The sequence below is a fragment of the Anabrus simplex genome, chromosome 1 (genome assembly GCF_040414725.1).
Source record: "Anabrus simplex isolate iqAnaSimp1 chromosome 1, ASM4041472v1, whole genome shotgun sequence".
Lineage (NCBI taxonomy): Eukaryota > Metazoa > Arthropoda > Insecta > Orthoptera > Tettigoniidae > Anabrus > Anabrus simplex.
In genome coordinates this window covers 839,594,670-839,666,758 of record NC_090265.1, presented here as the reverse complement: position 1 = coordinate 839,666,758, position 72,089 = coordinate 839,594,670, and the positions used below count along the sequence as shown (strand labels likewise).

The 72,089-nt window shown below is 38.5% G+C and overlaps 1 protein-coding gene across 1 annotated transcript; it reads left to right on the top strand.

Annotated features, from left to right (window-relative positions):
- The first annotated feature begins 20,252 nt into the window (after positions 1–20,252).
- E23 (Early gene at 23) lies at positions 20,253–56,348 on the top strand. The gene is made up of 14 exons (XM_068224999.1): positions 20,253–20,329; positions 26,284–26,456; positions 31,761–31,930; positions 33,747–33,852; positions 36,246–36,346; positions 36,618–36,779; positions 36,875–36,968; positions 38,031–38,204; positions 44,300–44,464; positions 44,821–44,945; positions 45,656–45,863; positions 47,276–47,490; positions 51,339–51,547; positions 54,497–56,348. Exons 1-14 carry the CDS (start codon positions 20,253–20,255, stop codon positions 54,681–54,683), a joined length of 2,166 nt encoding a protein of 721 aa, XP_068081100.1. The 3' UTR covers positions 54,684–56,348.
- Positions 56,349–72,089: the final 15,741 nt, after the last annotated feature.

Sequence of the window (72,089 nt, the reverse complement as noted above, 5' to 3'; positions counted from 1 at the left end):
AATTTTAAAGAAAATCATTGAAGATGGTTTCTTACAATACTTATTGACGACTTCAAAGCAGAAAGTGCAATGTCATTAATTAAAGATGTTGGCAGGTGGAATGTCTTGCAGAACTCAACGAATTTTCGAAGTATTGTGCCCCTACTCCAGATTAGCAAGTCTAAAACTTAGATCTTTTTCAGGTTGTATGCTACCTTTTAGAACGGAACTGTGGGCTCACATATTCCCTTCTTCTCACGATCAACATCGTCAGGTTGACTCGTGGAGGATTCGAAGCGTGCGGTTGGATCGATTATCTGTCCTACATGGTTGTCTTTGTAGGCAATTACATCGACCATTCGAGTGCTTCCGTCCTCTGCCAGACCATGGATCTCTTCATGGACGGTGAATCCGGTTCTTCTGAGGGCTTGGACGATGGTGGTTCTTATTTGACGATGTCTAGCGATGCGCAGGGTAGTAGCAGTAGTAGTCACTGGCTTCTCACCAAAGTGGCTGTGCCTCGAACCTCGGTCAATGCATATGAGATTTTGGAAATGCAATATCAAGTCCCCGTGGTTCGTGTTCTGCGTGAAGCTGGAACCATGGCCTCCTTGCTGAGAAACCATTAGGTTATTACGCTTTTCTTCTTCATATTATTATTATTATTATTATTATTATTATTATTATTATTATTATTATTATCATACCGAGCGAGTTGGCCGTGCGGTTAGAGGCGCGCAGCTGTTACATTGCATTCGGGAGATGGTGGATTCGAACCCCACTGTCGGTAGCCCTGAAGATGGTTTTCCGTGGTTTCGCATTTTCACACCAGGAAAATGCTGGAGGCTGTACCTTAATTAAGGCCACGGCCGCTTTCTTCCCAACCCTAGCCCTTTCCTGCCCTGTCGTCTCCATAAGACCTATCTGTGTCGGTGCGACGTAAAGCCAATTGTAAAAAAGTATTATTATTATTATATTATTATTATTATTATTATTATTATTATTATTATTATTATTATTATTATTATTATTATATTTGTTTACGGCTATCTGAAACCACGTTAAGCAACACTCACACATTACTGGAAGCCTTCTTTGTAGCACACAATCTTTCTTTCTCTGGCAGCCTGTCTTCTTTCCTCCGTCCATCCCCTATTCGTTTTCTTTTCATCATGGGAGACTTTGAAGCTGTCGATCACTGATCTATATCTTGTTCGGCTTAGGATGTCTTCCCGATTTAATCCAGACTGCTCAAGATCCTTTCTTACCTCCCTGAACCATTTGTCGGAAACTCTAGGTCAGCTGTCAAGTCGTTTAAAAAAAACTGTTTTGTCAGCCTCTTCTCGTCCATTCTAAACAGATGTCCATAAAATTTGAGTCTTCTTTTCTTCCTGATTCAATCAATGTTTCACTTTTTCGGTATAATTCTCCCCTTCCTCGTAACCTATACTGGCCATCCACGAATTTTTAGACCCATAATTTTGCGGATAATCTTTCTCTCAAATTTCTAGGCTCCTCTTAGTCCCAAAATTCCTGTAATTTGGAGGCATTCCATCTGTTCGTTTGGATTACTGTATTGCGATTACTGTATTGCAGTATCTTAGTTTAGCTCGCCTGATGTAGTTGGCTTCTCTCTCTCTCTCTCTCTCTCTCTCTCTCTCAAGTTCTCAGCTGTACGATTTCTCCGAGGTACTTGAAGCTGTCAAGATTTTCTTTCTTATTACGCTCTATTATTATTATTATTATTATTATTATTATTATTATTATTATTATTATTATTTCTTTTTCCTTTCTTTATCTGTTTACTCTCCAGGGTCGGTTTTTTCCTCGGACTCAGCGAGGGATCCCACAGTGTCTTGGAGCGTGAGACTTTGGGTCGGGGATACAACTGGGGAGGAAGACTAGTACGTCGGCCAGGTGGTCTCACCTGCTGTGCTGAACAGGGGCCTTGTGGAGGGATAAGGGACTGGAAAGGAAGCGGCCGTGGCCTTAAGTTAGGTACCATCCCGGCATTTGCCTGGAGGAGAAGTGGGAAACCACGGAAATCCACTTCGAGGATAGCTGAGATGGAAATCGAACCCACCTCTACTCAGTTGACCTCCCGAGGCTGAGTGGTCCCCGTTCCAGCCCTCGCACCACTTTGCAAATTTCGTGGCAGAGCCGGAATCGAACGCGGGCCTCTGGGGGTGGCAACTAATCACGCTAACCACTACACCACCGAGGCGGACATTATTATTATTATTATTATTATTATTATTATTATTATTATTATTATTATTATTATTATTATTATTATTATTATTATTATTATTATTATTAAATTATGTTTATTTCTCTCTCTCTCTCTCTCTTTCTGTCTCTCTTTGTTTCTCTACCATTCAAATGGAAAGTACAAGGTTGTTGCTGTGTTCGCTATGATATTGTATTCACTTTTAAAGCTTCTGATTAAAGAAATAATGGACCTAGTGTAGGTCGTTCTTTCTTTCTTTTTATTCACTTCGTCTTCTAACTGAGATTTCCTTTAACAACGGAGCCGATGCTCTGAACACAATCTTCCAAGGTCGGTGTGGGATAAATGAGTCAACGACTCGGTGCCTTTTAACGCGTGTACATAATCGTTCGCCTAAATTATCGTATCTTGCTCTTCAGACTTCGCTCTCAAGGTTAATGCTGCAATAATCCAGGACACACACACAATTTAGTGGCATTGCACTTTTGAATAAAGGCTTCATGTAAATGTCCTCAGATAAACTTCTCTTTTATTACTTTTATCGAGGTCTGAAGTTATGTAAGACATCTTTTTAGTGTCTAGTACGTTATAAATGTCGCTAGTGCCTGCCTTGATATAAGCCTAATACCTTATTGCTCTCATAAAGATGAGAAATTTGCGATTGATAGTTGAAACTAAGAAAACCAAACTCCATAGCACAAAAGCTCTGATGGGCCTTGGCTTACAGAGCGGTCATTGCTCAACCCGGAGGCTTGCATATTTCGAGGTGCCATGTGGTCAGTGCGACGAATCCTCTCTGTCGTTATTCTTCGCTTTCCAGACCGGGGCCACTATCTCACCATCAGATAGCGCCTCAGTTATAATCACTAGAGCCCGAATTTTTATATAACTTAATATCATTGCGAAATATGTACGTAAAATAGTAAATGTCACTGAAATATGTAATATTCACAAAATACGGTATGTAATATTATTAGTGATTTAAGCCCACTAGGGAGCGCTTATGACTAGTTCTTTTTGGATGCTCGCTTTCGTTCCCAACACCTCTTGAGTCCTGCAATTTATTTCTAACTGAGTGGATCTCGAACCAACCCTCAGATCCGGGTTAAATCCGTGACCTGACCAGAAATCGAACCCGGGGCTTCTGGGTAAGAGACAAGTACGCTAACCTTAGATCACGGGGTCAGCAACTTCAAACAAGGTACAATCTGAAGGGTACATCAAACTTGACTGAAAGGACTTCTGCAGTCCTGTAATGAATCAGCAGCAATCAAAATGACGTATATTTGACAATTAATAAAACTAGAAAGTCCGCTCAAAGTAGTCGTGAATACTGAAAATATATTTCAACTAGCAACATTCCTTCTTTCTAGATCAAGTCACTTAACGCAAGTGAGCAGTTTATCTTCTTCATTAAAATGTAAGACAGTTGCTGATACAAACAGTGCAATTAAAAGCTTAGACCAAGTTGTTCTTCTTCAATATACATTACAAGATTTATTTCCTCAAATCTCTTAACTTCATCCCCGTTCTTATTTTTCTTGATACAGATAATGCATCGCGCTGAAACTTTCTTTTTCTTGATCTTATCGCTGTCAACTTTAATTTATATGACCTAGTCGCGCAGTTTCACAACTTTTAAATTAATTACACTATGACTTAATAAATGGTAATTCTGAAGAGGTTTTAATAACTTTTACCTCTTACAAACTTGGCAAAAATCTCCTATTTGTACAACACACAGAGTCCATGAAAGAGAAATACTTAAAAAGTACAAGTTCTAAAATATAGGTATAAATTAGTGTATTTTCTGTGCAGAAAAAAATAAATAATTACTCGCAAGAAAAAATCAGTAAGAAGTTGCTATGTACTTGAAAGATATAATTCTATTTTTATCATTCTGAAAGCTCATATTTGCCTTTACTTTTTCGTTCTCTTTGGACTAACTATCCGAAAAGCCTTGAAAGATAGAGAGAACATGGTGGTCCTATTTTCCATCTAAGGGCAGTATAGTAATCCATTTAACCTGATTCCAACAAAGTGCCGGGCAGGATAAGAAGCCTAGGTAGTGCCGAGCATTAATAACATATCGGCTAATAAAGGCTGTCGCATACTTCCGGAGACAACGACAGATGGATAATACTTCAATGAAACCTATGGGGAGAATCAATCATTCCAGAAAAAAAAAAATATATCTTCTCCATTCTCTTGCGAACTCTAAACTTTAGTCACTGAGAAATAATCATTTAAGGATACGATCTCTGAACTTTGAGTTTAATAAGTAGTCTTTTGATTTGTGATCACACTTTTAAATGGAACAAACTCTTCAATTGGTGTATGTTGCAGTACCGTTGTTTTCAGCCACGTCTTCTTCTTGGGCTTAAATCGGTCAACTGGTGAGGCATTTGAATGAATGTACATAAGGCTGGAGACGTAAGTAACGAACAGTGGTGACCTTAAATAAATGAGTGAACTCGTGTCTTCATCCCGAGGTGGTGCATCTCTTTTCAGACAAACCCTCAATGGAGGTGAGCTGTACTGTATGTCCACCTACCAGCCCTCCTGCCATTCTTAAATTTCCGGCATACATAGAATAGAACTTGCGCCTCCGAGGACGGCAGGTAATAACTGATAATGTTATTCATCAAGTGGAACCTTCGATGTTCATGATTACGAGCGTAGCTGGAGAGCTAATACAGTAATCACTGGCATAATGGCGAAATTAAAAAAGAAAAAGAACGTGGTACGAGGACTGGAACGGGGTCAGCTGAGTATAGTGGGGTTCGATTCTCACCTTGGTCCGCCTTGAAGTAGTTTTCCGTGGTTTCCGCTTTCTCCAGGCAAATGCCGGGATGTTACCCGACTTAAGGCCACGGCCGCTTCCTGCTCTCTTCCTTGTCTATCCCTTCCAATTTTTCTATCCCCCCACAAGGTTCCTATTCAGAATAGCAGGTGAGGCCGCCTGAGCGAAGTACTGGTCTTCTCTCCCAGTTGTATCCCTCCGACCCAAAGTCGCACGCTCCGTGACACTGCCCTTTGAGGCAGTAGAGGTGGGATCCCTCGCTGAGCCCGAGGGAAAAAAAAAATCAACTTTGGAGGGTAAACGGATTAAGAGGAAACAAAGAAAAGAAACCAAAGTAGAAGTTGTACGCAAGAAATCAGCAGGCATACTGTAATCAGTACAGTCGAGTAGAGGGCGTACGGTATATACCCGTCTGTGCCCTCGACTACAGCCCTGATTACTAAGTAACAGATGGTGGTGTTATTTGAGGATGTAACCAGCCTTTAAAAAACAAGTGTAAGCAAATTCTTTAACAAGTAACTCATTGTTGTGGTACGAAGATAGTGGCTCAAGAGTCTCTGTCAGGAAGTATTAAGTTGCACACAAGCCTATCGTAGATAAAGGAACCCTGCTATGTTTACTAAGCACTGCATCATTACCGAGATAGCGAACGTGCCATCATCTTTTGTGGGGAGAAAGGTCAACGAACTCTCGGTGACTGAGTGGCAGTTTTGCGACGGAACAATATTGTCGTATGTCAAAATTTGTCATAAACAAACACACCTTTATTATATCCTGTAAAGTAGGTTGAGATTAGATTACACTTGGAGTGCGGGTTTTTATTTTTTATTTTTACTAACAACTCTAAACAGAGATGAAGTCGGTAGTGTAACTCTCGGTCCTTGTCGCATATTGGGGAATCCCCAGCGCTGATTTGAAGAAAATGGCTTAGGTAGCACGTAAGGCAGCATGTTCTGAATTATCCGCATCGGAGCTTGATGAACAGCATAATGCCAGTTGATCTTCTGAATATGTCAATATAATTTGGCTATGTAGCTGTCATCTTGATCTGCCAAGGGTTGAAGAATCACAAACTGAATAGTGAAAGATCACGGGTTCAAACCCAGCCGAGAGAGTCAGATTTTCGAAGGGTGAAAGACTGTTCATGTCGGCATGTAAAATATATCTCGTGACACATTTGGTGCTAAAAAAAACCCATTGTGTAATAGCCCGCGAAGGGCCTTGGTCTACCAAGCGACCGCTGCTCAGTCCGAAGGCGTGCAGATTACGAGGCGACGTATGTTCAACACGACGAATCCTCTCGTCCGTTATTCATGGCTTTCTAGATCGCTATCTCACCGTCAGATAGTTCCTCAATTCTAATCACATAGGCTGAGTAAAAATCCCTGGCCTGGAATTGAACCAGGGGTCTCCGAGCAAGAGGCAGACACGCTACCCCTACACCATGGGGCCCGCACATTTGGTGCTTACTTGACAAAATTATTTAAAACAATCATAGATTGATTAACTGAAATCCATATCTCTGCCGTCTGGTACGTTAAAACGGTACGTCGAAATTGGCACGCAGATAGCCTAGATAGTGTGAAATCAAAATGTCTGCTTACGGTAGCTGAGGTTATACATTCTTCTTCTTCTTCTTCTTCTTCTTCTTCTTCTTCTTCTTCTTCTTCTTGACTAGCTACATGTTCCACTCTCACGGAATAGTAAACCTTACAGGCTCATGTACTGCGGGTCAGTATTTCTACCTGAGCGCAAACTGTTGAGTGTGGGTAAACAGGACTATTCTTGTAATAAGACATATTTTTAATTTCACCTTAATTATGAGTTACAAATATTTTACGCCGTCCAGTCACCAAACTTTCATTTTCTACATCTGGACATATACTGGACACATTTCAAAGAAAGCAAAGTCATCTCCGTACTGGCCACGAAGGCCGTTGGAGGGGTGGAAGGATGAAGGCTTCTACTATCCGTAACCTCGGCACTTGATGGAGTAGAGTGGTTAGCTCTAAGTCCGGTTAACTTTCCCCCCAGAAATTAACGTGGTACCCATTTTTGGTGTAGGCTGAGTGAACCTCAAGACTATGAGCACCTTCGCAAGTGAAAATCTCGTTTGGCGAACCGAGCAAGACTTTACCGCCTCGGTCAGACAAAAATTTCAAAATTAGGTTGCTAATTGGAGAAATTCGAGGGCAAAAATTGGTAGTAGGCTTATATTTCTTAAATAATTATGTATTGATGATTTCTACTAAAGCACTGTAACCAGAAGAGAATACAATGCAACGGTATACAGTGGCCTGTGTTAAACTCATGTATACATGAGATAAAGGCTAAATGTTATTTTTTTTCTATTTGCTTTACGTCGCACTGACACAGATAGGTCTTATGGCGACGATGGGATAGAAAAGGCCTAGGAGTTGTAAGGAAGCGGCCGTGGCCTTAATTATGGTACAGCCCCGGCATTTGCCTGGTGTGAAAATGGGAAACCACGGAAAATCATCTTCAAGGCTGCCGACAGTGGGACTCGAACCCACTATCTCCCGATTACTGGATACTGGCCGCACTTAAGCGACTGCAGCTATCGAGCTCGGTGCTAAATGTTATGTACATTTAGGCTAATACAATAAAATGAAGAACAATTACTTTAATTGTACACCGAGCGAATTGGCCTTGCGGTTAGGGACGCGCAGCTGTGAGCTTGTATTCGGGAGATAGTGGGTTTGAACCCCACTGTCGGCAGCCCCGAAGTTGGTTTTCCGTGGCTTCCCATTTTTACACTAGGAAAATGCTTGGGCTGTACCTGAATTAAGGCCACGGTCGCATCCTTCCCACTTCTAGCCCTTTCCTATCCCATCGTCAACATAAGACCTATCTGTGTCGGTGCGACTTAAAGCCAATTGTAAAATAATAAATAATGATAATAATATACGAATAAAAAGTGTGTTTTACTATTGAAATGTCTATGTTACTTACATTCTGTGCTTGCCCAGTCACAATCCTATCATACGTCGTCAGCCACACGAAGCAATCAGCGGTATTCATCACGTAATCCTGGATTTCAGTGTTAAATATGCTGAACATTTTCAAAGAAAATCAGATGTCATTTACGGTTTGTCCGCTTAACAGCTAATTGCTTCCTTGTTTTGAAGTGTATTCTCCACAATCATATACAAAAACATTTATAACGTACTTCCTAATTTTTAGGTCATTTATTGATGTCTTAAAACCATACATTTTAGGTCAAATATCAAGGCCCTAATTAGACAATTAGACATGGCTATGTTCATTAGTTGTTTCTTGTGTTGCAGCATGTAATGTATTCAGGAAAGTGATAATGTTCGGTTATTTTGTCAACTAAACTGTCTTCACGCTGGGTAGTGTCTGATGGAAGAGGAATTTTGCGAGTTAAAGTGACGTCATGAATACGTCACGCAGCCTGACCTGCATTAGGAGACGACACTCAGCTCAACTTGTCTGAGATGCATGAGGACCGTCATTATTAGTTATTCAGCTGTCTGCTGTAAGAAGCGGCCTAGATGTTCTCAAGATTACGTATGAAGACCGCTCAGTGGGAAATTTACAAGTTGCTAGTCTTGTTGCTACGCCTTCCTGCAGCAGAATATCAGTCACAAAATAATCTGTTTGAATCTTCGATTATACTTTTCGGACTCTAGATATTTCCTCCCATTCTTCTTCGTCTTATTCTTTTGCAAGGCTGACTATCTCACTGGGAAGAGTGCTGGTCTACTGAGATGAAATTGGGGGTTCGATTCCGGGTTAGTCCGATGATATCTTAAGATGTTTAAATACACCAGCCTCGTGTCGGTAGATTCACTGGCACGTAAAGGAACTCCAGCAGGACAACATTCTGGCATCTTGGTATTTCCGAAAATCTTCAAAGCAGTTGGTAGGATGTAAAATTATTATTATTATTATTATTATTATTATTATTATTATTATTATTATTATTATTATTGCTGCTGGTTGGCTACCTTCGTGGAGTGCTTAATTATTCCTATTTTTCGATTCATGTACCGGGATTGTCGTATCGTGGATGTCGAGTCATTGTCTGAAGCTCCGCGCCCTGGGTAGTCTTAGTCCACGTCAATGTTTATTTTCTATCTTACCTTCTGTGAACAGTTGTATCAGGCTGTAATTGTCCTTTCCGAATACATCACCGAAATAGGCTGATTTCCTGTGTCTTGCTAGACTTAGGACTTAGCATTATTTTCGGAACGTGTAACAGAATTAATAGGCTGCTTTCCTGTGTTTTGCTAGAGTTAGGACTTAGCATTATTTTTCCGGCTGGACGGAGTACTTCCTCGCTGACGACGTGGTCAGCTTCTGGGATCTTAAAAATTCCGCTATCCACCCTAATTTTGAAAGCCAGATGTTGGTTTCTCACTTTTTGGATTCCTCGACAGTATTTTCATTATCGTGCTCCACTTCGAGCTTTAAGCTTTCTTCCCTTCTAAACGTGAAGACGAAGACCTCATTGTTAAGGCTCTTAATACGACAGTCATCATCATCATTATTATCATCATCATCAACAATAACAACAACAACAACAGCAGCAGCAGCAGCAGCAATGGCACATTTTTATATTTTATTGGTTTAAGTACTATCGTTCAAATTTCTTATGTTACTGGACGACAGCAGGACGTTCAAAATTTGTACCACAGAAGTTCTTTAACTTGATGGAAGACAGCGACTAGATAATGGACAATTTAATCACCCTTAAATACCACCGATCTTGGCCAGGATCATACCCAATGTCTTGAAAATCAAAAGTCAACGACGGTATTAGTCATTAATTTCACCCTCTTCGTGGTCCTTCAATTTCTTTTGTCAGTATCTTCATTTCTCAAGGTATTGGACCTTTTCATTTTTCTCCTCTGATTATATCTGTAAGGGTTTTTTACTATCTCGAAATTTACCCCTTAAAACAATAATCATCAGCAACACCATCTCTACAGCAAACATGAATCGTAATATCCAAATAAAAAATAAGGGATGTTACAATATATCGGTATATCGGTAATTAAAATCTACATTACTTAGTTGGGACACTAGATACAGTAGTAGTTTTATATATTTGTAATTAGTTCATTGGAGACATTAATGATGTGGCAATTTATCATGTAGTAACCCTCACATCTGAGAGATTTTGAATAATAATTGCTTCCCTGTAAATTTTCCCTGTTGCCTGTAGTCTAAGCGTTAGAACAAGCCACTCAGGTGCATAACGGTTTTCGTAATTTGGCATCTTTAAGACCGGACGCAATTTGTGACGCCACCTTGTTTTGTACAACCCAATGTAAGCAACTCTACACTCTCATGGTAATAATTACAGCTTTCAATTAATGTAAAAACGCGAGTCTGTGACTAGATCGTTAATATCCTTTTTAAATAGTGATGTAAGGTCTGCAAAGGTATCTAAAGCAAGACTAACGGAAGATGGAGTAAATTAAGTAGGGAAGTAAAGGTATAGTAGGGTAAATGATATAGAACAAGTATTAAATCTGGGGGCGTGTTCCTTCTGAGAGATGGCTTTGATTAGAGATTGTCTAAGCCATCTATTAGAGTTGCTTCTAATACCAGCTTCATCTTACAGGCAAGAACTGACCATCAAACTTTCCAGGGTATTACAGTGATTGAAATTTATAACCGTATACACTGCTTGGAATATAAAGCACTTGTTCACTTTCTCCCACTTTTTTTTTCACACGCCGATTTCTATCCCCATATTTTTAAAGAGAAATTTTTGCCTCACATAATTTGCTTAAAGGCGATGACTCCAGCAAAGTTTGGCCAGCCCTGCCTCTCGCAGACTTGCAATAACGTTATAATTACCGTTGCTAGAAAATGCTGACGGACCGGTTTCTAAAATTCGCCCACTGACCAGATCATCCGCTCCTTAGTTGCGCCATCTCACCCGAGCTAGGATGTCTTGCAGACATTAACTGGTATCAGAAATGCAATATAAGCCAAGTTTTAGAACTACCAGAACACTCACTGAAAAGTTATCAGAACTGTATCAACGTAAAGTAAATTACATAAAAAATAAAATTTTCCGGTAACTTAAAAGTTTCTCAGTCTGTCGAACACCAGGTTTCCAACAACTCTATAACATTCCTGTCAAATACACACTATTAAACAAAGTATAACATGCTTCGTTCTTAAATTAACATCATCAGATTCCATTAAGTCATACTCATTATTTGGAAATATGTAAGATTATTTCTGTACAAACCACTCCAGCATACAATGCCTATTTGTAGCCCAACCTGAAATAACTTATGGAAGAGAAACATCATTTAAACTAAGGCAAAAGAATAATATAGACAACATTTTAAAAATAGAGAGAAGAATAGTAAGAACATGCATTAATAAGAAGTACCAAAAAAGGAGAATGGCGTATCATCCAAAATGCAGCAGTATATCAGGAAATAGAACCTATAACGGATTTCATAAGAAAGAAGAGAATATCACTATTTGGTCACCTGCTGATAACACCTCAAGACAGGTTAATACGCAGAATTTTGGAAAAGCTTTGGAAGCAAAAACAATAACCTGTCTGGATAAAATAAATAAAAGAAGGCATGAAAGAATTAGACATATAACTGGAGAATTTAAAGAATAAATTAAACAAAGTAAATAAATTAAAGAATAGTAAAATTAGATTCCTACCGAAAATTGATAGAAGAGGAACAACTAAAAGGGTATTTTCAGAAGAAGAATGAAAACTAAGATCAGATAGAATGAAGAAATACTGGAAGAACAGAAAGGGATAAAAACATAATAGGAGACCGGACAGAAATTGACTACAGTGGTCCATTGTGACATCGAAAGCGCAATAATAATAATAATAATAATAATAATAATAATAATAATAATAATAATAAAAGTATGGCAGTCTAAGAGAATTAAAAGCAGACTGTTCTGAGGCCTGTACAGTTATGCGTTATAAAGTTAGCAGTGATTGGTATTTTGTCTATTTTAATGGGTGAAATAATGGCATTATTCACCCTCTTAATATTGTCAAAAAATAGAAAGTGTTTAGTCTCATCGAATATTTTTGATACTGGTTTAACGTCGCTCTAACACGTTGTTGTTGTTGTTGTTGTTTTTGTTTGGTTTATCGGTTCATAGACTGGTTTGATGCCGCCCTATCCTGTGCTAACATCTTCATTCCTACGAAATTAATACAACCTACATCTACTCATACCTGGGCCTACTCCTGCAGTACTTACCACCTGCACTTCCCTCCCCAAAACTAACTGAACAAGACCTGGGTGTGTTAAGATGTATCCTCTCATTCTGTCTCTTCTTCTGGTCAAATTTTGCCAAATCGATCTCCTGTCACCAATTTGATTTAGTATCTCTTCATGCGTGATCCGATCTACCCATCTCACCTTCAGCATTCTTCTGTGAGACCACATTTCAAAAGCTTCTATTCTCTTTCTTTCTGAGTTAGTTATCGTCCATGTTCCACTTCCGCACATTTCCACGCTCCAGACGAAAGTCTTCAAAGACGTCTAATTCCTGTATCAATATTCGAAGTGAGCAATTTTTTTAAGAAAGGTCTTTCTTGATTGTGCTAGGCTGCATTTTATATCCTCCTTATTTCTGCCATCATAAGTTATTCTACTACCCAAGTAACAATAATCATCCTATTTCTATTTTTTTTTTTTTTTACAAGTTGCTTTACGTCGGACCGACACACATAGGTCTTACGGCGACGATGGGTTAGGAAAGGGCTTAGAGTTGGAAGGAAGTTGTCGTGGTTTTAATTAATGTACAGCCCCAGCATTTGCCTGGTGTGAAACTGGCAAACCACGGAAAAGCATCTTCAGGGCTGTCGATAGTGGGGTTCGAGCTCGCAGCTCACAGCTGCGCGCCCCTAACCGCTCGTTCTATTCGCTCGGTTCAATCTAATATTTCCTGCATCACCTGACTTCATTCGACTGCAATCCATTATTTTTGTTTTGGGTTGATCTATTTTAATCTTGTACTCATTTTCAAAGACTATGTCCTTACTGTTTAGCATTTTCTTCCGATCTTCTACAGACTCAAGAAGATTAACAATATCATCGGCAAATCTCTGAGTTTTGATTTCCTGTCGTTGGATTGTGATTCCTGTTCCAAATTCCTCTTTGATTTCCGTTATTGCCTGTTCTGTGTAAACATTGAAAAGGAGAGGGGACAAACTGCAGCCTTGCCTCACTCTAACACATCGATGGTTTTCAGTGATGGAATGATGGGAAAGGACTAGAATTTTGAAGGTAGTGGCCGTGGCATTAAATGCAAGCTTACAGCTCTCGTAGAATATTCAAGTAAAGGATGTATTGACCCTTTAAAACCACTAAAGAGGTGAACTTATTGGGCTCCCTATGGCTCTCACTTCTAATACAATGGTGGTTGGAAGAGAATCGGAGGTGACAGAGGAAGTTGGACAGGGAAGTTGAACCGTGAAACAATGCTAGCCTCAGATGACGGCTCGGTCGTTACAAAATCGACTTTACCAAATGGTGCGCTACTGGTGCTTGGTATTGGTTTTTTTTTTTTAAATTATTACTCTTTCTTCCAATTTTATTGGATCTTCTTTGTAGCAGAAAGTATTCAGATAAAAGGTGGTTGAACTTTCTTGTAGAGTTATTGCCCACTGATACGTACGTTCTTTGGTAAATGTAGAATTCTTTTTAACACTGTCTGACGTAACTACAGTTGAACATCGTCGAAAACAACGGAACGTGAAAGGGAAGTAATAGCTTCCGGGTTGGTCGATCGTTCTGATAACTTCCGCAACCCGTAGGCTATTGTTCCGACCTATCTACTGTACCTTCGTCATGTCATGAAATCGATACGGACAATGAAGATGAGTCAGGTTCCATTTCACCTGCAGCCTCAGATGTAGTGTAGGCACAAATATAATGATACCAATTTGCAGGTAGACTTGAGGTTGAAGGCTGACCCTACAGAATATTTTTTGTTAATTTTACCTGGATCACACCAAGTTTAGTCAGACAGTTAATATAGTGTATATATATATATATATTTTAAAATCAAAATTTGGTTTAAATTGAACAATTGGTTTCGGAATCATGGTTCTATATTTCGAAAAAGTGGTCTTTTTAATGCTCAAGGAGCGTCATATTTTTGTTTCCTGATTTGAAACTTGTTTTTTAGGCCTAGAAAGATCATGGGCGTCATTTTTAGGAATATGTTTCTTATTAATTAAAAGCTTACATTTTAACAGCATTTTTGTTAGTAGATGGCAATACATCTAAACAGATTTTTTTTGTACGTCTTGACTCAAAACATTTTAAAACTGGACACTAAAAACGATTTACGACATTTTGAAGCTAAACAAGATAAAACTGTTGTTTTTTCTGGAACAGTCTAAATTTTAAACTAATTTTATGATTTTTGGGGACGCCAAGTTGGCAGATTTTTGTCCCATAGAAGTTACTATACGTGCCAGTAAATACAGCGATACGAGGCTGGCATATTTTAGCACCTTAAAATATCACCGGGCTGAGCCGGGATTGAACCTGCCAACTTGGGTTCAGGAATCAAACCTGGAACCTCTAGGTAATAGGTACAGTTACTTCCCCTGCACCATGGATTTGATTTTTCAGAGGAACAGGGTAATAAAACCGATGTTACCATCCATGTTTGCGACAAAGTTGTTTAGTAGTAATGACACGTTACTAATTTACTGTGTTGTCAACGAATAAAATCTTTTTATATCATTGATAGAATATTATAAAAGCATTACAAATTGTGTCACTAAAGATGGTTAATAATTTTTGAAGTAGGGGCGCCTCTTTACTAAAAACACTTGCAGTAACGTAGACTGGGAGGTCAGAGTCCTGTGTTCGATCCCGTGTGGATTAGGTTCAATTTTCTCCGGAGCTCTCTATCTGTAATGGTATCTGTGATGATATCATAAATCTTTCATAATAATACAGGAAGTGCTGGGTTATGAGGTCGGTGACCTGTGGAGAATCTAGACCTTCAATTTTCCCTCAGTCTACACCGGAAATATTATGTTATCACGCACATGCACTAGAGAAATATGATTACAGATTTATTTTCTAAGTACAGTACATTATTCTGGTGTCAGTCTATATCCATGCTAAGTTCTGTTACAGAGAGACAATTACTTTATGCATTATTCCAATAGTCTATTTCACAAATATGCCATTTGTGTTCTTCCCACGAATAACTGTGTAATAATCAGCTAGTAAAATATTTTATCGCCTTTGATTATCTCTCTCACAGTTCTGGTACTCCCCCCCCCTACCTCTCCTTCCAAATGAGTCCCCTTTTAAAATCTTTCCCTATTGAAAAGGCCTGGAACTGATGAGTGAAGTCAAAACATTCTAATTTCATGAAGTGTGAACTTCGTTTTGATTTTTTAACTTTCCTCGCCACATTATTCCTATTTTTTTTTGCCAACGGCGCCAGATCCTTCTGTTTTAAAGAAAGTGGATTAGAACATGGATGAGGTCGATGTCATTTAATGGTGCTTAAATTCTAACAAATTTCTGTCATATGGCTTTACAGCCCGTTCACGAAATGAAGAGTCAAAATTCTAACTCTTCGTTGTTTCTTAAAATATATAACAAACAAGCAAGCTTGTAGTTTTTCGTGGCTGTTGATGTCGTGATCTTAGCTACAGGACCTTCAGTTTTGCGAGGAATCCAAGACATTTCAAAAATTCCAACAAGCATTGGTCAGATTTAGAATTGCGGGCACTGGCGGATGTGAATACCGCCGGCAGTCCTGGACATGGTTCACACTAGGCAAATGTCGGTTTTTACCGCACTTTCAGATACCACCGGACTGAGCCAGGTTTGAACCACACGGTTTGTTCTGGGTGATTTCCGTTAAAAGAGTAGTGTTATGAAAATATTGCAAATTTGGGGTTGGGAAGGCTTGGGAGAAAGGAGATGAGCTACTCGACTAAGCGGTATGTTTCGAACTGTTAGTGGAGAGATGGCGTGAAATGATATCAGTAGAAGAATACGTTTGAGTCGAGTTTTTAACCCTCTCCAGGCCTATGATACCAATTGGAATCATTAACTTTCATGTTTTCTGTTAATTTCCTAAGTAACTCTTCCACATACCACTTGGAATCACCGTTCTATTTCCTTTATTTGGTTTTTGCACATAAACTTTATTCATAATTATTTGAATGGCCTATGAAACTACCACAAATGAAATAATCAGTTATGTAGAGTATGACGAGATGAGGCATCTTTGTTAACGTCTCTCAGTCATGGTCATCCATCAATACTTCACATCACAGCCTGTGCGGTTGCTAGGCAACATCGCGTCACACATTTTGTGTCGCTAATTTCGTGACCCGAATTGCCATATGACTCCCAGTCATAAGGCAGTCTGCTACCTGGGCGACAGCACTGGATGCAGGTTAGCGGTAAATGAACGAATGAATGAGTAAAATGAACGAATAAGCTTATTTTTCGCGTTCTGAAGTCATACGTAACAATGTTTTATGCTACTTACGACCACAGCGGATTACTACATATCTGTTGATAAAGCTGTCCGTGTGTCGCTTCTGACCGAGTACGTCCTCCAAAGAAAGTATTATACTTTATAAAAAGCTCAGATTGTTTCCTCTATGAAGAGAAGCAAACAGGGGAGGCTGACCAGTCCTCATAATAAATCAACGACACTGTTTTATGGAAATGATCTAGTATGCTCACTCGGCCATTCAGGGCTCTCGAGCATTGAACTCGTTGATATTGTCGTCCTAATGGTCAACTCAATTAAGACTTACTGCCACGGTTAACTTGTAGGCCAATCGTATGCATTATATAGCACAACTTATGGCGCCACAAGCCGAAATATGTGGCTCCTCAATGTGATGTAAGAATTGTTACGAGAACCATCAGAGAGTCTGTAAAATAGCATGTGAAATGATGATGATGATTTTTAGGCTCTAATAGGTTAGAATGCGAACTTATTGAAGTACGTAGTAAGTTTCATGCTTACCGATGCACGGTGGTGTAGGAAGAGCTGCATAAAATATAGGGGTTCTTACCCCGTACCCCTTAGCTTTATGCCAAGCTTACAGCACATCTATTGTCCGACTCGTTGACTGAACGGTCAGCGTACTGGCCTTCGGTTCAGAGGGTCCCGGGTTCGATTCCCGGCTGGGTCGGGGATTTTAACCTTAATTGGTTAATTCCAATGGCACGGGGGCTGGGTGTATGTGTTGTCTTCATCATCATTTCATCCTCATCACGACGCGCAGGTCACCTACGTATGTCAAATAGAAAGACCTGCACCTGGCTAGCCGAACCCGTCCTGGGATATACCGAGCTCGATAGCTGCAGTCGCTTAATTGCGGCCAGTATCCAGTAATCGGGAGATAGTGGGTTCGAACCCCACTGTCGGCAGCCCTGAAAATGGTTTTCCGTGGTTTCCCATTTTCACACCAGGCAAATGCCGGGGCTGTACCTTAATTAAGGCCACGGCCGCTTCCTCCCACTTCCTAGGCCTTTCCTATCCCATCGTCGCCAAAAGACCTATCTGTGTCGGTGCGATGTAAAACAAATAGCGTCCTGGGATATCCCGGCACTAAAAGCCATACGACATTTCATCTATTGAGGGGGATAGGCGATATTTCCTACTCATATGACATTGCAGTCTAACCTATTACAGTTTGAAAATCTTGTCTCTAATGATGATACTTGTTGTTTAAAGGGACCTAAAATCAAGGTCCTCGGCCACATAGCATATAAGAACTAACCTTTGACTTTCCGTCCTTCGAATATCCATTCCCACTTCGAGTTGTGGAAGTCAATGTTGTCAACATTTGCCAGCATCTGCCCAGTGTGAAAATGATCTTCATGGCTGCCGATAGTGGGGTTCGAACCCACTATCTCCCGAATGCAAGCTCCCAGCTGCGCTACCATAACCGCATGGTCAACTCGATCAGTAGGTAGAAAACAAAATTTCACAACATAACTAAAACTTGCACTATTAGTTCAGAGAATCACTGCAGTGATCGCACAAGCTCCTTTTATAACTTTCCTCACACCCTTCTGCTGGGGTCGCCAAGGCTGGCCCTTAGAAGCAGGACACCAATGGTACGCAAACATAAGAATTTTTTTTTTTGTTAGTGAGGTGTTCTAGAACAAAACACATGATTGTTTAAAGGGGCCTAATATCTAGGTCATCGACCCTTGAAACTTAGAGTAATACACATTTTAAATAAGACTTTCCGAAAGAAATAATGCACATACATACATCGTAAGAACTTGATGGACCGGTTTGTTAATTTTATTATTCTAACACCTTCCATCATATAACTCATTTAACGTTGTACTTTTTTCCTAAAACTCATCGCGATGTTAACATGTGAAACACATCGCTACTGGTAGTTATGTCTAACTGTGCCATTCTTGTAGTCACTGCTGCCTGCGTAAAGAATTTCCGACTTTCAGATACGGTAGTTCATTAAATAATCCGCAATAGAATGATCCTCATCAGAAGAGAGTTCAGAAGAAAAGCCGACAGACTGTATTTCTTCCACAGAACATCAAACACACAAAAAAGTCCTGTCACAAAAGTGAATTTTCCATTCAGATAATGAGTTACTCCAACTAGACAAAATAAAAGTAGGTAAATGCATTAATATATTTCTACAGATTATATGAACAAAGAAAAAGGGCACATAATATAATTAACTACTCTATCTTAAAAATCTTCTAACTATTCTGAGCTAGAATAGTCATGAGAATATGTGATTATACTTTTTAGTAGAGATGATCTTGATTTTCCAAAGTGATTTTCTTGAGTATATTTTGTTTAAAAAACACATACATTTCTGACAAAGGGTGAATCTAAATTTTTGGTTTGGCTATAAGACATAACATTGGGTTCAAAATGTACATGATCTGAAATTTTGATTCAATGAGAAGAAGAGAAACCGCTAAAACGGAGACCCAGGCGGATCATTTCGGAAAAGGAGAGAAAGATGAGAAGCGAAATAAGGAAGAGATTCTGGGAAGAGAAGAGAAGAAAGACCAGGAAGCCTAAGACCTGTGCGGTCTCTAGTTGGCGAAATTCGGAAGGAAAAAAAATCCGCACTTATTCCCCATGATAATAAGAATGTATTTCAGAATTTTGATGTGGTTTTATTATGTAAAAGCACTTTTAGGCATATAATTTCACCAAAATATTATCATTCTCCGCCATGATAGTGTGTCTACCTTCGTGATTAGATAAGCGATGCGTGTAATATCTTTGGCAAGTTTGGTTGTGCATGGCCCAGTAATGGCGGTCTGGAAACATCGCTGCTCCCGTACCCCTCCCCCCTCCCCTTTGGTTAGAAGGCCGATGACCCCAGGCGACCTTTGCTCGCACCCGCGCGCGCTCGTATCGACCCAACCAATCGATAGTCGCACTTTCTAGCTTTCTCTGTGAAACGCCTGAACGCCTGCTTGCGTACAGGATGGTAATGTGTCATGTACGTCTTTAGTTTTCTCCATAATCGCTATTGCATCCCCTCCCTTGCTACCCTTCAGGTTCTGCTTCACTAGCAGCATCGGGTTTAATATTTCCTTTCACTACCACTCTTGTCGAGTGCATTCCCCTCTTTACAAATGCTTCACATTCTGAGCTCATTTTATAAATTTCCAAGTAATGTTTATTTTCATTAATTTTCTCGTATTTATTTGCTTCTTTTCATTATTCCTGCTCACGATGGATAATATTACTATGCGTGAGGAATTAAACAGTTTTTGATATAAATATCTCTGAGGTTCATATGAAAAGTTGTGACACAAATTGTTGTTATTTGGATCATTAGTCCATATACTGGTTTCATGTAGCTCCCTATGCCACAAAGTTACGGCTGCAGTTTCCCGTTGCTTCCAGCCGTATAGCAGTATCAGTATAGCTAAGCCATGATAAATGTTATTACAAGGCCATATCAGTCAATCATCCAGACTGCCGCCCTTGGAACTTCCGAAATGCTGCTACCACACCTCCCATCCCCCTTTCGACGAACTATTCGTTAGCCTGGTCTCTGAACAGATACCGATCCGCAACCGACGGCTCTGCTATCTGGTTCACTGGGACGCACAAGCTACCCCACCCCGGCAAGGTCATGTGGTTCGCAGGGGAGGCAACGAAATTAGCTATACAAATGTGTGACGCATTGTTACCTAGCAACCGTGCAGGCTGTGATGTGAAGTATTGATGGATGCCCATGATTCAGAGATTTATCAAAGAGACTTCATCTCATCATACCCCAGAGAAGTGGCTATCAAACTGTGGTACGGGTACTCCTAGGGGTACGCCTGAGACATTTAGTGGGGTACGCGAGCAGCCTTCAGATAAAAAGATGAAAAAAACACTATGGAAATAAATAAAAGAAAGTTAAATACGTGTACATGAAACCACGCTTCGCTCGAAAGTTTCACTTGGACTACAACACATCAGAAAGCTGTACCACGCCATGCAGGCACACACATCCCATTGAAATTTTGATGGTTCGCAATGTCTGCATTCTAGAATTAAGATCGAAATTTATTCTTCCTTATTAATTTAACACTGAGGCTAAAATCTAGCTTATTCTTAAACTTTCAAACAAACAGAACATCTTCTGTTACTTCATTGTATTATACTTGAGACAGACACAAACTCTTACATTTCTTGTGATGTATTAGAAAAATGTATTTCAGAATCTCTTCCTATTTACGATGTGCATTTAAAGGAATGGTTTATAATCAATTACACATTCCTTAATAATTAGCCAGGTACTCATATTTTTAAATCTATCATATATGGATTTTTTGTGGGGGTACATCGAACTTTTAGCCGGCCCCGTGGTGTAGGGGTAGCGTACCTGCCTCTCCCCCGGAGGCTCCGGGTTCGATTCCCGGCCAGGTCAGGGATCTTTTTCTCGACCTGAGGGCTGGTTCGAGGTCCACTCAGCCTACGTGATTAGAATTGAGGAGCTATCTGACGGTGAAATGGCAGCCCCGGTCTCGAAAGTCCAGAACAACGGCCGAGAGGATGCGGCGTGATGACCACACGGCCCCTCGTAATCTGCAGGCCTTCGGGCTGAGCAGCGGTGGCTGGGCATAAAATCTCATAATAATTTGAGAACCTCTGCTCTAGAGAACTGATTATTGCAATCGAGGTAAATTCATATGCCCTGAGTCAGTTTCATTGCACTGAATCCCACACTAGTCACAAATAACGAGTATCAGGTTCAGTCCTGGGAAGAAAGGTGGCCGGGCGTAGAGATAACCACTCTACCCTACCAAGTTCCCAGGCTAAGGATACTCGAAGCCCTTCTCTTCCATCCCCTCCAAAGACCTTCATGGCCTGTACGGAAATGACTTTGCTTTTCTTTGCTTTGCTTTATGTATATCCTACTCTTAACAAAGTTATAAAACAATGGATGAAACAACTTTTCTTTATGACAGTGAGACGCGGGTGAATACAATGAATTATAGGAATAGAATACAAAAAGTACATATAAAAATTTGAAACATTCTGAACGAACACATGTATAGTATCACGCAAAAGTGCTCATCATAGTAGAACAATTTTAAACTAATACAACATCTTGCAGTGAGATTTAAACCCATCCGTTTCTCTAATTCAAGAGTATTTGCTTGACAGTCTAAACTACCCTAGTGATGTTAGAAGTTTGGAAGTCGACCAGAAATAAAATGAGTAGAAAGCCTGAAACAACCTTCTTCCATTCTTATGTTTACATACAAGGACCAGGTCAATACGGAGGACGTCTGTTTATTTAGTGTTCCAGTATTATTTGGAAGTTGGTCGTTGTTGAAGAAATGGAAGCCAATATTCAGGAAAACCATGTCCTACGAATCTGACTGACCACCTCTATGGATCAGGGGTTATATCAGTATTCAGAGTTTTCAAGTGTGGAAGAAATTCCATTTTCCATCACATAACTTGTCCATTCATTAATATTATCTGGAATAAAATTACACCAGCCGCACAGGTACCTAGAAAAAAATTACACAATGGGAACAAGCGATGGAAGAAGAAACAATGGAAAATTTACATTCTTAATCTGCATTTCTTTCTTTAATGTTTTCTGTAGATAAAGTTAAAATTGACTTTTAAAAAATCCGTATAGCAATTCAGCTTTTAAATGTGTCTGTGTGAAGAAACACTAAGAAAGCGTGAATGAATTAGTCGTCGCCTTAAAACTCTTCCTTCCCCTCCTCCTTTCTATTTGTCATTTCCCTCTCCCTTTTATGGAATACTTCCTCCTCTCCTTCAGTTTGCTTCTCTTGACTCACCTTCATAATGAAGGCAATATTTCCGTGTCTTCTAGATCTAGAGTTTCGTATGTCAATGCACTTTTAATTAATGAAGTAACATCAGATTATGTTATTTTAGTGTTAGTACCATTTATATTCTAACTGTTTAAAATAGATGTTAAATTTCTATTGTTTGTAATATCCGAAGCCATCTCTTTACAGTTCCAACTCAGCTATTTTATAACTATTAGGCTTGTCATTCTGCCAAAACTTTGAGCAAATACATTTATAAAAACCTGAAAGAGAAAACATATGGCAACGTCATCAGGTTCTACAGAACATGAAGATGTTCTTTCAGAAACGAAACAATTCATTCTATTTTAATTAAGTTGTTTCTTTTTCCAGGTATAATACTGTCACCATATGTTTTCTATTTCAGTTAGTTACTCAAAGTTAGTTTCGGCAGACTGATGATCCAAACAATTATAAATTTTCTATTGTTAACATCATTAGGTTAGATTATTTTATCGTCATTATTATGATTAATTATTATTAGTATCATATTTATTCTTTTAATAATAATAACAATAATAATAATAATAATAATAATATCTTGGAATAAATACAGTAGCCAACAGAACATATTGAAGAATTTCTGCAAACACAAATTTATGACAAATATAAAAAATGATCCGGAATTTCTAATAACAGAAATTGGCCGAATAAGGAAGGTAAAGAAATTCAGATATTTTGGGGAAACAATTCAAAAAATTGGTTCGGAAAGTCCGCTGTAGAAGAAAGGATACACAAGATGGAAAGAGCATACGGTATAACTAGGAATATTGCAATAACAAAGCTTTATCTCAAAATCTCAAAATAAAACACAGTAGTCAAACCAGCATACCTTTACGCGCGTGAATGCCTAGTACTGAATTACAAGCTGCATAAGTTAGAAGTACTGGAAAGGAAAAATTATATGGAAAATATTCAGTCCGCTAAGAACTACAGAACTCTGGAAATCAAGAAGTAATTATGAAATTACCGGAACATAGAAAACATAACAGAAACAATGCAAAAAAGGGCATTGATATTTTTTGGACACTTTTTCTGCGGAGGTTCGGACCTGCCTTCGGGCAGAATAACCCTTACCTTACCTTTACAGAATGGATGACAACAGGTTAACGAAACAGATCTTGGAACAAGAAGTCAAGAAGATATGGAAATAAACAATATAAGAGAATAAGTAGCAATAGAGTGAGAGATTTTAAAAATGGAAGGATTTCAAGATCGAGAGTGAAAGAAAACAGGCTGAAAATGGACCGGGGAGAGGAAAAGGAGACATAGTGAGCAGATGAAAGCGTAGTGGAGGAAGAATAAGGAACAACAAAGGATGAAGCATTTAAATTGTCACGTGGTCTCTAGAAGACCTTAACGGAGAAAGAAAAAGAAATAATAACAATAATATATTTGTATTATTTAAGTCTAGCTGGTACCAGTCTAGTAATAGTGCATTAGCTTAGAGTTGGTTAAGAGTTAGACAAGGAATGGATCCGTAAGTGTGCCAGGGTAAATAAATCACGATATCTTACCCCTTGAGATGATGTATACCCTAAATTGAATAAAGCTCTCAAAACTGTAACCGAATACTAGTCTTATGTTGGTCCTAGCTGCGATGCAAAGCGTTGAAGGGACACGTGGATCAGCTTGAGAGAGAGAGGGAGCTCTGAAGTGCGGGTCCGTGAAATCCTTGTTACCAGACAAGCACCTTGTTGTTATGCAACCAGTCATGCTGTCTGATCGAGGCTAGGAGTCGCGCCATGTCGAATTAATTTCGTCAGCGTCGTATGCTCGGGCGAGGTACCGTTAGGCACACGCACCGGAATTCTCAGGTTAATCAGTCTCATCGCAAGTCTTAGTCGCCTCATTTGGTGCTCCGGGAAACATACGGTGCTACAGAGGACACCAGTCGTTTTCAGTCACGTAGTGCTTAGTAAATAAATGTATAAAAGAAGCGAGATCTTCTCCATACAGGCCATGAAGGCCCTTGGAGGGGTGGAAGGTAAATGCTTAACCTGGGCACTGAGTGGTATAGAATGGTTAGCTCTATGCCCGTCCGCCTTTGCCCCCAGGAATTAACTTGGTACTCATTTTTGGTGTAGGCAGAGTTAACTTCAGGGCTATGTAAAACTTCAGACGTGGAAATCTCGTTTCCTAAAAAATTCGTATTCCTGATGAGAATCCTTCCAGGTAAACCGATCAGGCCTTTATGGCCTCGGTCAGCCAGCCTCTGAATAATAATAATAATAATAATAATAATAATAATAATAATAATAATAATAATAATATTTTCGGTCAGTCCTATGTCGGAAAGTTGGTCGGATCCTCAAGTCCACTATCAGTTGTAGAAAGCCCATAATGAAGAGGAAAGAGAATGGGTTTCCCGTTCTTTTTTTCTCACGGAATTATACAGTGCTGTCCGGCTCCATGACTAAATGGTTAGCGTGCTGGCCTTTAGTCACAGGGATCCCGTGTTCGATTCCCGACAGGGTCGGGAAATTTAACCATCATTGGTTAATTTCGCTGGCACGGGGGCTGGAAGTATGTGTCTTCTTTATCATAATTTCATACTCATTACGACGCGCAAGTCGCCAACGGGAGTCAAATTAAAAGACCTGCAGCTAGCTGGTATGGCCAGCATACGGCTGTCGACAGTGGAGTTCGAACCCGTCGTCCCCAGAATACAAGCTCATAGCTACACGACGCAAACCGCATGGCTAACTTGCTCGGTACTGTAAGTTTCAGTCTGTGTATAAATGTTAAGGCATGAGTTAATAAACTGCACTATGATGTAAAAATAATAATAAGCGTATCATTTTGAAACGAAGTTTATAACTTGTAGAATACGAGCCCGTTGATTTCCTCGATCTCACATCTGTCCCGTATTTTATTTTCGGTATCTGACAACCCTGCCTGCCCCAGTGGTGGAAAGCGATTTCGAGCTAATGGTCTTAAAGATGTGTAAAATTGTCCCGAATTTTAATGGTACATAATGCAACAAACCTATAATGGCAATAATTAAGACACGAGTATGTTTATAAAGGCCAACGGCCGTAGCCGTGTTGAAACACCGGACCCCGTGAGATCTCCGAAGTTAAGCAACATTGGGCGTGGTCAGGAGTTGGATGGGTTGCCACGCGCTGTTGGTGGGGGGTAAAGGAATGGAGGAGCGGAAAGGAACTGGCCACCCTACCGCACGTAGGGCTCAGGAACACCTCTGCGGAGGTTCGGACCTGCCTTTGGGCAGAATAACTCTTACATTTACCTATGTTTATTAAAAAAAGCGAAGCGAGTTTTATAATTTCCAAATTCTATTTTTTAAATATTCTTAAATTTATGTCGAGATGTCGCTTGACAGTTGAGTTTACTGAACAGAGCGCAGAGCGCATGCGCTGGGTTATTAATTTTCCGTGAGTGGATCAGAGACCTTGACAGTGTCAAATGTTTTCAAACCTTTGATGGAAGGTTATCATAACCTAGCTTTATTTTAAATACAAATTGTTTAGCGTACAGTTGGTGAACTGAATTTGCCTGAATGTGCCGTGTGGTTGTGGAATATTGGAAGTAAGAGGTGCATTGATGTTAATATGTGTGTCCGACGTGTTTGATTTTGAAAACAAGTGCGAAGCTAGTGCGTTGAACGCAGGTGCGATGCTATCCTTACCTAATTGGTCAAACAGTTGTATCATAATGAAAATCTGAACTCTGATTGGTGGAGAACCTGTATCATAATGAAATTTGAACTATAATTAGCGTCATTAAGATTTAGTTTTCCTTTTCTGGCATATATTTGTATTTCGGCATCGTCTTCTTCTTCTTCTTCTTCTTCTTCTTCTTCTTATTATTATTATTATTATTGTACTGCGTGTTATGATGTCTGCGTAAGATTTTCAATTTTCTTAACTCTTCTAATTTGTGTGTTGCAGGATAGAGAGCGCGCCAAGCACGGCAATCCACTTCCCATGCCTGGAGCAGCAACAGCGCCCTCTGGAATTGGTGTTCAGTGGCGTGACGGTAACCGTCGACAAGAGGCCTATCTTGCGTGACGTTAGCGGGGTGGTGCGGCCAGGCGAACTCCTGGCAGTCATGGGACCGTCTGGTAATTATTTTTTACCTGTTTTTTCATAGCTTGACCCTTGTTCTTTCGCTATCAAGACCTTCTCTAACATCAAGAAAGGAAAGGTACCTTAATACATGAAGCCCATGGTACATCAAAATATCTACTGACTATGTTAGACGTTGATCCTATATCCACCTAGGATCTTGAATTTTAAAATTCAGTACCGTATATTTTCACTTCCATACAAATGCTGGGATAGTTCCTATTCATAGGTCACAGCCAATGCCTTCCACCTCATTACCTCATTTCATTCACCATCGTTCATTTCTTCTTCATTAGCTCCTCAACTGAGGTTGGCGATAGGAAGGGCTTCCGGCCATAAAAACATGCCATAAAATTTAATCTTATCTCCTATTCCGGTATTAAGCAATGGGGTCAAATTGTTGATATGCATACTGTATATAATCAATCGAGATTGGACAGAAGGGTTGGAAGAGTGAATTTTGGTTCAGAATAGTAAAAAATATCAAGCAAGATACAATTCAGCATCCTGTGATCAGCTAGACATCGGAATTTTAAACAGTAATAGGATAGAATACAAACTAATTTGGTTAGTAGGAAGTGTCGTGCAACCTGTTCATCCATAATGTAGCAAGGGTAACATAAATTCCAGGAGTTCTGTAGGCCGTACCCCTGATTTCTATGCAAATCTCGTAGCATACACGTTGTACAGGGTAGAGTATACTTGTTGCCCGCTTCAGTAAGTTTGCATTCTAGCCTATTAGTACCTAATATTCCGGACACATCACCAAACACAGCATTCACTGAGATTTCCAACATTAGTGTTTACAGAATGATCTTGTTTGAGGGTGTCTCATCTTTTCCATTGACAGCATCATCCTACATTCGCCTCTATAAAGAGATCGACTAGCATAGACGTTTCTGAGAGAATGCTACTACAGAACATCGGTCCTAAAGCGGAAGCTAATTACAGTATAAGAGATCAAAGCTACAAACAAAGAAGCTCATCGGCCTCCTCAGTCTTGATGTCAAGGGAATGTTGCCTTCATTTCTCTGAAGTTCTGTACAAACTGTCGTGTAAAGCCAAACAGAAACTATAGATGTCAAGAACACGCCGTCTTGACTACATGAAAATTACTGGCTGGTGATGACGACAACATTCTCAACTAGAGAAGTTCAGGATGTTTTGAAAAGTCACCTTGAACTGTAGTACTTACGTTATAGCACTGTTGAGATAATGATCGTGGTAGTGGTGGTAATAATTGCGTTACGGGACAAAAGAAGAAGAAGAAGAGGAAGTTAGCTGCTTGTATTAATAACATTCATCGAAGGAATAAAATGGAAATACAGTGGTATAACGATGAAACTTAAATATAAATTGGATAAAAACAAAAAATACAATGAATGATTACCGGTTCTTGAAAACAAAATATTACGAGAAATCAAAACAAGATATCTCATAAAACAAGAATTTTTAGGATAATGAAACAATAAAAAGAAATAAATTAAAAGAAGGAACAAAAACCGGAAGGCTAGTTTTTCAAAATACCATTTCTTGCTCAACTTCCTCAGGAATAATTTTCAATAAACATATTTTGATACCTGCTGTAATTTTTGAGGTATGATTTGAAAGCCAATATTTTGCAACGTATATTTAACATGCCACTGTGTAGTATTTTTTCAGTATGAAAATAAATGTTTATTTCTTATTTTCCGCAAATTACATTTTCGAGAATTGTTTCCCTCATAACTCAGAAACTGCCAAATATAAACCTATGAAAATTGTTCCCTGTGTTCAAAAGTTCTTCAGATAAAAATAGTTCTAAAAATTCTGAAAAATCAACCCATCCTTTTAATAAAATATTAAAATATTATTCATCAATCAACTACAAAATCATTTCCAACAATGTAAAGCAAAATTACTGAATTATGTGGGAAACGGTGCATCCTTGCCAGTGAACAGCCGCCAGGTAGAATTTGAAAGAAGCCTGTAAAGCATCTTTAAAGTATTACGGTAGTATTTTCTTAATATAAGAGAAAGTAATTGTTACACAAATACCAGTTTTCATTAATGTAAACATTATATTAATAGAGGAACACAATGGTAAATATTGCCAAAATGTTAGTACTGTGATATGAGGAGATATTGACCCAATTACATAAACCTAAACGTTTTTTTTACAAATTTCTTTACGTCGCACTGCCACAGATAGGTCTTACGGTGACGATGGGATAGGAAAGGCCTATGGGAAGGAAGTGGCCGTGGCCTTAATTAGTGTACAGCCCTATTTGCCTGTTGTCAAAATAGGAAACTACCATCTCCCGGATGCAAGCTCACAGCTGCGCGCCCCTAACCGCACGGCAACTCGCCCGGTATCTAAATACATGAATAAAAGTATGATATTAATAACTTGTATGGCCTTAATTCCTAAAAAGAAAAAAAGCCCTCACAAACTTGAAAGCTTTGTGTTAGGATAGTACGTGTGGCTGTGCAGTAGTATATGGAGCAGTGTAAGTTGTTATATTGTATTTTGTGCAGAATCTACAAGGACGTGAGTCAGATGTTATCTAAGTGGTCCCTTTTTAGTTAACAAGTAAATCATTTGAACTTTCTTAAAAAGAAACCTCGTCTGCAAACGTATACTGTAAGGGTGACCATTGCGTGAAGGCACATGTGTCCCCAGTTGCTATGTTAGATCAGACTTGCTTAAAGTAGTTTTTTTTTTTTAATTGCACTCCAGAAGTAAGTTTTGCTTGGTGATGGAAGGATAACATTCATACTTCTCCTCTCTGCTACAGCTTGTGCAAAAAAGAAAAAAAAATGTAAGACCGACCGGTGAAGGCAGCAGTTGTTAAGGTTGCTTTTCAATTACCTCTCGAGGTACCACCTCAAGGCACAGACTTTGGAACAGTTATATTCGCTGACAGTTACATAGGAGGCGAAGCGGCGTGATAGTGCACGCTTTGGAATTTTGGCTATCCTTTTGCACGTGGGTAGTGTGAATATTTAAGGACAGGTTTTTCGTGAAGGAGTGGCGATACTGTAAAAAAAAAAGGAAAGAAATAACAAGAAGTGTTGGTCTCTCTTACCGTGAGCTACCATAACGGCCACGAAGTCTATTATATATCTTCTCTCTCAGAAGTAATGACTCGTTTTTTTTACAATCGGCTTTATTTCGCACAGACACAGATAGGCCTTATGGCGACGATGAGACAGGAAAGAGCTAAAAGTGGGAAGGAAGCGGCCGAGGCCTTCATTAAAGTACAGCCCCAGCATTTGTCTGGTGTGAATTTTTTTTTTTTTTTTTTTTTTTTTTGCTATTTTGCTTAACGTCGCACCAACACAGATATGTCTTATCGCGACGATGGGATAGGAAAGGTCTAGGAAGTGGAAATAAGTGGCCGTGGCCTTAATTGAGGTACAACCCCGACATTTGCCTGGTGTGAAAATGGGAAACCGCGGAAAACCATCTTCAGGTCTGCCGACAGTGCGGTTCGAACCCACGATATCCCGAATGCAAGCTCACAGCTGCGCGCTCCTAACCGCACGGCCAGCTCGCTCGGTGATGATTCTTCTTCTTCTTCTTCTTCTTCTTCTTCTTATTATTATTATTATTATTGTTGTCATTTTTTAAGTTTGCTTTACGTCTTACCGACGGCTCAGATAGGTCTTATGGCGATGATTGGATAGGAAAGGCTTAGGAATGAGAAGGGAGCGGCTGTGGCTTTATTTAAGGTACGGTCCTAGCCAATGTTTTCCTTGTGTAAACATGGGAAACCACGGAACACCATCTTCAGTACCGCCGAGAGTGGGGTTCGAACCCACTATCTCCAATGTCATTTTACATTAAAAGTTACGTGTACTGAATTCACAGCTGTTGATGAGTTGTTCAGAATTTCACTGATTTTGTTGAGGGAACGATAACGTATCACTCATCCCAGGGAGTGTTCGGCTCCATGGCTAAATGGTTAGCGTGCTGGCCTTTGGTCACAGGGGTCCCGGGTTCGATTCCTGGCAGGGCTGGGAATTTTAACCATCTTTGGTTAATTTCGCTGGCTCCAGGATTGGGTGTATGTGGCATCTTCATCATCATTTCATCCCCATCACGACGCGCAAGTCGCCTACGGGAGTCGAATCAAAAGACTTGCATCTGGTGCGTCGAACTTGTCCTCAGACACTCCCGGCACTAAAAGCCATACGCCATTTCATTTAATTTCATTTCATCCCAGGGAATAACAAGATAAGTAATATTTAAATATTTATTTTCAGGGGAGGCATTTTTTTGTTTTTAGACAATTCGAAAACACCGATTCGCCAAATGTTGTCAAACCATTCTGCTTTATAGGGAACAGCTTTTTATATAATGTTTTGGTTGGATATTTTAAATTCAAAAAAATTAATGAAGTATCTCCTTTGGGTCGTGAATGAAAATGACTTGTGCTATATTAACCAGGCATTATTTTCTTATGTTTATCATTAAAAACTAAAGCCTGTAAGTCTTCTTTGTGTACTGTTAGCAATTAAGATTGAATAGTTCCCTTTAACAGAGGCAGCTGTGTAAATTCACTGAAAGTGAAAATCCACAGCCAGTTTCCAGTCATTTTACCGGGTCAGGAATGGGATGAATGAAGCCCCCATCTAGCTGCGAGGATACGAATTGTGCCGGCTGCTGAGGCCTGTCGCAATCCTCTGGGGCAATGGTTAATGAATGAAAGATGAATTGATATTGGAGAAGAGTGTTGCTGAAATGAAATATGACAGGGAAAACTGGAGTACCCGGAGGAAAAAATCTGTCCCGCCTCCGCTTTGTCCAGCACAAATCTCACATGGAGTGATCGGGATTTGAACCACGGAACCTAGCGGTGAGTGGCCGGCGCGCTCGTAACTTCACTGCCAATAATTAATTTACAAAATAGTAATGTTTACGTCAACAATAACCACAAAAAATATATTACACACAAGACAGACTGACTTACCTGGTTGAAGGTACTTTTATTAACAATATTCAGAATATTTAAGAAATAACCTACTTATCTGGTTCTTACCAGGGACTGTTTTGTATTCTTGAATGATATGGGAGTAAAACTTGGCTATTTCTTCAACATTAGGACGAAATGACTTATCTTGTTAGTGTCAAAGTATAGAGAGCATTGACCTTAGTAGGTTACTGATTAAAATAAAAAAAAAACAATGAAAATTTACTTATCTGGTTTTTCCCCTGGATGAGTGATATTTCCTATGACTATATTAGTAATATGTTCTTATTCAACCCATCCTTTTGCATACTAGGTATTTTAAAATTCTTCTTTGGAATATTACAGGTTGTGGAAAGACCACGCTACTCAACTGCCTATCCGGCCGCGTTAAGCTGGACTCAGGCAGTATACGTCTCAACCGCGAGCGACTCAACAAGCGGTGGAAACGACGCATCTGTTACGTGTTACAACAGGACATCTTCTTCCCCGACCTTACGCTAAGACAAACGCTCGAGGTAAGTCTCATCATTACCATCGCCAAAATTAGGCCAGTTCTGAGGGGAAACATTGTGGAATCTAACGAGCTCTAAAAATCAGTAACGTATGGTGGAAAACAGAAATCCTTCGAGTTTAAACATTCTGTAACCTCAACAAAAATGATATGGAATAAATATCATGCTCATAAAATTAGAGAGACTGCAGAATAACAGCCGAATGATTTGCAAATTTATACGGAATAACTTGGCTTTACGGGATGAAAGAAAAGGAATTAACATTGTTTATACAGACTAAAAAGACGTGTGAATGCCTAGCATTGTTTATATAGACTGAAAAGACATGCTAATACGTTTGTGGATCATGCTTGGAAGTAATAATGAGTGTTTTGCATCTACCGTAGAAGTGAGAAAGACGTAGTTCCAAGTTGTACATGTAAGTCACCATACCATGTAAGAAGAAATAAGGATGGGCCATAAACTTGGATCTAATAATTACTCTTTGTATTTCTTTCTCGTTTTTAGTTTAATTAATATGCCAGTGTTTATTGATGTTCTAATTCGTCATTATTGACGACGTACGGGCAATTTGAAGGCCCCTTGTAACTTGTGTTTATGTAGCCAGAGTAATTATCCTGTACAATGTGTTGCCTATTATATAGGCGCTCGGGTTGTTTATTGCTGTCAATGAACAAGAGATACTCACCTTAATTTTCAAATGGGACGGGTTTGCAAATTTTTCAGGCCATAAAAGGGCAAGGTTAAGAAATGTTACCGTTATGTTTGATCCAATGAAAGAGGGTTCGCGTCCTGGTGCTTGCCTGTGGAATTTTAGAGTACAAGATACCGTTGTTTTTCAATACACCGATCTGATTATGCAGCATGAATAGCACTTCCCGGATTTTTTAAGGGATCAGATATTATTAAATAAATTTGTATGAAATAAAACTGTCACCTAATGTTGTTTAAATTATTGATGCATTATTTTAAAACAAAGGAAAATTGTACTTAAGTTTTAAAATAAATCATTCCCTGATATTGTGGTCAATTATCATTGAGAGATTTTGTAGGAGAATTGAATAATATTCCACATACTATGCACACGGAAATCGCTTTCATAACTCCCAAATTAAGAAGAATATGGTTTTCTTTTTCCTAGGAATTTCTCACATCTTCCTCAAATCTTGTTTTTCATGAAAGTAAAAGGAACAGCTTCATTCTCTGTTAAACAATATCTTTAACAGGAGTTCATTTTCAATTCTGTATATGTATCTTGCTCATTTATACAGATTTTCTAGAGATATTTCTTCTCTCGCCACTATATTTTTGGCAGGTATGCCATTTCCATAATTTGATAGCATAAAATAGATCGATTTTCTCCTGTTACACCTAGCTTTATTCGTATACACTCCAGTTAACCCTCCAAATTGTCCCCTAATTTCTCTTTTTGTTTGCATTTCAGTCTTTATTGTGATTTTTATTTATTTTGTTGAATTATGCTAGTGTTTCCTTGTTGTAATATTTTGCTGTCATTGTTTGTTTTTTACCTGTCCTTTACCCTTTAGACCATCTTCTTATACAATCTCCCATCCTACTCACGTAAAACGCTTTCCCAACATCATCCCGTTGCTATGTCATCCACTATTTTCCTTTCTTTTTGACGTTTCATTCGGTTGCTGATACGTTAACATAATTTTTACAGCATCAAGTTACCAAACTCTTTGTTATATCGTTGTGAGTAGCGAGCTAGTTAAACATTGTAAAAATGTGGAGGTTCAAGTTTAAAGAATGTTGTCGCCGATTAACGCGCATTTAACTATCTCCTTCCTTGTTTCAGTACGCTGCCCGGCTACGTTTGCCGGATTCGCTGTCGTACGCACAGAAGATGCAGTATGTGGACCATATCATTGACGTGTTGGACCTTGGAGCGTGCCAAGATACCAGTAAGTTGTTTTCTTGTATTTAGAATTCGTTGTATTTTTTCCATAAACCTTTCCCCACACCTGCGGGGTCGCGGATGCGAACTGTGCCACACATATGTGGATTTGGCCCCGTTTTGCGGCCGGATGCCCTTCCTGACGCCCACTCTATATTGCGTATTTCCTTCGTGGTTGGTAGTGTAGTGTGTTGTCTGAATATGAAGAGGAAAGTGTTGGGACAAAAACAAACACCCAGTCCCCAGGCCAGAAGAATTAATCAAAGGCGATTAAAATCCCCGACCTGGCTAATTTCAGATGACAACCAGCCATAAGACATAGCCTGCACGGTTGCTAGGTAACATTGTCTGGCCATCCATACCTTACATCACTGTCTGCACGGTTGCAATGTGTACCCTTCCGTCAAACATTTTGTCGCGTCACGCCACACAGATTTTCGGATGACCTCCAGCCATAAGACATATTTATGTCAAAATTGCATTTGTGGTGGTGGTGGTGGTGGTGGTGGGGGGGTGGTAATTACCGTAGTGGTTTAGCTACTGGCTTTCCGCCCGGGCGACAGAAGTTCGGATCCTGGGTAGAAATTTTCAACTGAAAATGTTGAACTGGAAATTCCCATGCGTCTGGAAGGGCGAAAGGGCGAAAACCAAAATGAGCCTATGTGGCCCCAGGTACCCACAATATCTGGGATAAGCTGAAGAAAAACTCCAATATGTGCGAATGTTTGGTAGACATGAGAGCAACGAAAGTGAAGTGTCTCAGAGGTTAGTTTCAATTTTGTAGTTTTATTTCGTACATGCTCTCTAAAACAGCTCCTTTTGAGAATGATAATATTCTGAAAAAGAAACCATTTTTCCCTTTGTCTACCGGTCATGGTCATCCATCACCGGCTGCTAATTTCAGATGGCAACCAGCCATAAGACATATTCATGTAAAAATTGATCTTTAGCGACCTAAGCTTTAGTTGTTATAGCAACACTTTAGAGAACTTATCTCAAGAAAACTAAAGAACGTTCTTGATAAACTCGTTGCCATATATTGTTGGCAATAAACGTAAACGGACTTCATTTCAAGATGCGCAACGAATATGAGACAAAGATGATTCAGTATGCCAGTTTCTTTTACCAGTTCATTCGGACAGCTTGACCTAAAATATATTGTTTTTACTATGGGCGGTAAAATAACTGTAGTGAAGTCATCCTTACTTCCAGAGTCATCAGCACCTTGTCTAAAAATACTGAATTCGTCCGCTTAAGTTTTGCATTTGATATTTGATTCATAAATAGCTATTATGGGGATTTTTTTGATACAATGATGGATGATAGAAGCTATTAGAGCATGGTGAATGCAATTATTTTCAGCTTCAGCTTACTGTGGAGCAGATAATTCTTCTGACAATTTTTTCTGAAGAGACATAGACAATTAGAACAGAACTTCACTTTTTACGTAACCTAAAATTTGGCAATTAAGAATGTTTTTTTTTAAATATTTAATATTAACAACTCATATTGGGAGCGATCGAGAGACTCGCCAAATAGATGTTTGACAGAATTCTTGGTTCTTGACTTCCACCTAACTTAATAATAAAACTGAAAATGTTATATTGTTTTAAAGAGTTTACTAATATTGTGATAGAGCCTCCGTGGATCAGGCGGCAGCGCGCCGGCCTCTCACCGCTGGGTTTCGCGGTTCAAATCCTGGTCACTCCATGTGAGATTTGTGCTGGACAAAGTGGAGGCGGGACAGGTTTTTCTCCGGGTACTCCGGTTTTCCTTCATTCCAGCAACACTCTCCACTATAATTTCATTTGTCAGTCATTAATCATTGCCCCAGAGAAGTGCGACAGGCCACGGCAGCCGGCACAATTCTAATCCTCGCCGCAAGTTGGGGTTTCATTCATCCCATCCTTGATCCGGTCATTGACTGGAAAACAGATTGTAGGTTTTCATTCACTAATATTGTGATAGAGCCTCCGTGGCTCAGGCGGCAGCGTGCCTCTCACCGCTGGGTTCCATGGTTCAAAATCCCGGTTGCTCCATGTGAGATTTGTGCTGGACAAAGCGGAGGCGGGGCAGGTTTTTTTCCGGGTACTCCGGTTTTCCCTGTCATCTTTCATTCCAGAAACACTCTCCAATGTAATTTAATTTCATTAATCATTCATTAATCATTGCCCCAGAGGAACAATCCTCGCCGTAGAAGGGGGCTTCATTCATTCCATTCCTGACCCGGTCAAATGACTGGAAACAGGCTGTGGATTTTTTTCACTATTATTGTGATACTATGATTTATGATACTTGTAACTTAGACATGGTTTTGTAAATTTAATTTACGCATTTACTTGAGCAGCTGTTACCATATCGGTTATTATACTGGATATTTTCTTCTTTCTTTTCTTACAGTCATCGGTGATTACATCAAGCGGGGTTTGTCTGGTGGTGAAAAGAAGAGAGCAAATATCGCATGTGAATTGCTCACCAATCCTTCCCTTATGTTGCTAGATGTGAGTATGAAAATGACTGTTCATACGGGACTTATGTTCAGGGTTGGATTTAGGGCTGGTGTGACTAGGCTGAAGTCTGGCGGCCTCGCAAAAAAATGAAAATTTTCCCAAATGAATAATGGGCATAGTCCTCTTTATTTGCAATCTTCGTGTAAAGAAAAAAATTCTACAAAATTATCAAATAGTTTATTAAAGCTATATTATTCATTCCTGTAAATTGTACCATATTTAATCCTGTCTGTAGATATTACAGCTGTATTTTTATTTTCAGGAGCCTACGTCAGGGTTAGACTCCCATTCAGCCTACAGTCTCATGTCATGTCTGAAAAGGTATGCGGAGAAGGAGGGCAAGACAGTGGTTGTAACAGTCCATCAGCCCTCATCGCAGATATTCCACATGTTCAATAAGCTGCTCTTGCTATGTAATGGCCAGGTGAGTTTGATTTACTCCCAAAGATGAAAAGTTACGTTCACTTTGTTGAAAGTGATCACAACCTGTGAGTACTTATTTTCTATCTTTTTTGACAGACTGCCTACTTTGGACATGTTGATAAAGTGGTGGACTTCTTCAATAATATAGGACTAACTGTGATTCCTCAGTACAATCCTGCTGACTTCATCTGTAAGTATACTGTATTTTCTGCAAATTATCTCTGTAAAATCTCTTGCAAATAACTGTAATTAACCTTCTATAATTGGTGGAATTCATTGGTGAATACAAATTGTATTCCCCTTCGTTTTCAATTACAAGTAGTACCCATTGTTTTTGATAATAAATTACTGTTATTTCACCATATTGTAGGATTATGATAAGCCTATACAGCTAGACAAGTACTTCAAAAATTAAAAAGGGTGGATAGTACAGTTTGCTTGTATTTATTTCCTTTGTAAGTTTCTTGGTATATTTTTTTTAGAGAAAAGAGATCGAGAAATTGTGACCATATTAAGGCATGGTAGGGGCAAAACATTGAAGACATCCAAATTAAAGCAAACAATATTCACTAAAAAAGGATGAAACAGCACATTTGATGAATTAGAAATACAGTTGTGCAGTAATAGTAGACCATACTCCACCCACACTTTGGAATGTACAATTAAGGACAGGGCAAAGTGTTTTCCTGTCTAGAAAATACATCTTCATTTACCATTTTTTATAAAAATTATTGAACCTATAATGTTGTAACTAGAATACACTTCATTTTGAATATTTCCATTCACTAAGGATAGGTACAGAAGTGTTATTTGTCTCCGACAATAATAATGTTATTGATTTTATATCCTGCTAATTGCTGTTATGGTTTTTGGAGATACTGAGGTGCCAGAATTGTGTTCTGGGGGAGTTCTTTTACATACCACTAAAACTGTCTCTGACAAATATAATTAGGACTTAAAAACATGCTGTAGGTAAAAGTAAAGTGCAATATAGGTTGTAGGAATGTTGTTAAGCTGCAACTTTTCAACTAAAATTATGATTGATAGTCTAATCATATAAACATTTAGAAGGTGAAATATTATGTGGTGGAGCCACCATATCCATATACAAAGATTATATAAACTATGTCATTTGTACTACATTCTTAACTTACGAGTCACTGCTTTTTACTCATTGTCTCAAGTTGCAAAGGTCTCCTTTTTGTAAATTTATTATATAAGCTTCATTTGTTTTGTTCTTACATCATTCCAGTGGAACAAGTGAAAGGTAGTGAAGAGATGAAGGAGAAGATTATAGCTGCTTCCAAAGATGCCCGTAACTTACCAGACTATCCTCAGGAGTTGCTGCCTGATTACTTCACCAACTCATCTAATATCTGTGATAAATACATCCACAACTACCAAGAAAGTCACCTTCAAACGAATGGTACATTCTCTTACTCTATAAATACAAGTATTAGATTTTAATTTTAAGAATTTTAATATGTTATTCTGAATTGCTTCAGAAGATGCAAGCATTATGTTCAGCATTCTGAGTTAATTCCTCATGCAAGCTTGTTATTGCTTTATAACAAATTTCACACCGACATGTACTGCTGCTACTTCTACTACTACTAATAAACAAATAGTAGTTAATTCCAGTCAGTGTTTCCATCAGCAAAATCAAAATGCCCAGAGAATTTAGTCAAATGAACACCTAATTTGTTCATTACACACTAACATGAATGGCATGGTGTGATATGAATTCTTTTATCTTTAAAAAATGTACCAACCTTAGCTTGTACCTGCTGATTTTGGTACAAGAAGCTTGATTCCATATGGTGCAATTTCATCAAAGCAGTTTGAATTGAGTTTTGAATTACACTAAATTACCCAAGTCAGTGTTATTCAAGCTGAATTTACAGGAGAGGTTTGTCTGCAAAAAAATATGTGAACATTACAGATAATGCAATTATTGCTTATTATTTCTTACCTGATGTTGTCAATCTATTAAATGAAATTATGTGGGCATGTATTTTATGCAAAAATTGGCCTAAAAGTTTATTTGCCAGAAGTCCACACGTAGCAAGTAGGCCTACTGTTTATAAATTAAATTATGCTGAAGTTCATTTGTGTATTTGGACACAGGTAACTGCCACAGTTATTAAATGTATGTTCTTTTGCCAAGAATCAAGAATTCTTATATTTATTGTTTTTAGGAACGGGTGCGTACGGTATAATAAATTGTGAAATATTTTAATGGTTTGTGAAGAACTAAGTTCTGTCATGTCCTACTCATGTTTCTTGGTGGAATGTAGATTTTATCACCATTCCCTATGTACCGTACTATTACGGTAATTAAATGCTGAACATTACTTGTAATTCTGGAGCAATAATCTATCTGAATCTAACTAATTTCTAAGAGTGAAAGATATGGTTGGATCAGTTGTTACATATACATAAATTGCACAAAATTTATGTGTACAATCAGTTTGCTACAAAATTCTAAAATTGAAAATCTGTAGTTTTACACAATGCTAAATTTTGTATTCTAAAATGCCATTAACCTCATATTCTAATTATAACATGCAACCAGTTTTTCAATGTCTGTACAATACCGGTAATAACTAATATCTGTGTTCCCGAACTATTTTGCTGCCTTTTCCTTGACCCAGAATGTAATGTACTTACCCTGCAAATGGTTAGGATAGGCCTACTGGTACCGTAAAACGGGGTAACTTCGGCCAATTTTTCGTATATTTTTTAAATTAAAATGTGAAATATTCCCTCTAATTTTCTGAAAAATTTAATATAAGTTCTGCCATGTTTGTTCTTCATTTCTAAATAGGAACATAATTATAATTGTTATTCAGTAATGAATTATGATTATCGAAAGAGTGCCGGAGTTACCCCATGTTTTGGGGTAACTTCGGCCGCCATAAAAATAACTCAGGAAACGAAGTTTCTTCGATATAGTGTTACTTCGGCCTCTGTGAATGTTTTTTAAAACCTGCAGAACGCCCAGTATCAACAGTCACAAACAAATTAAAACGATTTGCAGTGAAACAGAAGTATAGTGATCAAATTCCCATTTTTCACAAAGAGTGGACTATTTTATTTAGCCTAAGCGTACAAGCATTTTATGATATTACAAATTACGTGTTGCATTGCGTAGTTATTTGTAATGGTAAAAAAGATTAATAAATAAAAAGTACGAAAATCATAAAGCCCAATAGTATGGAGAGAAAAGGAGATAGGAAAAGAAGCACTCTTGTAGACTGTTCTCATAATACATCGTCTTCTAAATTAGAAAATATCTGGGCTGTCAATCAAGTTCTTAATTGCGCATCGTCTGTGTCATCTGATATCCGTCTATTTATAATTGAAAATAGGAACCGTCTTTCCTCTCCCTGTCGGGATAAACTTCCCCGTTTATTGTTATTGTAGCTTTATTAATCTCTTCTAAAGCATTCTTGAAGTAAACAGGATTATAATTACAATACCCGCGGCCGCGTAATGTTTTCCCGTACGTTCTTGGCTTGGCCGACGTTAAAAAGGACAACTTTTATCACAAAACTATTTCCTGAAAAACCTATTTGAATAAAATGCTTCAAATTAGGTTGATCAGTTACCAGACGTACTTACATTTTGGCCCCATAAACCTTTGAAATGGAGAATCGAATGCTGGGGCTGGAGAACAGTTTGTTTTCTGCTGTTACCAAACAAGACAATAGTCGGGGCTGCGAAAAAAATTGATTGACTCAAAAATGAGCCTGCCAATGTTCTTTGGACTACTGAGTGTCGATAGAGCATTCTATTGTACATGCATTTTAGTTGTTGCAAGTGGTTCATCTTTTTCCGTATAGGAGGCAGGAGAAAATAAGTGTTGCTATTCGTCAGTGGCCGAAGTTACCCCACTTTACGGTACTTCAGTTTCCCAAACAGACAGAATTTTGAAGGCAAATGTGGGCTGTCTGTTGGCTGGGGAAACTTGTTGTTAATGCTAGAGTCTAACAGGGCATATGTGATGTGAAAAACATGGGTTGTAGTGTTATTTTGAAGCTAAGTTTGGAGAAATCCTACAGAAACAATTATTTTTTGACATGCATTGAAAGAAAACATCTTTCAGAATATGGGCTACATAATCTTCTTAACCATGTCTTTTATCTCTACCTTAGCACCGGTATTAGAAATCAAAATATTTTATAAAGTCAACTTGTCAAGCATAACGGCACACTGTTTTTAATCTAGTTCATTCTGCTTATTCTCTGAAAATGTTTACTCTGCATAATGGCATGTATGAGATATTCTTGGTACATATAAAAAGTAAGATAGATATGCATGTTGTATATCAAACAACACTAACATGAATAGGATAAACATGAGGACAGATTTACAGTGGAAGAGGGAGCATTAGGAAAGGAGATGAGGACAAACAATTCTTATCAGTTTAATTCTTTGTAGCAGTTAGAATTCCTTCCATTTCTAGATCCAGTGTGATCTTGTCCATTACCTCATGTAATAGTAGTTCTGTTTTTTTAATTGTGTGTTTATTCTTGACAGGTTGATTTATATATTGAGTGTTGAGAATGAGTGTCTTTGCCTGTTGCACTGATAGCACTAGATACATATTGCTTACCGTATAATGAATTCTTAATGTTTTCATTTGCATGATTAATTGTTCTTGCATTGGATGCATGCAAATAAATGCACTATTTGTTAAACATGTCAAGATCTTCAATTAGTTGGTCATTATTATCCAGCTCATAAAATTTACCTATGCCCATAGTGAGAGAAAAATTTTATTGCCGTTGATTGATATAGTTTTCGAAGAAAATCATTTTTTAAAATTGAAAATCTTGACCAAATATTTTTAAATTCTTTATCATCATTGATGTCTTGTCTTTGCTGTTGCTTATGCTCTATTTCAATGTCTCAAATGTGATCTTCTATCATTTGTGCATTTTGTGCTATTTTATTTGTTTTGTGGTAACTACCATATTTTAAATGAATTTCTGCTGGTTTTCTTGGAAGTTATGATCGTTTACACATTGTTTTCCTCTAATTATGAGAAATAAAAGTTGTAATTTCAAATATATTTTTGATGTATAATAGACATTTTAAAAAAAGATACTGAATATTATTTCTTTTATTTTCAAGCATGTTTGTAGTTGAAACGCATTTTAAAAAATCCTCTGCTTTGTGTGTTGATATAAATATCAATATTTACTTATTACGTACCCCAGCTCATTTCTCTTTCATTGTAGCTCTAGATTTCCTTCCTGACTATCTTAAACACTAGAGTATTTTTAGGACAGGTAACATACTGAAATTCATTCCACTAATTATTTCAGATTATCTAACAAATGTAAATTACAAGGGTAAAATTTGCATGAGTAAGGTTTACTGACTCTTGCTTAATGTTATTCTGAAACTGTTCCGAATTATCTAGAGGTGGAGAGAGAAAGAAAGATTAATTCTCAGGCACTATCTAATGCAACCCACTTTGTAGTCCATTTCTGCTAATACACTAATTTCTCCCTAACCTGTCCTTCAACAGTCCCACTCTCACTAATCTGGCCTATTGTAGAGATGAACTTCTATACTGTTACAAATCGCAATCTAACTGGACTCCAACGATGTGCCACGAACTTTGAAATTGTGCATTCGGTTAAAGTTCAGTTTCAAGTCTCGAAAAAGAAAGCACGTTACCTTAGACTTGAAGCATACAGTGGAGATTTTTCAGACAAGTTGAAGTCAAAGCAATGGTGAAGAACCAGTTTGTAATTTGGAATCATCAGTTCTTGACACTCACTTCGACATGTCCTACAAGCTTCCAGGTGGAAAGAAAATTCACTAGAAGATGACACTAAGTGGCTGAGCGAAAAAAACTGTGAAGTAGACCAGATTTTAACTCGCGAAGAAATGACAAAAATTATACAAGAAATTAAAGGTGAAAGTGATGGAGAAAAGGATGTAGCAGAAGTAGAGATTATTTCTCACATTGCTGGTACCTAACTTGCAGATATCTTCCTGGAGTATTAGTGCAAAATCCAAATATGTACAGGACTGATGTAGGCCTAATACTTGTAAAGCGGTTGCATGCTGGCAAGTATCTTCATTGCGGCAACTAAAAATTTCATAGAGAGTGATACTTCGTATAGAAAACTCAAGAGGCAAATTGAATCTGATAAAAAAGGTATAGGGCCTGCAACTAAATTTTCCAGACACTCTTAATAATCTGGCCTACTCTCTATTTCGGCTCACCTCTTTGCAAGGAATTGTCGAATTAGTGGGAAGCTGGTGTAATAATTGCCTTTCTCGAAGTATGAAAGCTTTCACAGTCGAGTCAATATAATAAAAATATTCCGGGCTATTCTGCCGTGGTCCACTTCTCTCATTTCTGCCAGACGTTTTGACTATCACAGCAGTGACATCAATGTGGAATTTACTAAATAATGAAATAATTCTTCAAAAAAGTATTTAGTTCAGTGGTTACAATTTTTAAAACGCAATTAAATCTTGAAAGCCAGTCCCGCAGTGTAGAGGTAGCATGCCTGCCTCTTATCCGGAGCGCCGGGTTCGATTCCTGACCAGGTCAGGGATTTATGCCAGGATATGAAGGCCGGTTCTAGATTGACTCTGCCTGTTTGATTAAAATTGAGGAGCTATCTGATGGTGAGATGGCAGCTCTGGTCTAGAATGTTAAGAACAATGCCCGAGAGGATTTGTCATGCTGACCACATGACACCTCTTAATCAGCAGGCTTTTGGGCTGAGCTGAGGTAGGCTATAGCCCTTCGGACCTGTTGTGCCATGGGATTTGGTTTAATTTTATTAAATCTTGCTGAATGACATCCCCTTCTGATGACACCAAGAATACAATTATATCAACTACATTACATTTTTTAAGCCATTATATTAAAATTAGCCTTATTCATTTTAGGAATGGCTAAAGGCTTTACTTGTAAACAAGGAGCTAGTTTATGAAAGTACTTAAGAAGTTTCTGATTTTTTCTTCTATAACAAATGGCGGAAACAATGTAAATCTTTCAAACTATTATGGCACACGGGAAATCACAATGATAGTTAGGAATTTACACGTAACAACCTCGAGGCACTCGGAAATAAAACAGCCTGTGCTTGCCTATGTTCCTTTGACCTTCTAAAGTGTTCTGATACTTTACTAAACCACTTTTCTTGCAGCTAACTCTAACAACATAGTACAGATACTAATACTTTTTCTCTTACCTAAACACAAATTATTACAGTATTCAGAAAGTTTTTCTGAGTAAATGCGAAGATACCTTAATGAGAAAATAGTTGTAATTAATTACATATTATTGTATCAAATGTTACCTTTATTCCTAATTTTAGAAACATATTGGAAGTGTTGTGGTTATTAAAACCACTTTCAAAAGTGACTCACAGCCTTGCAGTCAAACCTACAAAATCCTTAGTATACTTTTACCACATGCAAAGTGACAGGAATGAATGTGCTATAAGTGAGCATGCATGCTCAATATATGTGCTTATCCTTCAGGCCACATTGGTGCCTCAAGCTGTCACTGCCAGGGGGAATTGTGGGGCGGTGCTAGGAACGGTCATGCCACCACCCATTCCGTTCACCAACTTGCAGCTAAAAAACCTGTCGAAATGTGTGCCGTCATCGATTCTGGAGCACAAACCAATGTTTACACCACAATAGGTAGGCATCCCATTGCACAACATCCTTTCAACCATCAACCAATTAGGCTATCGGGGTACAATAATTAGTGATTTATTTATTGGGAAACTTGTTATTTTACTTTTTGTGATATTCTTTAGATGCCAGTTTTTGCTATATGTGCTTCCTGCCACACTTGCATGAATGAGAATTAGCATTATTGGTTGAGTGTTTGAATGATTGAAGCATGACAATTATTCTATTTTCTTTTATTGAAATGTCATATATAAGAATTTGTTTAGTTTTTGGTTTATTTTCTATTCCTACAATATAGAAATCAGTTAAATAATAGATTTATTTCCTTGTTCATTATTATCTAATTTAATATTTTGTTCCAGCTATGAAGGATGAGGAGGGCAAAACATTGTGGTTAGACAACCAAAGCCACGCGTCATCTTCCGTCAGTAGTTCAGACGATGATGTTAGTTGGCAGTGGCCCACGAGTTTTTGGACTCAGTTTAAGGTGCGTCATCATTCATTTTTGTACTTTTATTATATAGATAATTTCTGGTTTTTGTGTGTTAAGTCAGAGTTTATACTTAAAGAAGAACAATACAGCATAATTTAATAATTTAAGTTGATTGGGTTGCACAGAAATTCCATTGGGAATCTTAGATGTGAAATTTTCATGGTGCATTAAATTGCAATTTTTTCCCTGGATTAAATCATGTTGATTTATGTACTATACCTTATGTACAGATTCTAACATTTTGAATATACTGCAGTATTCTTTGTCAAGGTGACTGTACTCGTACTTGCTGCAAGGTAATCAGTCTTTCCAGATAGCTAAAATCGACTACGAAAGTGATCACTGTGCCTTACCCTGTATAACCTCTCTTCTCCCCCAGCTCCCTCCCAGTTATCACATTTGGAATGGTGACCTCGTTATAACAGCCTAGGGTTGAAAATGATTGAATGTATGATGCCTCAAAATAAATATAGCTCCATATTCTAGGGCTAAATATTTTAAATTAAGTTGCTTCTCTGACAAATTTATAAATTGATTGGACAGACTGTTCATGTAAAATAAGGAAAAATTAAGCCTAATTTTTGCATAAAATATATTGTTCTTCATAATCTGATTATTAAAGTGGTTTATTTGCATGTTAATTGGAAAAGAAATATAATTTGAAGTAGATTGTATAATAGTAGTATAATTTGATTTCTGTGCAGGTTTTGTCTCAGCGAAATTTTCAAGAGGCACGTCCACGAATGCTTTCCAAACTTAACTGGGTACAGACTGTAGCTTTAGGTGTTCTAGCTGGTCTTTTGTGGTTCCAATTGGAAAGGAAAGAAGAATCGCTGCATGATATTCAAGGATGGATGTTCTTTTCTACAACCTATTGGATGTTGTTTGCACATTTTGGTGCTCTTTCATCATGTAAGTCAATATTCGATACACATTTCTCAACAACATATCAGGATACTAGCTTAAAAATGAGATATAGATATCTGTAATCAAGCAGTTTTTACTGTTTCACTGCTAAGTTTATTTGAATAGTAATAATATATAAAATTACTCTCTCTCTCTCTCTCAATCATGTAAAATTTCTTCTTCATTTCCTGTTTCCAATGTTCTGGGTTGGTTTGTGAATCAATGACCTCAACAGTTTTCTATCTCACTCCCTTCCTTCCTCCATTATTTCTCCTACTCCTCTCTCCTCTATATTCTCCTTCATTGTACCAATCCACCTGTTTCTGGGCCTTCCCCGTTGTCTTCCTCCTATTATTTTCTACATAAATACTCACTCGCTTTGGAACTCTATCCTCTTCCATACTCATCATGTGTCCATACCATTTCAGCTTACTGGTCTTTATCTTGTCTTACAGTTTAGGGAATCCAATTGTCTATTCCTTTGTTTCTCATTTTATCCCTTCATGTCTTCCTAATTATTCCTCTGGGGAATTTCATCTCGGCTGCTTGGATTCTGCTTTCATCATGTTAAGTTGTTGTCCATGTGCCTGCCGCGTATGCCAAAATTGGTGTATAATACATTCACTACAAAATGGGACGTCCTCATTCCATACTATACCTCTCTCACACATTGGCAAAACCCATTGGTTTGTTGGATTATTTTTCCAATTTCTTCATTTATTTTCCCATCTTCTGGAAGTATGCTCCCCAAATATTTGAAGCTTTTCACAACTTCTAACGGCCTTCCACTTACTTAAATATTCCCTCTTCCTTCTCTATTACCTTTTGTCATCACTACCGAGCTCGATAGTTGCAGTCGCTTAAGTGCGGCCAGTATCCAGTATTCGGGTGATAGTGCGTTCAAACCACACTGTCGGCAGCCTTGAAGGTGGTTTTCCGTGGTTTCGCACTTTCACACCTTAATTAAGGCCATGGATGCTTCCGCCCCACTCCTAGCCATTTCCTGTCCCATCGTCGCCATAAGACCTATCTGTAAAGCTGCTTGTAAAAAAAGAACACATTGTCATCACTATCATCTTACTATCATTCCATATTCCTTTATCTCCCGATTCCATACAGTTATTTGTTCTTGTACTTCCATTTCATCTTCTCTCCATATCACTGTGTCAACTGCCTTTGTCTCTTTGCTTCCCAATTTTTTTGCTGTACATTCTTGTGGATTTCATCCATGAAAATTTGTTGCATCATTAGATAGTTTACATTGTATTTATGGCATTATGCCAAAGTTTCATTGAGATATTACATAGAGAAACAATATCATTAAAGTGACTGAAATTTTATAAAATTCAAATATTTCAGTTTGTTTTTGCTTTTCCTAATATTTTTCTTGTGTCTGTATGGAGCTATTTTTGTTATAGTTCCCCCAGAACGAGAAGTTATCAACAAAGAAAGACTATCAGGTGCATATCGGCTATCTGCGTATTACCTGGCCAAGATGGTGGGCGAACTTCCCCTCACGATAACACTGCCGGCGGTGTATCACTTGATCTCCTATCCCATGCTTGGCTTCCACAGTGCAACTGTTTTTCTTACACTTCTTGGCTTCCTACTTCTCAACACCATTGTTGCTCAGGTGAGTCTTCTGTAATTAATATTTTACTATCATTTTAAAATTAAACATACTAGTGGTACCGACTTGAGGGGGAGGCATTCCCCCCTCCCCCCAAATGAACTTAGGGGGGCAGAGTGCCATTTTTCCCCACCAAAAATTCTCCTCCTAGATGTTAAGTCCCATTAAAACCTGGAGTTTGGTATTCTTTGGAGGCTACTAAGGCATTAAATTTGGAGAAGTTCGTAGATGGTTTTATATCAAGAAATGAGATTAGAAAGCTGGCATTCCTTCAGAGAACTACATATCTCAGTGGAGACTGTTCAGGTGGTAGAGCTTTTCATATTTCGTATCATGAAATGCATAATGTGTGGTAATAGGATTTCTTCTTCTTCTCGTTTTGGTCTTCTACGGACCAAGCTATTTCAACTGCTTTCTCCTACTATCCTTCACACTTGCCCATTGTTCCTGCAGTCTCTTTCGGTGAGCATCCCTCCGTTCTTTGGGCCACATCTTGCTAGTTTTCTTTTGGGTTTTGGCTGAAAACTCTGTACTTCCTTAAGTTTCTTCTTCAGCAGGTCTCGTTCCAAGATGTCCTCCTGTGAGATCCCCAGTTCTTGTAGGTCTTTTTCCATCACTATAAACCAGATCCTTTTGGTTTTCTTTCCCGCAAAGTAGGCACAGATTCAATTGGACAATCTTCCGGAACTCATTCGTGTCAAGTGGCCATAGAAAGAGATTCTCCTTTTGCGCATGGTGTCTGTTATCTTCTCCACGTGGAGATACAGTTCATAGTTGTGTCGTCTTTTATTCTCTGCTTGTTCCTTGACCGGGCCCAAGATCTTTCTTAAAATCTTCCTTTCTTTGGCTTCCAGTTGTTCTGCCAGGCCTTTCTTATTCATCACAAAGCATTCTGATGCATATATAGCACCTCCGTTTGAATAAACGGTACAGTAGTGCCTGAGTTTGGCCTTGAAGGACACTGATCGTTTATTGTAAGTGTCTTTGGTTAGATGGTAAGACAATTCCTTTTATTTTTCAAATCCTTGACATGAAAGCTTCCTTTTCATGAATGTTGGACTCTATCGACTCACCCATGTATTTGAATTTCTCTGCCTTCTTCTGCCTTCTTCATTTTTCCTTCGTTCACCTTAAATTCTCTGGGTGTTGACTCGATGTTCGTTATGAACTGTGTTTTCTCAAATGAAATCTGAAGCCCTGCCTTTGCTGCTTGCATCTGTAGTTGACTGATTTGTTGTGTGACCATGTCAAGAGAAAGAATTGAAAGGTCACCTGTGAAGGCTAAACAGGCAATTGTCAGGTCCTTGTTCTTACAACTTAGTCTGACCCCTTTCTCTACACCTTCCTTACACAATTCTTTACGCCACTTGCGAATAATTTTCTCGAGAACACAGTTGAATAGCAGAGGTGAGAGCCCATCTCCCTGCCTTACTGCTGTCCATATTTTGAAGGACTCAGAAATCTCTGCCCTGAATTTCACTTTGGAGGTTGTGTCCAACAGAGTTTTCTGAATGACTGTTCTTGTCTTATTATCTAAACCCAGTTCTTTTAGAACCTGGATCAGGGTACTTTGATCCAGTGATTCATAAGCCTTCTTGAAGTCAACGAAGGTCACTATGAATTTCTTACTTCTCAGTCATGTATGATAGAATTTATTTTAGATTCATGATTTGCTCAACACAAGATTGCCCTTTCCTAAACCCTAATTGGTATTCTCCCAGTTGCTGATTTAGCTGTGCTCCAGCTCTTGTTTGAAGTGCTTTTGCAAGAATCTTGTATGTTATCGAGAGGAGTGATATGCCACAATAGTTATTTCTGTCTGCTTCGTCACATTTATTGTGCGGGGGGTGAATCAGGGCTGATGTCCAGTCACTTGGCAGTTTGTCTGTTTCCCAAATCTTCCGGATAATATCTGTAAGCTTGTCAACTGCTTTGTCACGGGTGCATTCTTCCAAAGCTCGGTAACTATTGAGTCCTCACCTGGTGCTTTATTGTTTTTAAGTGATTGAATGATCTTCCTGATTTCTTCTTTGGTTGGTGGATTTGAGTCTGGATTAATGGGCATATTTTCTTGAAAGGAAAATTTTGATGTTGGAGCCTCTCAGTTGAGGAGGGACTCAAAGTATTTTGCCAGGATCTGACAGTTGTGTTTGTCACAGTAAGGAACTTTCCCATTGGAATTCCTAAAGTGAAGACTGGGTGGTCTGTATTTACTGATATTTTACTTGAAGGTTTTGTAGAAGTCGCGAGTGTTGTTCGTTTTGAAATCTTTGTCTATCTGTGTCAAATAATTTTTGTGGAATGTTCGTTTTATCCTGCATATGGTTTTGTCAGCCTACTTTCTCGCGATCAAGAACCTCTCTCTGTTTTCTTTGTTCTTCTGTTTGTTCCATCGCAGCCAGGCAAGTCGCCTTTGGTTTATGGCATCGTCGCATTCATTGGTCCACCAAGGATGCTTCCTCGATTTTGTTAGTGGGATGGTTTCCTTTGCCGTTTCAACTATGGCTTCTTTGAGTTGTTCCCAATTCTGCGGCTCAAGTGATTCAAGTTTCTGACTGAATTCTCTTTCAGTCCTTAAATTTTCCACATCAAACCTATTTATCTTTCTTCCCTGAAATCTCTTAGTGGATCTTGGAATAAGCTTCATTTTTATCTTTGAGAGATAGTGATCAGAGTCAAGATTCGCACTTCTTTAGACTTTTAAATTCTGGCTTTCTCTCTGAGATTTATGAGAAATAGCAACGTGGTCAATTTAGAATTCACTGAGATGGGGATTTGGGGATGTCCATGTTTTCTGTTTCTTAAGAATAGGATATTTATTAAGGAAATGTATTTATGAAGCAAGTTCTAATTTTTTTACTTGTGATTATTTTTGATAGCTTTGCACATAAAACATTCCTTCGAAAGATTTACTGTATTTATGAATCAAGTTCTGTTTTTCTGTTTGCTTGTGAATATCATTGAAAACTCCGTACATAAGACTCGTTCGAAAATGTATTTGAGGAACAAGCTTTATTATTGTTCTGTTTTTTCTGTTTGTTTATGAATATTGTTATCATATAGGAATGTTTACATTAATAATTGTTCCTCATTTCACATGCCTATCTTCATGTTAATCTGCTACTACTAAACGTTTTCATTCCTCCCCTGAAGGGGGAGGTGGGCCTCTTAGACGGTGATGCCGTCTCTCAGGCCGGGAGATTTGTTACGGTGAGGGTGATGTGCGGAGAAGGTGAGGGGGTGGGCGGCTGTGGCCTATAATACGAACTGTCCCCGCATTCGCCTTAGTGCAGGAGAATGGAAAACCACGGAAAACCATTCTCAGGATAGCTGACGGATGGGGCCAGGCGTGAAGTCCGGCACTGTGCCCCAGGCCCGTCTCCCGAATGCAGAGGCATAGAGCCACGGTAGAGCCGTGGCCAACTTTCCTCTGCTCGGTTGGCCAGTCAGTGTACAGAGTTATTGGACCATGGGCAAACCGTGGCCTCTTAAGGGACGAAACCCAAGGGCCGAAACCCACTCTGCATCCACCGACCTCATGTTAATCATGCCTCCCCAATAATTACCTGAAGTCAAAACACTGAAATATACTGAGAACTTACAACTGTTATATATAAAATACTCAGGTAAAAGAGCTAACAGAAGTGAAGTGTATAAATGTGAGGAAACAGGTTCAAAGTACATTCCACATCTTCTCATGAGATACACTATTAACAGCCTTCCTGTAATCTATAAAGCACATGTCTGCTAGATTTACATAGCCTCTATTCTCCCTTTGATGATCAAATACATGTATCAAATTCAGTGTCTCACATTGTAGAAAATGTAACTAATTTCTTTTGTTTTTGCAGAGTGTTGGGTTCTTTGTTGGAGCTTCATGTATGGATATGCAAGTCTCCATTACCATCAGTGCATTATACACGCTAGCAACGCAGCTGTTCGGAGGTTACCTTGCCACAAATATTTCACCTTGGCTCAAGTGGATGCAGTATCTAAGCATGGTTCACTACGCCTACCAGAACATGCAGATAGTCGAATTCAACGAACGCACACCTATCGAGTAAGTATTCGAAAATATTTCATTTTGTTAGGTTTTGGAATATTTTTGGTGCTTCAGAGTGTTGAAAGATTTCAAGTACAATGAATATTAAACAGCAAGAAATATTTTGATGTAATGCCTTATGGTAACAACATTGTTACTTGTATTTCATCAGAAATTGCACAATATTGTAGAAAGAGATAAACTACGAAGCGTATTTTTTTAAGGTCAATTTTGATATGTAGGAATTTTATTTTCACATGAAAACCACACTTGTATTTACTTTTCCACATAATTGACATCAACATTAAGGCATTTATCATATCAATCAACAAGCTTTTGTATTCCGTCGTCATAGAAGGTTGCTGCCCAACTTGATGGCCACTGCAACAGAGCCGTTTTGAGGCTATCATCTTCATCATGGTGCTGACCTCCGAGATGCTTCTTCAGGTGCAGAAACACGTGGCAGTCACTGGGCACTAGGTCGAGGCTGTATGGAGGATGATGAAATTGTTCCCAGCCAAATGATGTGATGAGATCTTGAGTTCGATGGGCCACACGTTGTCTGGCATTGTCATGCAGCAAAACGGTCCCTTTATTCAGCATGCCGCGCCTTTTATTTTGAATTGCACGACACCATTTCTTTAAGGTCTCACAATATAATTTGGAATTTAATGTGTCACCACGAGACAAAAAATCAACAAGCAACGCCCACTTCCTGTCCCAAAACACGGTACACATGTTTTTGCGGGCTGAAATTTTCTGCTTAAACTTCACTTACTTTGGCAGTGTTGAATGCTGTCATTCCATGGATTGTTGTCTTATTTCTGGTGTAACATAGGCCACCCATGTTTCATCGCCACTAACAATTTGGCTTAAAAATCGTCACCCTCAACATTATAACACTCAATAAAAGTCAAGGCGCTACCTAAATGTTCAATTTTGTGTGTCTCGGTCAACTACACACCCATCATGAGCACAAAATTCAATAATTTAAACATTCTGTAACAATGTCGTAGATAATGCTTCCTGAAATTTGAGGGAATTCCTCTGATAATGCAGAAATCATGAAGCGTCCGTTCACTCTCACTTTGTCGTTAACTTTCTGCACCAACTCATCAGTGATCACTCCATTCCTCACCATGAACATTCTTTTGGCCATCTTTGAGAGCTCTCACCCATTTTAAATACGCACAAACGAATGTATACACGGTCAGTTGTTGCCGCAATGGCCTCTGTGGCTTGCGAACAGATATAGATACATAATGTGCATGCGGGGACACCAACCACAGCGTTGCAGCGGCGGAATTAAAAAATGGTACTTACTTAAAAAATGCGCCTCGTATATATATATTTTCACTAAACTCTGTTTAAAATCTATTCAAACAATACAACAATGTAGAGTGGCCAAGTTTTATGAATTCTTACCTCTTCATCTTCCATGTATAAAGTTTATAATAATTATTAATCATATCATTTTCAAGATAAATATTGTTCTTGCACCTGAGTCAGATAACTAAAAATTGGCCATTTATTTTGCACTCTCCTCTTTTGAATATACTTCAAAAATTTGTATGTGAGGTTTCCCACTGCTGTGCTCAGTCCTTCGTAACACTGTTGAAAAGAAAGAAGTATTTAGGCCTTCAGATTCTTGTCTTTTATGATTATTGATGTAGGCTAAGTAGCAACTCAGGAACTTGGAAAATTATGATTTGTGGGCATTGGTAAACTTTAAGGTACTGTGCTATAAAAATGTAAAAATTGTGCCTATACATAGCTCATTATGCCACCCATTATCGTAATACAAAATATGAATTTATATACTGTATATTGTTTTGTCAGCTGCAATGTATTGTATCTAAATGCCTGGGCATTACAGAAATAATACATATTTTTGCTAGCAGATTGCAACCTTTAATGGTACTGAATTATTGTAATTCTACCCTGAAATTCATGGACATAAGTGTAACAGTCTTCATGTGAACAGACAGACAAATATGTATTTCATCTTCCTTGACATAGTTTCTAGAAATTATAAACTCAAAAAACAAAAAAGAGGCAACTACTATTGTTTTGATGAGATATCTTGATTCTCTACAGTCAGAAACTGTGGAATTAGAAATAGTTTTAGGCCTATTTTGGCAAACTTGAACTACGTATTTCTTCTTCATAGAATTGGTTTTCTAAAACTGAGCTAGGGCCACTTATAATCCTGAAACATTGAGAAACCAAAAAGAGGCTTGATCAGATAGCCAGATAGTGTTTGCATGGCCTCTTTTTTAGACCTCTTCTAATTTATTGACCTTCAATTTTGTTTTTGTAATATATTCAGTGATTCAAAGTGTTGGAAGATTTCAAATCGTTTTCCTTCTTGGGATTTATAAAATGCTTTCAGTCAGTCAGAATACCATGTAACTTCCTTTATGGTCTTCAAGCTAATTTTTGCTTATGATATAAAATTTGCCTGTTTAATTACTTTTTTTTTTTTTTTTTGCGTTGCACCGACACAGATAGGTCTTATGGCGACGATGGGATAGGGAAGGGCTAGGAATACAGCCCCAGCATTTGCCTGGTGTGAAAATGGGAAACCACGGAAAACCATTTTCAGGGCTGCCGACAGTGGGGTTCGAACCTACTATCTCCCGGAAACTGGATACTGGCCGCACTTAAGCGACTGCAGCCATCGAGCTCGGTTTTAATTACTTTATTCTAAGCTGAAGGATTTCAGAAAAATTGTTTGAAATTATTTTAAAAATCATTGTTTATTAAAGAAAACCCTTCTAGATTTTTTAAGTTCAACTTTCAAGTTTATGTACTAAACTTGTTATTTCAAATTGTTTTCAGTTAGACCCTGTACAGGGTTGATTTATAAATATCTCTGTCATAATTTAGTTCACGAAGTTCAGTAGAAAAGTGATTATTCAAAAAATGTCTGTTACACTAATTTTCAAATGCTCTCATCTTTTATAGGTGTGCTGAGCAGTCAAAATTCGACGCATGTACCAACAGTACTAAATACATTCCTGTGTCGGCCATCTTGGAGGCGCAAGGAGCCTGCTTACCACTGTGGGCAAATACTCTGGTGCTGTTACTCTTTCTTCTCATCTTCCGAATCCTGGGTTACATCGTCCTCCGCTATTTCCGACGGCCCAAGTGACGAGACGGAAATTGAGTGTTGTGCCGTGGACAGGAGAAAACAAAAGAATGGCTGTGTCGTGTAGCATTATTTTTCGAACAAGTTTTTAAAAAGCGACATCCTCGGTGTTTCTCGTGTTTGTTTGTTGTTTTTTTAAAATATTTTTTTAAATGTATAAGTCGTAACGTTGAACGATAAACTCGAAAGGTGATGAATGTCAACATTTGTGGTCTCATTCCTACTAAAGGGTGCTGTTGCAGGATTTAGCAGTGCCTTTAGATATGAAACATGTGCCAAGAAGCAAGTAAGCTATCACATCAAATGCAAGCGGTGAAGTGATTTCGGTTGCAGTACAAGTGTTCATAAAAACAAAACATGAAAATGAAGAGACGAATAGTCGAGAACCTCAAAGCACGTGATGGCCTGTCTGTTGTTCATTGTGTTCTGTTTTTATATATAGCATTACTTGACATTTACAAAAGTATATGTGTATCTGTTTTGTTTGTCCATGGAAAAATAATCCCACCTCAGTACCTTTCTCATGTACTCATCTCATCACAGAAAGAAGGGGAAGAGATAAGAGGTTTTACCATCATTTTATCAAATGTTGTTACCGTGTATAAAGAAAATTATCAGTACAGTAGAGTTAGCTTCTCTCAAAATATAAAGCACTATAAATAATATTCTCCCTATACCAGCCTTCATCTGGCAGCATGTTTTTATAAATATATTACCAAACTGTGGGACTTATGTAGGCAGCAGCAATGAATGTTGAATGTGTGAGAATGCAAGCCAGTGTGTGGTGTATAAAAAAAAAGACTTGTGGCTTGACTGTACATAGATGCATAATACTTCTACTACCCAGAAGACCTCATGAAAAAAAAAAAATTATGGCAGGAAATGTATAGTCGCCGAAACAATGCAGATTCGTAGTGGTAATTTATTTTGTATATGTTTTTAGAAAACAAAGGAGTCCTATGATAAATTTTGAGTATGCATTAGGAAGGAATTATCACAGACTACCTGTAGCATATTGTTTCTGAGTGGTATAAAGAAAATAACAAAACAATCTTAAAGAATTTGTCCAGTGAGTAGAGATACATGCATAGATAAGGTGATATTCATATGTCAATTATGGGAAGATACGTGCCATAGTGTAAAACATTTTTGTGAACTCAAAATTAAAATTTGAAAAGAACCTCATTTGGAAGTACTATATATACAGTGGCACCTCCCTTTACTGAAGCATATTATAAAGTTTTACTGCATAAATTGCATGCATAATTCAACCCAAATAAGATGTCGGCCACCTGCACTAATTCCTATTTCATGATTTAAGATAGAAAGTAGTTGGATCACGGCGACATTCTAAATGGATTTTTCACTGTATATCTAAATCAAAATTCTTCAGATAGATATTTATGTAGACACATGATCTTCAAATCAAATACATACAGGTATGTAATGTTTATAAAATCATATTTTATTTCCTGAAATCAGGTCTTTTATTTGAAAATTGTTGTTTACCATACTACTTCATATTTATTTTAATTCCTGTTATCAAAATGGGTTTATCTCGCTCAATTTCATTTTTGTTATTCGAGAAATATGAGTAAATTATTAAACGAGGCCAGCATATTACATAAAATATAAAAGGAGACATCACAAAACAGTAAAAAAAATAACCCACAGTATTTGAACATTTCAGTTTTGTCTAACACGTTTTTAATGTCACCTAACTCCTTTAAATTTTTGGCATCACTGGGGTAAGAAAGGTCAAGAATTGGGAGGGTAGTGGCTTGAAATGAGGTAGTGTGAGAATGGGAACTGGTAGAAAAGCATTTTCATGGCTGCTGATGCCCCATTAGTCTTCAGAATACAAGCTTGCTATTACACAACTTGCAAATGTTCTGGTATCATTAAAAGACATATTCTTTTGTGCCACTTACCATGCCTCTAAGTTGTCATTCCTCTGAATTATTTATTTCATAGCTTGGTAATACTAGTCGACTATTACATTTGACATCAAGTTTTTAATGAATACAGATGAACCTCAGTTATACGTTTTCAAAGGGAGACCGCTAAAATAATTTATAAATGAGAAAACGTAAAAGGGGAATTTTGTTATGAAACTGAAACTGCATTATTAAATTATTACTCAAACTACTGTGTAAGAATGCAATAAATGAAACACACACTCTACAGTATTTTAAGTACAGTACTCTACTTACAGTACTTGTATACAGGCAGAGTACTAGTACTTTACACTGGTTTTTAAAACAATTATAAATTTTTCTTTGCTTCTTTGATTTTTCCATGCAGTCATACACTAGTTGGTTACATATGTTTGTGCTGTGATAAATGCGTTCCATAAATATGTGGAGCATTGGTATCTACTGTCACCTCTGGGGTGACCAACTATCCTGCATTCTAAGATATTTTGTTAATGTCTCATGTGTGACATAATTTGTGCCACAATTGTTTCGTTTTCTATGTGAACAAATTTTTCATATCATTGTTATCAGTACAGATTTTCACAATACACAACTGTCCTGCCATCTAGCTTCAACTAAACATAGCATAACCATTGCCAGCAGTATGATCTTTAAAAGTGCAAAGAAGCATGTTATGCGTTCTGGATGTACCTTCCAACTCCCAAGTTATCGTTAGTCCGTGGAATGATGTGTGCAGCCATTCTGTAGCACGAAGCGCATCAACATATACATGTTGCATTAACTGGAGTTCTTTAAATTTTTGTCATTTTGGAAATGGGTTTAACATTGGATAGTGATGACTATACTTCTACATTGTCACAAAAAAGAAAGCCATAATTTAAACCCGAGGAGGCAAAAGGTAAAAATAAACATGTATGTGCATATAATGCAAAGTGGGAAACCAACATGCCATACTTATTTCCCGATCGAAATAACAAACCCGATTTCTAAACTTTACAAGAAGACATTCAGTATTTCTCATGGATGAAGGGTCTTCAACCCAGACACTGCAAAAGAAATTGTACAATAAAGATGAGTGAAATGTATTTTTTCATTATATTACTTCCCTACTCTTGGTCAAATTTTTTTTTATAATTTTTCTTTTAAAATTATAGCTTAAATGTAGCTATCCCCCAAAATTGTGGAATTTTCCCCTGTTTTGACTGTCTTATCCCTCATTCCTTCCTTCAAAGTTGGTCACTCTAGTCACCTCACTTAACACATTGTCGGCAACAACCCTTTTATCCGCTGGTAGTGTCAAAAAGGTTATCTCCAAAGAATCCTATTGAATTCGATGGGATTAGATGTTGTCAATTTTCTCTGTGCGACTCATATCTTCAGTACTGCATAATATATAAATGAGTAAGTACATTAATATGTTTTGCAATCAATCAATAAATACTGATCTGCATTTAGGGCAGTCACCCAGGTGGTGGATTCCCTATCAGTTGCTTTCCTAGCCTTTTCTTAAATGATTTCAAAGAAATTGGAAATTTATTGAACATCTCCCTTGGTAAGTTGTTCCAATCACTAACTCTCCTTCCTATAAATTAATATTTGCCCCAATTTGGCCTCTTGAATTCCAACATTATCTTCATATTATGATCTTTCCTACTTTTAAAGACGCCACTCAAACTTATTCGTCTACTAATGTCATTCCACGCCATCTCTCTGCTGACAGCTCGGAACATACCACTAATTAGCATCCTACATACCACTTAGTCAAGCAGCTCGTCTTCTTTCTCCTAATTCTTCCCAGCCCAAACTTTGCAACATTTTTGTAACGCTATTCTTTTGTCGGAAATCACACAGAACAAATCGAGCTGCTTTTCTTTCATGGAGACCAGACAAATGTGATGTATTAATGAGAAACCATATAACCGAAAAACATATAATTGTTCTAAATATTAATGGACAAAGTTTGGTGCCTAAAACCTCTAGTGTATAACTGCAGAAAACATAGACATGAATAACATATAAATGAGGTTCAATTGTATAACATATCTTTCTGTGATCCTGAAAAAAATGTGAAGGGAAACTAGTGAAACGAATTGTTGGGTTGCCATATAAGAAGTAAATTTTCAGAACAAGGAATGCCCACACCATTTAATTCTGCTTTAAAAAAGTGCAAGGAAGATCAGTTTAGGGTATCTGTTGAAAAAATGGGGGAAGAGGTATAACATGTATTAAATCAGCTAGGCCTATAGGTAAAATATGGCAGGGACGTACTTGTAATGAATGATTGAATGAATAAAAGTGAAGTTAGGAAATGAAAATAATAGATAAAAATGTATGTTACAGTTTTAAATGATGATTGTACATAAGTGATAGTTAACCAAGAGATTGTAATTGAGACTATCATACTCTAGTTTGGTCTTCAACAGGAATGGTAAAAAATTATGTCTACTGAGTGGGAAGTAATTAAGGCATGGATAGTACTTCACAAAACAACACAAAATATGAATGTACATCCTATGTTTGATCCACATTCAAATTCAAGTACTCAAGAAGTGCTCAAAATGTGTCACAAGTTTGATAGCAGTTTGGGTACTGAACTGCATATTTTGAGTGTTGCTGGGATTTGTGGATGATGTTATAAATGAGAATCTTATGTTATTTTGGCTATGAAGAAAGACCAGACATCATCAAACTCATAATGATTAGATGGTACCAGTAAATGAAATGATCTGAGACTTTTAAGACAGAAATCCTAACTCCAAAATAAACATGAAATGCCCCTCCATTCAAGCTAATAATATAAATAAGCATGCATAAATAGTCAACCATATGTTAATAGGGATTTTTGGTTTTACTATCCATGCCTCGATTATGTCCCACATTTTTGGGAATAACCTGCAGATGAAATTTAGGTTAAGGGGGTAGAGTAAGATAGAGAACTAAGTACAACTGGGGATTATGGAGGAGTTTTATTTGGTCACAGAAACTTGTGGACTCAGAAAGGAAGTCTTGGACAAAGGTAGCATCTAACTTGATTTTTTGACTGATCTACTTCTTGTAAGATCTATAATTATACTTCCTATCAGTGCAAAGAATTCATATCCTTTTTTGCTGTTTACTGTTATTTTCACATCTAAATCATGGATATTTGAATTGATATTAAGTAGGTACATCAAAAGTTCTGCAAAAATGTTTGATTTCAAACTCACTCATTATGAGGTTAAAGAGTTCATTTTACATATTATATTAGCATACCAAGAGAATAAAATACCAGTATATTAATATTTTCAATTCATATCCTTGTATATAAAATTAATTTTGGCATACATTTGCAAAAATTACTTGAGTAGTAAATTCTTTTTACTGGCATTTCAGTGTTAATTGAGTGCTTAGTAAATAACCATCAAAGATTTTAAAAATTACCTTTGTGAAAGATCGGTAGATCAATCATTGTTCTTTCTAGTTCACTTTTTAATGTGTTGTTATGTGGTATTATATTTGCCTTTACCAGATTTCACAGTTAAAATGTATATTTTTAGTTTAAAAACAAGCTGAATTAATAGAACACAGAGTTTGTTTGATGATATATCACCGCATGTATGTATTCTGTGAATTGCATATTGTAAATTTTGTTTTGAATGTGTTTGAAGTTCTTGTACATATAAATCCTAGTCCTACTTATAAGACTCAGTAAATATGTTATAATATATAAATAAAATGATGTTCTGTAGAATTGTCTGCAGTAGAATATTTTCATTTTCCTAATTTGAAGAATAACCTGATAAGTGCAGCTGAATTTAATACCATGAAAGGTAACTTCCTCCTGGTATTAGAAATATTTAAATTTTCAATAATAAACTTTGAAAAAAATGATAGGTGGTCTGTGAGAATAGCTTCCCAATGAATAGTCGACATTATATATGTTCGTGATGTTGAGCATACCTCTCAATAAACAAATAGCACACCCTCTTCTCTCACTGTCTTACTCTTCTTCCAGTACTGTACAAACATGTAAGCAAGTTTGCTGCCATCAGTATCTTGAATCTATATATGCAACTTTATGATAAAGACACGGAAAAAAAAAAAAAGTATATACTAGTAAACCAGATAACCTAGTCCCATAGTGTTTTTGAGAGCAAACTGCTGAAAGATGCTATTTATATTAAATAAAAATCTGTTATAGAAATAAGTGTATAAATGTTTTAATCATCCCTACCTACCTGATATAAATTCCTTGGTTAGTATAAAATTCCAAATTATTATTATTATTATTATTATTATTATTATTATTATTATTATTATTATTATTATTATTATTATTATTATTATTATTATTATTATTATTATTATTATTATTGGCATGATATAGCTATGTTGAAACACTTCATAGCACTGTTAGCAATGTTAATGTTTCAAATTCCAACTAAAAGTTTTTCCATCAAGATAATATATATATATATATTTTTTACATACTGCAGAGATCAGACTGCATCTATATACAATGATCACTGTTGGGAGTATTATGCAAACAAGAGTGTAAGAGGACTCTTTCACTAGTCATCTTGGACTCATGTTAACCGTGGTGGCTCGTGCTGAATTATATTGGTGGTTCTGCTCTGTGATGCCCAGTCCATTGCAGTAAGTGTAATAGACAAATCTAAATTTGTATTGCATATAGGAGCTTGTGTATATCCATCCTCCAACCCCACAAAAACGCCATACTCCATGTCTTATCAGCTTTGAAGTTCACAAAAATGTACAGAAAATACACAGGTTAACATACATCTCAATTTGCAAGACCCCGATTTCGAGGACTTCGACAATGTAAATAACTGACTTGTACAAAAAGCAACGGTTAAAAAGTTACAAAATATAAAGCCTTTCTTCCACTTATCGAAAAAATATTGATCTAGTATCAATACACTCATATTTACAGACGTTCGGAGACCTGCATACAACTTTGGAAGCTTAATCTCTTCGAATGACATCTATGTACCATATTTCTACATTGTTCATTACATATGCATAAATTGTGTTCTTAACACCACTACTACCTTTGATGACATATGGGGGAGGGGATCAAATTAGGTGGGTAGGGTTGAGGCTCTGGTAATGGGGGATTCCATCGTTAGGCATGTGGGGAAAGTGTGTGGAGGAAAGGGAACCAGGGTAGAGTGTTATCCAGGAATTAGGTTGAGGCAGATGTTGAGGAAAGTAGAAGAGAAGGAAGAGGGAAAGGAGAAGGTGGTAGTGTTTCACGTTGGTACTAACAACGTAAGGCAAGCAGGTATAAGTACCAACATAGTTAGGGATGTGTGGGATCTGGTAAACGCAGCACGGATTAAGTTTAAGGAAGCGGAGATTGTTATAAGTGGAATACTCTGTAGGAGGGATACTGACTGGAGGGTGATTGGGAATTTAAATGAAACTATGGAGTGGGTATGCGGGAAACTGGGAGTGAGATTTCTAGATCCTGATGGGTGGGTAGGAGATAGGGATCTGTGCTCAGATGGCCTTCACTTAAACCGCAGTGGTACATACTTGTTTAGAAGGGTTATAGGCAGGTGCATTCAGGGAAACAGGGTGGCCTAGGGAGCGGTGTTAGCCTCTTCAGTCCCGAGCCTGTTGATGCATTCAATGTGTTATATTTTGCTCAAATAATTTTTAAAAATTCACCATAGAAAATTAGTGTGTTTCACTAAGTTGTTTTATTCGTGTAGCATATATGCTACGTCAGGACTCAGAGTTGACTTTCCTACCTTTATTACATTTTTCCTTAAATTACTTTGTTTTATTGTAAGTAGACAAAACCACATGTAGAGCATATGCTACATATGGACTGAGGAGGTTAAGCGAACAGGGAACTGGAAATCAAGTAGGGATGACATAAAAATGTTAGTGCTCAACTGTAGAAGTATTGTAAACAAAGGAATTGAATTAAGTAATTTAATAGATATATACTTACCAGATATTGTAATAGGAGTTGAATCATGGCTGAGAAATTATATAATGGATGCAGAAATATTCTCACGGAACTGGAGTGTGTAACGTAGAGATAGGATAGGAATGGTAGGAGGGGGAGTATTCATTCTGGTGAAAGAAGAATTTGTAAGCTACGAAGAAGTTAAGGATAAAAACATGAAATTCTGGGTGTAAGACTCATCTCTAAAAATAATAGGCAACTTAATGTCTTTGGAGTGTACAGACCGGGAAAGGGTAGCGCTGATGCTGATTCGGAAATTATTTGATAAGATAATCACCTATGTGGGAAACGATAAGGAAAGCAACGTGACTGTAGCGGGTGATCTCAATTTACCAAATGTCAATTGGGAAGGTAATGCGAATAACAGGAAGCATGAACAACAAGTGGCAAATAAGTTAATATGGGAAGGGCAGCTGATTCAGAAAGTGATGGAACCAACTAGAGGGAAGAATATTTTGGATGTGGTGCTGATAAACCAGATGAGCTCTATAGAGAAACCAAAGTAATAGATGGTATTAGTGATCACGAAGCTGTTTTTGTCGTAGTTAAAAATAAATGTGAAAGAAAGGTAGGTATTAAAATTAGGACTATTAGGCAGTACCATATGGCTGATAAAACAGGCATGAGGGAGTTTTAAAAACGTAACTATGATCGCTGGAAAATGGTAAATAAAAATGTAAACTGACTCTGGGATGAGTTTAAAAGGAATTGTTGAGGAATGTAAAAATAGGTTTGTACCTTTAAAGGTGGTGAGGAATGGTAAAGACCCATTATATTATAACAGAGAAGTAAAGAGACTAAGGAGGAGGTGCAGGTTGGAACAAAATAGAGTTAGAAATGGTTATGGAAGTAAGGAGAAATTGAAGGAACTTACTAGGAAATCGAATCTAGCAAAGAAGTCAGCTAAGGATAACATGAAAAATGGAAGGGTATGTATAGGTACTTTAAGGCAGAAACAAGTTCAAAGAAGGATATACCAGGAATCATTAATGATCAAGAGGAGTGTGTATGCAAGGATCTTCAAAAGGCAGAAATATTCAGTCACCAGTATGTAAAGATTGTTGGTTACAAGGATAATGTCCAGATATGGGAGGTAAGTAATACTAATGAAGTATTAAAATTTACCTATGAAAACAATGACATTTACAATAAGATACAAAAGTTGAAAACTAGAAAAGCAGCTGGAATTGATAAGATTTCTGGGGATATACTGAAGGCAATGGGTTGGGATATAGTACCATATTTAAAAATACTTATTTGATTATTGTTTGGTTGAAGGAGCTATACCAAATGAATGGAGAGTTGCTATAGTAGCCCCTGAGTATAAAGGAAAGGGTGATAGACATAAAGCTGAAAATTACAGGCCAGTCAGTTTGACATGCATTGCATGTAAGCTTTGGGAAAGCATTCTTTCAGATTATATTAGACATTTTTGCAAAATTAATAACTGGTTTGACAGGAGGCAGTTTGGGTTTAGGAAAGGTTATTCCACTGAAGCTCAGCTTGTAGGATTTCAGCAAGATATAGCAGATATCCTGGATTCAGGAGGTCAAATGGACTGCATTGCGATTGACTTGTCTAAGGCATTTGATAGGGTAGATTAAGGAAGACTACTGGCAAAAATGAGTGCTATTGGACTAGAAAAAAGAGTGACTGAATGGGTGGCTATATTTCTAGAAAATAGAACTCAGAGCATTAGAGTAATAATTAAGACGGGAATTCCTCAAGGCAGTTATTGGACCTTTATGTTTTCTTATTTATATCAATGATATGTGTAAAGAAGTAGAATCAGAGATAAGGCTGTTTGCAGATTATGTTATTCTGTACAGAGTAATAAATAAGTTACAAGATTGTGAGCGGCTGCAGGGTGACCTCGATAGTGTTGTGAGATGGACGGTGGGCAATGGTATGATGATAAACGGGGTTGAAAGTCAGGATGTGAGTTTCACAAATAGGAAAAGTCCTCTCAGTTTTAATTACTGCATTGATGGGGTGAAAGTTCCTTTTGGGGATCATTGTAAGTACCTAGGTGTTAATATAAGGAAAGATCTTCATTGGGGTAATCACATGAATATGATTGTTAATAAAGGGTACAGATCTCTGCACATGGTTATGAGGGTATTTAGGGTTTGTAGTAAGTATGTAAAGGAGAGGGTGTATAAGTCTCTGGTAAGACCCCAACTAGAATATGGTTCCAGTGTATGGGACCCTCACCAGGATTACTTGATTCAAGAACTGGAAAAAAACAAAACAAAGAAAAGCAGCTCGATTTGTTCTGGGTGATTTCCGACAAAAGAGTAGCGTTACAAAAATGTTGCAAAGTTTGGTCATTACTGTGTCGACATGATGGCTAAAATGATATCGGAAAGATTAAATTACATAATCGAAACCAGGAAAAACTGAAAGCTGACGATTATATTCACTTAAGAGATGCTTTGAATCAAGATGCTAATATAAACGCTGACCATATTGGACAACATATCATCTTGGCTTCATCTTTCACAGGATTTCCGCGGTATATGCATGGAAAATGCAAGATGCCATGACCTTTGTTCGTCATTATGGAAAACCAGTCTTCTCTGTCACTTTTACGTGCAACCCCGAGTGGACAGAAGTTATACAAGAACTGCCTTTCGACCTACATGATAGAATAGCTAGAGTCTTTCAACTTATCACTAAAGACGAGATTTTTGGAAAAGTCTATTGGGTGGGCGTGGGTTGCTGCACTGCCATATGTTATTTTGGCTCGAAACAAAACATTCATTCGGACGAAATCGATAATATTATATCTGCTGAACTACCTGACAAAGACGAAGTTACATCATTGTTTGACATCGTGACCGAAAATATGGTACACGGACCAAGCGGGGAAGATAACCTTACGTCACATTGTATGGGAAACGACATCAGTTCCAATAAATATCCTAGGCGTTTCGTTGCTGAAACCCAAACCGGTGAGGATGGATATCCAGTTTATCACTGACGACACGTTGACAATGGTGGACAGGTTGCCACTTTAATTGTTCGGGGAAGGACCGTTTCTATCGATAATAGATGGATTGTCGCACCACCCAGACCACCTCCCGAGAAGATCGACACCTCATCCGAATGGCAATATGACAGGGAATGGCAGCAGGTAGTGTTTTCGGACGATTCCAGGTTCTGTTTGTTTCAAAACGATGGCCGCATTTTGGTTCGCCGCAGACACGGGGAGAGGCATCACATTGACTGCATTCGCACAATACATACAGCGCCAACTCAAGGCCTTATGGCGTAGGGTGCTATTGGGTACAAGCACAAATCACAGTAGGTGCGTGTCCAGGGTATTATGATCAGTTTGACCTACGTGAATGACATCCTACGACTCGTAGCAATACCCTTTCTGCATCACACCCCAGGACAATGAGCGACCACATGCTGCTGCAGGAACACATGCCTTCTTGTTGTCACACGATGTCAGACTTTCGCTCTGGCCCGCCCGATCACCGGACTTGTCGCCAATCGCAAATGTGTGGGATATGATGAAACGACGGGTGCTGCGCTGTGACCCAATGCCAACCACCAAAGATGAACTGTGGAACCAGGTGAATGCAGCATGGATGGGTATACCTCAGGACGCCATTCGCGCCTTATACGCGTCGATGCCATCACGCATGGCACAAGTTATCAGTGTCCATGGAGGACCCAGTGCCTACTAGGCAGCAGAACACATGCTTAACCTAGGTGACTGAAATGACAATCATTTCTGCAGAACATACCAATGAGCATGCCCTGTGAATATGAACTTCCTATCTCTAGTCTTTCAACGTGTTCTGTTTTTCATGAACATGAGTTTAATTACAGAAAAAGGAAATAATTAACTGATAAGATAACAGGGCTTGTAAAAATTACTTTTACTAGTTTCACTCAGCTAAAATGGAATAAAAATGTAATATTTTCACCACAAAGTGGGGGGGGGGATTCTCTCCCACGCCTCCATCTAATCGCCGCTACTGCCCGGAACGGTATCCCAACAGGCGACATCGGGCTGCTACGACATTCTGCCGTGTTGAAAGACGCCTAAGGACAACAGGCGTGATTTCCAACCAGCCACCAGTCCGCGATAGGCCCGTTACATCGGGTGAAACAGAAGAGTCCGTTCTGGAGGCAGCTCGTAATAATCTACACATCAGTAAGTTACAAGGGCGATTGCATGACAGGTGAATACCAGCCAGCATCCGTCTGGCGAATACTACGTGAACATAAATATCACCCATACCATCTTGAGCTACCCCAAGAGCTCCATGGGCGGGATTTCGAAGCTCGAATGGAGTTCTGTCGTTGGCTATTACGAATAGGCAGGCTGGACAATGATGCAGCATTCGTATCGAATATCTTGTTCTCGGACGAATCGCGCTTCCGCAATAATGGGAACGTCAATCGCCACAACATGCACTCTTGGAGTCCGGACAATCCTCACTGGGTGCGACAGGCGGCTCATAAAGTACGATGGGAAGTGAATATTTGGTGTGGTATCTGGGGGGATCGCCTGACGGGACCTTATTTCTTTGTGGGCTATTGGACGGGCCCACGCTACCTGCACCTTCTGCGTCAGGAACTCCCACTGCTGTTGGAGGACGTGCCCTTGCACGATCGTTTGACGTTGTGGTTGCAACAGGATGGAGCTCCACCACATTCGACTTTGCCCGTTCGTAACAATCTGAACGAGAAACTTCCAGGGAAATGGATAGGACGAAGAGGCCCTGTTTCTTGGCCTGCCAGATCACCGGATTTTAACGCCGTTAGACTTCTTCTTGTGGGGACATTTGAAGAACGTCGTTAACACTAAAGCGCCGGAAAACCCCGACCAGCTTCGGCAACTCATCACGGACGCCTGCCGAGCAATTACACCTGGAATGCTTAAGCGTGCAAAACGCTCTGTTGGATACCGGGCCCGAATGTGTATAAACCAAAACGGTCATCACAGCGAGTAGGCTACTTGTGTTCCTATTATTTCCGGTCTATCTGTGTCCGGACTGATAACTAATCGGCCCTTCTTAGGGCCACACACACATTCATTCACACACAATTTGAATGAAAGCGGGTATTGAACTTACAATGCGTGCGGTACGTATTAAACAAATATTTCAAACATTTGTAATATTCGTCCCGCACTCGATCCTCCCACCTGACATGCAAGCCCGCTCCGCCACGCATTGACCAACTACACTACGGTTCCGTACGGCACACTGGGCAGCGTATAGCAAGTATTAGGTTTAGTGCGGTCACAATATCAATTTAGTGTTTCGCCGGCGTGTCAGGTTCATACCGTATGATCTAGAAGGCACGCGCATGTCTTTCAGTGATTAATACGAGTATAACATTGCGGCGTCCTATCATGGTGAGGCGGTAAATACCAAGATATCCGGTTGTGTTGTCTGAGCATACCGGCAGGGCAGATGTTTTCAGGACGGAATGAATATTGTGGGTTGCATAGAACAACATTGGAAGAGGCGGCTGAATCATGCTGTATAATATTAAATTGAGTGAGGGTGAGGGAGAGGGAGAGATAGAGATAGAAAGAGTATTTCCTTAATTCCTCATTAAGCTTGAAAGCCAACTTAATTATGAATATCTTGATTGATAATTTATTATCATGTACTTGGGTAAGGTAACCTCCATTATTGATACTTACATTGAGATGAGTTTGTTGATGGTTATGTCTGGTAATTTCAATATGTAACTAGTGAACTTGGCAGCAGTGATGAGCCATTAAAAAAGGAGAATAGGGCGGCGATATTTGCTTTTTAGTGTACAACCTTACGCGCCGACTACTATAGACTCCTCAAAATCAGATTTCATATAGTACAAGATTTATTAAGTTATTTTTAGGATCCAAGTTAGAATTCCAATTTTTCTACAGTAACAGTTTTACTCCAGCCTCTGTGGTGTAGTGGTTAGTGTGATTAGCTGCCACCCCGGAGGCCCGGGTTCGATTCCCGGCTCTGCCACGAAATTTGAAAAGTGGTACGAAGGCTGGAACGGGATCCACTCAGCCTCGGGAGGTCAACTGAGTAGAGGTGGGTTCGATTCCCACCTCAGCCATCCTGGAAGTTATTTCCGTGGTTTCCCACTTCTCCTCCAGGCAAATGCCGGGATGGTACCTAACTTAGGCCACGGCCGCTTCTTTCCCCCTTCCTTATTTATCCTTTCCAATCTTCCCATCCCCCCGCAAGGCCCCTGTTCATCATAGCAGGTGAGGCCGCCTGGGCGAGGTACTGGTCATCCTCCCCAGTTGTATCCCCGACCCAGAGCACATTGCCCTTGAGGCGGTAGAGGTGGGATCCCTCGCTGAGTCCGAGGGAAAACCGACCTTGGAGGGAAAACAGATTACGAACGAACAATTTTACTTAACGCCATCAAGCAACAAAATATGAACATTTTGAAAGGTGACAAAGCAACAAATATTAGTGCTGATTCCGCAGAATGCGATGGTGTTAAGGAAGTAGTACATTATTCTTCGCTATTTTATTACCAAAGCTGGTTGTGCATCGTTATTGGCTGTGTGGAAGCTAGACAAAAGTATTGCTCATGAGGAAATTCTCTCCATTGCGTAGGCTACTCTTCGGAAAGCTAGATCCATAGACGTCAAAGAGCACCTCCCATCTACAATATTATATTTTTAATTTTGTTAGCATCCTGAAAATTATCAAGCCTGTTACAGGGATAAGGTATAACAAGGACACAAAACATGATTATAAAACTGTTGATAAAAGATAGGGAAATAGTAGAAGAGATTAAGGACAATAACACATTATGTAGCATATACGTGATTTCGTAAAATCGCTACAGATCCCCTAACTGCCGAGATTGAAATAAATTTTTATGGTATTATTAGGGATGCCTGGCATTTTGCATGTCTTTACAAAAAGGTTCGGTATCGTTCCACGAGCACCCTCCATCAGTCCAATCACCTCAGTACGGTACATTCGAGGTTGTACTTGTTTTTATACTGCAGTACGGTACTGTAGGTTAATAGATAGCCTTCTTCGCGTTGTGAACCTCATGTGGCTGGTCTGAATTCAGTTCGAACCTCACGGTTGGATCCAGTATATAGCCAGTCAGTGGCGGCCGGTCAGTACGTGCTACCGGGCTCCAGCACGTAGCTTGGAACTGTAAGGAATATTATTTATGTACAGTACAATTATCCTGGTGCCTTTTCGTTGTTTTGAGTACGATATGAATTTGTGTTTTGTGAAAATCAGGACGAGATCTGTCGAACACCTAGCGCCGTTCTCCCGGGGAATAAGGCTCGTGCTCATGTGAAGTGAGCCCTTGCCTGTAGCCTGAAGGAAGCAATACGCAGGCGCAGCCAAGCTTGCAACACTCCCCCTAGCCGGCGGAGTATACCGTAAACCGGGATCAACTTTCACTGATCCCGTTTATAGTTACTTCCTCTTCCGCAAGGGGGTGGAATTACTCGATGTCTCCTGCTACCCGGAGCGCAGCGAGGGATCCAATCGGCCGTGCTTATGTTGAACGTGGTAAGCGAATCTGCCACTAGAGAGTAGCATCGTCTGGGTTCGAAAGTAAAGCGTAAGTGGAGGCATTCTATCTCACACATGCTTATTAAAATATCCATCTTCCTTTTGTGTCAAAAATAAGGAATTCGTAGGTGAGTCAAAGAATCTTTGACTGACCCTAAATGTTATCCCGCATTACAATGTAATTTACTCTGGTGAAATGAAATAGCGTATGGCTTTTAGTGCCGGAAGTATCCGAGGACATGTTCGACTCGCCAGATGCAGATCTTTTGATTTGACACCCGTAGGCGACCTGCGATGATGAGGATGAAATGATGATGACGACAACACGTACACCCAATGATGGTTAAAATTCCAGACCCTGCCGGGAATCGAACCCGGGATCCCTGTGACCAAAAAGGCCAGCGCGCTAACCATTTAGCCATGGAGCCGGACATTTACTCTGGTAACCTAATAGGGGATGTCTCAATGAATCAGTTGGCAGCTCTTTCAGTTGCTTTGTGCAGTTTTTAATCTCGCGGTTATATTACTGGTGCGTGTTTTTCCTGTCATTGTGTTAGTGCTAAAGTTTATACGAAGATTTATCAAATTATTTATCCACTGCAGTGTATATAAAGTGAAATTAAATTAGTGTTCTTAGTGGGGATCTATATTCCCACGATTCTATTTGCACTGATGTAAGTTGCGCCATTAGGTTAGTAAAAACAATATTTCTTCAATGAATTATTTATCTCGCAGGCAGTTGTCGAAGAATTCATCTGCTTCCAAATTAATGTTGTTTTTGTTTGTTCTGAGTAATAAATTGCGAGAAAAGTTGTATTATTATTATTATTATTATTATTATTATTATTATTATTATTATTATTATTATTATTATTATTATTATTATTATTATTATTATTATTATTATTACTATATCTATTATGATTATTAGTAGTAGTAGTATTATTACCAAGTTTGAAGTATGCGTTGTTCATCATGGCAATATGCAGATTTAAAACAGCGTATTTAGCTTGTTTTTTGCAGCACGTAGGACGATTTTTTCACGAGCCGCCACTGTAGCCAGTTTTTGAGTCGGCTTTAAAGGCTATAATGTCTATTCGCCTCGTGCTCCCTGTATAGCGATTTCAGAGAATTCTTCATGAGTGGTACATCCTCTCCTTTGTGAACAGTCGGCTTACATGTGACAGATGGTGTGGTGACGGCCACTGCGAAGAGTTTCACCGCGCGGGCCAAAGCCAAGGACGTGTGGAAGGGTTTCGATCTCACTACGGCAACGCCGACAGTAGTTATACCGTCCACACTTTTCCCCGGTTTAGCTCGGACTGCAGCAACATTGCACGCCATTTTGAGGTCGTCCTTACATTCGGAGCAGGAGAGTCCGTTGTGGTGCAGGATCTATAAATAGTTTAAAAGGAAATGTTTTAGTGCCTGTTCTGATTCTCTACAATTGACATACTTATAACTTGAGAAGTGCATCTTTTATTTACAAAAGACAGAAAATTAACAACATGTTCATTTTGCAATGTTCAATTAGTTTTAAAATAACAATTTCGACTGTCGAAGACAGACTTTCATAAATACCTTGGACAGAGCCGCCTGCAGCCAATAATAAGAATCTGGAAGTATTTAACAGCTGTGTATGTATATATTTAAAATGTTTACTAAAACAGATTTTGTCTTATCCGTCCAGCCGTTCTACTGGACCGATTTGCTTCATTATTTTTTATTCTCTCAGGAATTACCTGTCGGTGAATCATCAGACATTGATAGGTCTCTAAGTTTCAGTCAAATTTGAGTAATACCAAAATCAAATCGCTAAATGACCACTCCAGTATTTGCAGGAGAAGGCTTCCCCTAGCCCGCAATACACTCTGTACTTCGCGGGTCGCTAAGCGACTACCACTTTCTTTGGTATTCTGATATATATGTGTGTGCGTGTGTATATGTGCGTGCCCGCGCGCGTGTG

Bases quoted from the DNA above. Each gene is read 5' to 3' on its own strand.
- E23 (XM_068224999.1), top strand. From the start codon at position 20,253: ATGGATGCCCATGATTCAGAGATTTATCAAAGAGACTTCATCTCATCA. The intron at 33,853-36,245 runs GTAAGTTGTTTT...CTTTTCTTACAG, and splicing joins TGGAGCGTGCCAAGATACCA to TCATCGGTGATTACATCAAG. The intron at 38,205-44,299 runs GTACATTCTCTT...CTTATCCTTCAG, and splicing joins AAGTCACCTTCAAACGAATG to GCCACATTGGTGCCTCAAGC.